Consider the following 72,089-nt stretch of genomic DNA (forward strand, 5'->3'; position numbering starts at 1 on the left):
TGACTGAACTTTGGTTTCGAGGGGTTGTACCCATATACCCATGTCTCCTCACCAATAACGACCGTGTTCAGGAAGTGAGGGTAGTTGTTTGCGCATTTCAGCATGTCCTTTGAGACTTCCAGCCAGTTGCTTCAGCTCCACCGTGAGCAGCTTCAGCACGGCCTTTGTTGACATTTTCTGCATGCTCAAATCCTCAGACAAAATGGAATGTACCAAACCAGTGCTTATCCCCACCTCATCTGCAAGTTCTTGGATGGTGACACAAAGGTCATCAACGACCAAACTCCGCAACCTGTCTATCACTTGGTGATTTTGGCTTATGGATGGCCTCCTGGAACGTGCTTCACTCTCAACTAATGACAGCAAACGAGAATCCGGCAGGTGGTCAGTGCACGTGGGCTGACAGCTAGAAACTGCTGTGCTCTGCAGGTGGGAAAAAAAATTCATTCATGTGCAAGGCTCCCTACACTCCCCCACCATACAACAACTCACACACTTCATTTGTTCTGTGGGATTAAAATAAGGTCATTTTTTGAATTCGTGTGTGTGTGTAAAATTATAAACAAAAGATGTGGATGCCTGACTTGTTTTAACATTTATACCTGTACTACAGTCCATGTGTAACTGGAAATGATGCCACACTGTTACATAAGGTGTTTTATTTGTTTAATTTATTAAGATGCTACATAGTCCAAACAGGTTGGATTTGTTTTTATACACCAGAGAAACTACTTAACTAGGAATAATCTTCAGCGTGGATACTTATTTATTTATATATACAAAACAGTTTTGCGACTGCTTAAATTGATCACGGTGACGGTCAGCGTAGTGTGTTCACAACCAGAGCTGGATCACTTTGTACTTGCAAATAATTTGGCTTCATCCCAGTTTGAGTACCAATTTTGGGGATTTCACAAAGGAGTGTTAAAGCTACAGTGTGTAGAATTTAGTGTTATGTCATGGTGAGGTTGCAGACTGCATTGTACAACCCATTTTGTTTTTCACTTCTTAGTCACAGGGATTGATGCTGCCTTGCCTTTTCTTGTGATAAACTATATGTATGATCCTCATTTCACAAAAATGAGGACTCTTAAACTTGTTAGCCTTCATTAGCAACCAGTAGACAGTGTATAGAGGAGAACTGATTCCTTTTCTTTTTTTTTCTTCAGTCTTCTGAGACACGGTAGGTCCCATTTGGGCTACTGTACCAACGTGATGCAACTTGGCAGCCTCTACGAGGGGGCCCGCTCCCATGCAGACAACTGTCTTTCTAAGCTTATGAAAACACATTAATTCATTGTTGTAGGTAATTACACAGATGGTTATTAATGCTATATTCCATTTCTGCTCATAAACACACCTAAATCCTACACACTTTAGTGCTAGAATTTACTGACGAGGTAATGGAATGTTTTTAAAGAGACACGCCTTAATTTTTCAGTTGCAAAGCACCACCTTCCAAGTTCTTGTTTTCAGCTATGCAGTCTCAAAACAAAGTCACCAACAGGATTAGAGAGCGCCCTTTGGCACTTTAGTCAATAGATGTGTGGTACGCAAATTAGGATGCAAAAGGCAAGAATTGTGCAAGTACACCATGATCCTGGAGTGATAACCCAAGATGTCACTGAAGCTCAGGTCTGCTCTGCAGTAAGTCATCCTCACCCGAACATTTTCATACATTACATCAAAAAGTCACCCACCAAACACATCCATCACCTCCCACTTCACTCAACAGTAAAAGATGGTTGAATTTTTTTTTTTTTTTTCATTTAATCATTTCTTCCATATGTGAAAGGAGAACACACTTTGAATTAAGTTATACATACAGTTGTCTTATATTCAAATCATTCACTTTCCACTGCTGAATTATGTGCATTTCACCAGAAATATCCAAATCTTGAAGTAAAACCATTTCAACATATGCTTATATTGACAAGGTATTATTATTAATAATAATCATCACCATCAGCTCTAGAACAGTACAGTGTCATGTGGCTGCTCACTTCCTAGTCCCCCTCCTTATTTGAGAAAATATTAAGCCTCTATACGCAGGAAGATGAAACACTCTTGCACTTCCAAATGAAAGTGAATTCAAATGCAGTGAATATATAACATTAATAAGTAATTGATAAATGCTGAACCAACACCCAAAATGAACACAAGCCTGCAGTGGAGTGGGGAAAAAATAAACCAAACAATCCAGCATGTGCAGCAGCACTGGTGCAGGGAGAGCTGAGAAGTGAAAACAGACACACACTTTCAACAAAACAGAATGTCAACAAATGTATGCCTCAGTTGGAAAATAGTAGGACTTTTGTTTTGCTGATGTTGTCAGGGGAAACAATATAATTCACCTTTACACTTTTTTCTCCCCACAGTATGTACATCTGTTGTATATATTCACGTATGGACATATGCACATCACACACACTTCCATCACGGTTTGAGAATAACTTGCCCAAACAGGTCACAAGGCAAGGCTTTACCAAGAGTGTTTTCAGCGATCAATCCTACAAATCCGGAGCTCATTTCATGTAGCAGACTACAGTTAAATGCTGTAATCCTAACAACAAACATGTCCTAAAAATCATAAAAAAAAAATTATTAAAAAAAAAAGCTGTAAAACACAAAAGAAGGAAAAAGAAACCCATCAGAAATGTAGCTGTGCAAACCTACAGTCAAATAACATTGACACCATTATAAAAGCAATTAAGTTAGATTCAAAAGTCCAATGCAGCACTCTGCGTGTACGCATGCAAACATCCCCTCTGCCAACTGAGGATGTGGTGACACATGAGGGGGGGACAAGAAGAAGAAAAAAAAAAAAACCCTTCTGATATAGTGTTTCATACGTTGTTCAAGGTTGTAATACAATCGAAGACAAGCTGATTTTTTTTACAAAGCCTCTGATTGGAGGAGTCATTTTGATAGCCCTGTGTGCATAACCCCCATTGTATGGATCATTTCTAATAAATTCCTTCTCTTAAAGGGGCTTTAGCTGGAAGGAACGAGGCAAGCCTGGATAGACTGTACAGTGTGGGAGGGTGGACTACGTACATAGTGTACACACAGGCTCTGGCCTTTGTCATTTAGAAGAAGAATTAGAAAAAAGAACAATAACACACTGAAATGACATTCGCTCGACGCATACTGACTCAATCGTACCAACGCAACCTAGTCTGTGTTGGAAAAATCTGTTGGTCTGATTCATGAGGATTAAATCATGTTTCCATTCCCCCACACCCACAGAGCCGCTCGCCTGTATACATGAAGTTTTGGGAACAGGGCCAGAATTATATGATGATTATATTGAGGCAAGACCTGTAACAGTAGGTTTTGTTCTTTAGGTATATTTTTTTCTTTATTCTCATACATTACCACTGAAATTTTTACATAAATGAGACTCAATCAAAACTACTGCCACCCCCCCAACTCAACGGACATAGAATTTCTGATCCAAAAATCCCGAATCCTGTGTTTGTTTCATCTCCCCCAAAAAGCATGCTGTGGCTGAGCAAACAGGCCTGCACTCTACAAAACCAACTTGCCCACGATTGCACCGAGCACAAAGAAGAGCACAATAAGGGCCACTGTGCGGGTGCTCAAGCCTTCCTCTTTCTTCATGCCAAGTGAGGTGTGCTGAGATGACATCACGTTACTCTTCCTCATCCGCAGACAATCGTCCTCCTGAATTGGAAAGCAGAGGCGTAGACAAAGCAACAAGGTATCAGGAGTGGTAGGAGGGCAAAAGAAATTCAAGAGGTGATTAAAGAATGTAGGTGGGCGAAACAAAATTGCAGGCGGTGGAACAGAGGTGGTGAAATACAGAAAGAGAAAATTGAGAGGGGGAAATGGAAGGGGGGGGGGCATGATGACAACAAGAGGAAAAAGTCAACTTATCAAAAAGACTAATAAATATGATCTGCTTGAATCTCCGTCAGACCAAATCCTCTGTGAAATGTAAACAGTGTCAGACTTTATTACACTTCATTTCCCAGCAGCAGGTGGAGTAGGTGTGGGAACTGGAGGTGCTGGGGCTCTCTGTTACTTTAATCTCAGCTGCAGGAGCAGCCGGCAGTTCTTCTCCCTGCGGCAATAAGATTAAAGGGAGGCGACCACAGTGTGCAGCTTACTGATGACTCTCTTAGCTGTCTGTGGTGTGCATAATGTGTGCACTGATCATACATCTTCAATTCAATTACATTACATTTATAAAGTGCCAAATCACAACAAAGCTGCCTCAAAGTGCTTCACACAAGTAAGGTCTAACCTTAGCAACCCTTTGTATGTGTGTAATTAGTCTCCCACTAACTCCTTATAATAAACCATATTTAAATTAATTTTGTGATTGATGGCATACTCAGTGATTTGTAAAGGTGTCTTTAGAAGCCAAAGGGCCACGAGCTGTTGAACCTTAACACAAACCTCAATATTGTGTCCACGTAATTCATCAGAGCGTGAATTTGTCAATGTGTCTAGCTAAAAACGTTTCCTTCATTTATTTATGAACTCGTGCACTGACACCAGTCAGGTAGTGATGAAATATTGCACCTTAATTTAATTTAGTATGTCGTAACGAAAGAGGGGAAAAAACAAACAAACAAAAACTCAAAGAACTCTACACCTGGTTTTGTAGGTGACACTGTTCAAGTACAGCTCCAATAGTTCCCTGCACAGGAAGTAAAGAAACGCGAGGGCAACCCTCAATGATGTTATGGGGAAACAGGTGCCAAACTCAGTCAGGTGTGTTCAGCCAAATTTTGAGTTTGAGACACCAAATTAACTACTGGTAATCACGTGGAACAGAATAGGGAGAGACAGGAAACATTGCAGAACAAAGATCCCAAGGATCATGACTGAAAAACACTGGACTTGAGTGACATTTGTGAACTGAGACTCTAGTGACCCCTAGTGAAACAGAGTATCAAGTAACATTTTAAAATATTTGTTGAATTGTGTCCTGAAGTTGTCACCCACCCTAATCTGTTTGTTTTCTTCCCGTAGCCTCTGAGCCTCCATTTGCAGCCTCTTACACTCCTCCATGATCTTCTTTACCTCTCCGTCATCAAGGGTGGAGCTGCCCGACTTTGCCGGCAGCGTGGAAGCCTCAGACTTCAGAAGGCTGGACGATATCTTGTTGGACTCCATGTCATGCTGTTGGTGAGTTATAAAGTTACAGGTTAAAGAATGTGTATGACTTCACGGTTTCCTGATCCAGGCACATGGGGTCTTTTAAATTTATAGATGTGTGTTATATACAGTAGTGTTCAGAATAAGAGTAGTGCTATGTGACCAAAAAGATTAATCCAGGTTTTGAGTATATTTGTTATTGTTACATGGGAAACAAGGTACCAGTACATTCAGTAGATTCTCACAAACCCAACAAGACCAAGCATTCATGATATGCACACTCTTAAGGCTATGAAATTGGGCTATATGGCATTCAGTCAGTGAATTTGTCAATTTTGTGGAACAAACAGGTGTGAATCAGGTGTCCCCTATTTAAGGATGAAGCCAGCACCTGTTGAACATGCTTTTCTCTTTGAAAGCCTGAGGAAAATGGGACGTTCAAGACATTGTTCAGAAGAACAGCGTAGTTTGATTAAAAAGTTGATTGAGAGGGGGAAACGTATATGCAGGTGCAAAAAATTATAGGCTGTTCATCTCCAATGCTTTAAAATGGAAAAAAAAAAAGACACGTGGAAGAAAACGGAAAACAACCATCAAAATGGATAGAAGAATAACCAGAATGGCAAAGGCTCACCCATTGATCAGCTCCAGGATGATCAAAGACAGTCTGTAGTTACCTGTAAGTGCTGTGACAGAAGACGCCTGTGTGAAGCTAATTTATTTGCAAGAATCCCCCGCAAAGTCCCTCTGTTAAATAAAAGACGTGCAGAAGAGGTTACAATTTGCCAAAGAACACATCAACTGGCCTAAAGAGAAATGGAGGAATATTTTGTGGACTGATGAGAGTAAAATTGTTCTTTTTGGATCCAAGGGCCGCAGATAGTTTGTGAGACGACCCCCAAACTCTGAATTCAAGCCACAGTTCACAGTGAAGACAGTGAAGCATGGTGGTGCAAGCATCATGACGTGGGCATGTTTCTCCTACTATGGTGTTGGGCCTATATATCGCATACCAGGTATCATGGATCAGTTTGAATATGTCAAAATACTTGAAGAGGTCATGTTGCCTTATGCTGAAGAGGACATGCCCTTGAAATGGGTGTTTCAACAAGACAATGACCCCAAGCACACCAGTAAACGAGCAAAATCTTGGTTACAATCCAACAAAATTAATGCCTCGCCGATGTGAAGAAATCATGAAAAACTGGTTATACAACTAAATACTAGTTTAGTGATTCACAGGATTGCTAAAAAAAACAGTTTGAACATAACAGTTTTGAGTTTGTAACATCAACAGCAGATGCTACTATTATTGTGAACACCCCCTTTTCTACTTTTTTTTTTTTTTTACTAACAGCCCAATTTCATAGCCTTAAGAGTGTGCACATCATGAATGCTTGGTCTTGTTGGATTTGTGAGAATCTACTGAATCTGCGGGTACCTTGTTTCCCATGTAACAATAAGACATATACTCAAAACCTGGATTGATCTTTTTAGTCACATAGTACTACTATTATTCTGAACACTAATGTATGTGCACATGCATGCTGAAACAAAGACCCTGGTGTCCCTAAGTTACAGAAAACCACCCACGGGTGCCCTTCCTAAGTGGATCAAGCTAGTTTCTATCAGCATTAATAAACTCTGTGGTCCACAGTGCTGACAGAGCCACATGCATCTATAACTCTTAATGAATTGGAAACAATTACCACAGGTCATTTTCCCTTCTGACATTTATGAAGTCTGTACACTCAGCTCGTAGCAAAATGAGCTGCATCTCTAAAGCTGCGTATGATCTGAGAATAAAATCACAATAATAAACTGCATGACAGAATGAACAAAGTGACTCTTTTGATGCCCAAAAAGGCGGCTGATAGAGGAACACAAAGCTGGAACAGAATCCAGGCAAGACATGATGGAAAAATGGATGAAAAGGGATAGATTTAATAATGGGATGAAACAGAACACGGAGTGAAAACGAGATGACTAGACTGAGAAAAATAAAATAAAAAATAATAGAACTATCACTAAGAGAGTAAGAAATAGGAGGATGAAAGCTGAGATAAATTAGATACGACTAAAATGAGGATGAAAAATTATAACTGAAATAAATAACTACTACTACTACTAATAATAATAATAACAGTAATAATGCCACTGTACAGCTTGGGACTTCGGCAAGGGCGGTCACATCTCCACCTCTCTCCTCTCCTCTGTGTTTCTCCATCTCTGCTCCAACCTTCAAAGTCCCTACTTTACCACACTGTGAATTTTTCAAACTATACTGGAATAACCATGGAATTGATCAGCTGGTCTCTGAACGCTACTGACACCATTTTCTCAACAAAGAAATCCGGGCTCGGGGACCCTGCGTACCCAGATGGAACCTACCCTGCGGGCTATGTTCTCGATGCCTGGGAGAAGTGGCGCATCACGTGCTTGGCTCCACTCACTGTGAAGGACGTTAAAGATTTTTTTAATTTGGTTTTATAGTAGGAGGGCTTGTGCTTACTGGTTTATGTGCTGCACTGACCTACCGGAGAATTGGCAAGATGGCTGCTACCAGAACCACGACCCCTCACCTGTCCATCATGATTAATGAGGTGGGCAAGGCGGTACAATCTCAGACTGCATTAACCCTTGAACTCAGACGCAAGTTGGAAAACATCTCGGCGCAACTGTCTGCCTTGCAAAGGAAGACATCGGAGACCAGGGAATACTCATAAATTGGATTTGGTCGGTCAGAGGAGCTGTAAATGGAATTTCTGTGATTCTCTGCTCAACCCTAAACATGGCAGGCTTATCAGCCTCCGAAGGTCAAACTGTCCCGCTTGTTTTCCTCCAGTGGTGAAGTATTCGGCTTTCCCTCTCATCTTTCTGCCCTGATGTTTTCATGGCAACCCCAGACATTATGCACACACGGACAGAAACTTATATAAACTTATCTGCACACCCAATGCCTCCCCTACCAAGATTTCTACCCCCCCCCCCCCCCCCTTGTGTTTCTGTTCCTCCACCCCCAGGCCTCTGCTCTACTGCTCCTTTTTCCCCACTGGGAGCCAGCACGGCTCAGCTGCTGCAGCTTTCTGTTTTCCCCAAGCTTGCGGGGAAAGCGCACACTCACACTGTCTCAATTTGGATGACAGACTGTCTTAAAGTTTAGCGTACATAAACAATTAAATGTATATGCGTGGTGTTTTAATTCTGATGTGTGCCATTATTACGTTCAACTAATAATAATTGTGGATTAATTGCTGTATTTTTTTGTCTGAGGTAATTGGGTGTGATATGAATTGCTTGTGTAGGGATCAACAAAGTTGTTTGAATCTGAATCTTTGAATTGAAACTAAGACAATAAGAAGAAAAAGGATGAAAGCTGAAACTTCAATTAACTTTTTTATTTTTAAATCTATAACAGCCAAGTGACCTCTTTGTGTGTGCATGTGTATGGCTTCAATCACGCAAAGACCAGGGAGAGCTGACATTTGCTGTTTAGTATGCTTATGTATTTTGGGTCAGGGATGAATGCTGCAAAAATGGAACACTAACAGGACTAATAGTTTTGGAGAAGGTACGAATACTAGCAAACATTGCTCATTACGTTTTCGACTCACATGCCTTTCCAACAGGGGGCAGCAAATCATCTTTATATTAAAAGTGTGAGTGTGTGATTTTATTTAGTAAGTTCAATGTAAGTAAATAATATAATTGTAAATACGTTAAAAATACAACCCCAATTCCAATGAAGTTGGGACCTTGTGTAAAATGTAAATAAAAATAGAATACAATGATTTGCGAATCCTCTTCAAACTATATTCAATTGAATACACCACAAAGACAAGATATTTAATGTTCAAACTGATAGACGTTTTTGTTTTTGTGCAAATATTTGCCCATTTTGAAAATGGATACCTGCAACACGTTTCAAAAGTTAGGATGGGGCAACAAAAGACTGGGAAAGTTGTTGAATGCTCAAAGAACACCTAATTGGAAACAGGTGAGTGTCATGATTAGGTACAAAAGGAGCATCCCCAAAAGGCTCAGTCATTCACAAGCAAAGATGGGGCGAGGATCACCACTTTGTGAACAACTCTGTGAAAAAATAGTCCAGTAGTTTAAGAACAATGTTTCTCAATGTTCAATTGCAAGGAACTTGGAGATTCCATCTACAGTCCATAATATAATCAGAAGATTCAGAGAATCTGGAGAACTTTCAACACATAAACGGCAAGGCCGAAAACCAACACTGAATGCCCGTGACCTTCGAGCCCTCAGACGGCACTGCATTAAAAAACGACATTGTGTAAAAGATCTTACCACATGGGCTCAGAAACACTTCAGAAAGCCATTGTCAGTTAACACAGTTCGTCGCTACAACTACAAGTGCAAGTTAAAACTCTACCATGTAAAGTGAAAGCCATACATCAACAACATCCAGAAACTCAGCCGCCTTCTCTGGACCTGAGCTCATTTGAAATGGACAGATGCAAAGTGGAAAAGTGTGCTGTGGTCTGATGAGTCCACATTTCAAATTGTTTTTGGAAATCATGGATGTGAAAAGAGGAAAAAGACCGTCCAGATTGTTACCAGCACAAAGTTCAAAAGCCAGCATCTGTGATGGTATGGGGGTGTGTTAGTGCCCATGGCATGGGCAACTTACACATCTGTGATGGCACCATCAATGCTGAAAGGTACATCCAGGTTTTGGAGCAACACATGCTGCCATCCAAGCAACAACTTTTTCAGGGACGTCCCTGCTTATTTCAGCAAGACAATGCCAAGCTATATTCTGCACGTGTTACAACAGCGTGGCTTCATAGTAAAAACAGTGCCGGTACTAGACTGACCTGCCTGCAGTCCAGACCTTTTGCCCATTGAAAATGTATGGCGCATTATGAAGCGCAAAATACGACAACGGAGACCCCGGACTGTTGAACAACTGAAGTCGTACATCAAGCAAGAATGGGAAAGAATTCCACCTACAAAGCTTCAACAATTAGTGTCCTAAGTTCCCAAACACTTATTGAGTGTTGTTAGAAGGAAAGGTGATGTAACACAGTGGTAAACATACCACTGTCCCAGCTTTTTTGAACCGTGTTGCAGGCATCCATTTCAAAATGAGCAAATATCTGCACAAAAAATAAAGTCTATCAGTTTGAACATTAAATATCTTGTCTTTGTGGTGTAGTCAATTGAATATAGTTTGAAGAGGATTCGCAAATCGTATTCTGTTTTTATTTACATTTTACATAATGTCCCAACTTCACTGGAATTGGAGTTGTACATGGATGACACAAAAAAGTGAAAACACTTATTTCCATTGTGGTCCATTTAAAAATCAAATGACAATAGAAGTAATAATAAAATAATAATAATAGTGTGTATATGCTAACAACATACATTAAGACAGTCAATTAACATTAAAAACTATTGATGTCTAAGGTTGTAAAAACATTCTGGACGCCATTCCAACTCATTGCTTTTAATTTATTACCACCCTTGAAAAACATCAGCTACCTACCCACTACCCTACACAATCTAGAGCCCGTGGATCCACGCAGGTAATGTGGTAGTTTATTTATACAGTGCCAAATCACAACATAAGTCACCCCACAGTACTACAGACAAGCAAGGTTTAAATCCTACTAATCCCACGAGCAAGCACACTGTCAAAGGTGGTGATGAAAATTTCCCTCAAATCAATGATAGGAAGAAACTAGGGATGCACCGATACCACTTTTGTTCCAGACCGAGTACAAGTACATACATTTTGGTACTCAATACTGAGTACCGATATGAACACTTAATGATACCATATTACAGTTTTATGATGACTTTGAAATCATGTTTTATTCATCAGTTGTTCCTTACGTTTTGACTGTAACTGCTACTAATATCATTAGCTTTGTTTTTAGTATCAAACATTTCACTTAAATCATGTAACTTCACTTTTTGACGACAACAAATTGTCTTTTAACATTAACCGTGTGTTTCTTAATAAACATCTCACTTAAATGTAACCTGAAAAATAAACAACACCAGCAATAGAACTGAAATTGTCCATCACAAACTATGTCTGTGAGGACTAAAAGTCTTTTTTCAAAATGTGAGGGACAGATTCATTTTGATGAAAGGAATCTTCTCTGTGTTATCAGCTCTTTTTTAAATCTACGTGAGACAGAGCTAAACAGTTTTTCACTCTTCACACTATTTTTTAACTTTTAATTAAATGCATACCGTTAACATACACAAACCATAAATGTTTTTTTTCCTGCAAAGATGGAACATGTAATATTGATGAGCATGCAGAGGCAAAATGGAGTATTTTTACCATTATTTTATTTTTCTTTGTGGATAATGGGATAATTTCCCTCAAGTGCAGACAGAATCGCCCGTTGCCTGTGGTAAATGAGCCATTAACAAGGTGCAGTGACTCGACTTCTTGCCCAAATTATGGCTCGTGGAGGCGAGCAGAGGTTCTGAACGCCGCTCCATGGACATTCCGCAAACGGATTACCAACAACAAGGGCTGAAACTCACCAACCTGATGGACAACCTCCGTCACTGAAACCCTGATGGCAGTTCTGATGGAGGAACTGACGCAAAGTGCCGAAGTCACAGAGGAACTTTTTTCAGCCACACGAAGAATTAAAGTATTTTCAGATGTTTTCCAAACTCAGGAGGCTTTGTGTGGATTATTTTGCAATGAACAGGTAAGACTTTTTATTTACTGTGTGAATTTACTCTGATTGGACAGCAGCTTTCAGCCAATCAGTGGACAGCAATGATGGACATATTTGACTTATGAGTAATGAGTAAAGCCTGTAATAATACCTAAACTAGCCGCAGTGTTCAAAACATATGAAAAAAGTAGCAGTTATAGTCTGGACATTTCGGAGCGTGTGCGTGGAAATCCCACACAGAGGTTGACATCATGCTGCTGTAAAGGGGTATCGGGTCGGGGTATCGCAGACATTTTATGATTTCAAGTACGAGTAAATGAAGATGGGATCGGCCGATACTCTATACTGGTATCAGGATCGGTGCATCCCTAGAAGAAACCTCAATGAAAGAAAGACTCAATGGGTGAACATCTGCTTTGGGCATACTAACGAAAACAAAACAATCAAAACAAAAGCCCAAAAAGGAATTGTCAAAAATGTAGTGACAGAAACGTTGCAGCTAAGCAACCACATGAATGAGATGAATCGTACATGAGAATGAAATTAAAGAACAGTCAGTGAGAGAATAAGAAATACGAGCAGAGATTAATTAGATGAATAAATGAGATGACTGCAAGACACATTCAGGAAAATGACTTATGAGGAGTCACTAGCAGAAGGAAGGTTAAAACTAGCCATAAAATACGCCACATAAAAAAAGTGCACACAAACTACTTTTTCAAAGTCATTCAAGACTAGGGCACAGCAGAATAACCTGCCAAGTTTCTATTAATTCTGTTCAATAGTTAAAGTTTATCCCATACAATCGTGACTAATGCATAGAAGAATGACCGGCCAGACTGATCCAATTCCAGTCTCCCCACTTAAACTTAGTCATGGGTGAGATAATGAACAAGTGATTCAACATGAATAATTCATGCTTTGAGAGGACAGCCACAAAAACACAAAGAGGTGACAGAAGCAAAAGTATGAGCTTACTGTTTTGTCGTTTTCCACTGGCATCTCGAAGACACACCTCAGCTTGGAGTCCATCAGCTCCTCTGGCTTAGCCTCCTTCCACTGGAGACAGATCCAAACAAAAAGTGTCACAGCAGTACCATTCTGTAAACATGACACAGCACTCTCCAACAGACTGGGAACAACATAAAAGCTAAACAGCAACAGCACTGATATCTTATGGCAGAAGAGCAGCGTAAGGTGAGGCCAACATAATGGATATGTAGATTTTGATCAGGCTGAATATGAGTGGCGCTCCAGAGGCCGTTCAATCATTATACCAGAGTTTCTCAGGATGCTGAATTAATGAAAGGCAACTTTTACTGCATTCACCACAGGGGTGTCATTTTCACCTAGTTTGCTTGTTGGTAAAGTGTGGCTTCATTTTCACCTAGTTTGCTTATTGGTAAAGTGTGGCTGGGAATAAGAACCAATTACTTTGGGGCAGAGCTAGGAAACAGATAAATTCCTTCTTAAATATTGCAGGGCATTCTGAGCATCAAATAGTGGAATGAATTATCCACTAATAATAATAATAATAGTAATAATAAAGAGCTGAAACTTGAGATTGATTTTTCAGTTTTAATACATTTGACAAACTCCAAATTTTCTTGTTTACCATATAATAAAACAGTTATAGACTTAATTTCGGTGTACCCATGATTATGTGGACCCCATCCTGACCAGGTCCGCATAATCATGGGTACACCTCATCAAAAGTCTATAATTGTATAGAGTTCAATAAAATTACTAACTGTTCTTCAAAAAGAGGCAATACGGGTCATTCAAAATGTCGCTATTGAGACCATACTCACTCTTCTTAAAGACTGTCAACATGTCACTCCCACGTTGGAGGGAGTGCCAAGATGGCGCCGTTGTGTCTGGCTGCTCGTCTGCTGCTCTCCAGTCTGTTATTTTATTGTTTTAATTTATGCTGTTTTTGAGTCAGAGGCATTGCAGGTGTATGATCGCCAAACTCTGCTGGATCTCCAGCCCCCGGTTCATGGTGCGGTGTGGTTATCAACGGGTGGACAGAACTTTCCGCCCCCATTTTTATCGGAGGTGCCGGCTTTTCTGTGCCGTGCTCCTGCGCTGCCTTTCAGCCGAAAGGGCAGTCGTCGCCGCGGGAGACGAAGTGGACGTCTGGTGAAGCTGAAGTTCTGTTTGGCCTTTTGTTTGGTTTCTGGATGAGCTGTGCACAGAATTCTGGCAGGATCTGTGCTGCCCTGGCATCTTGTGGATCCGGTTAGAGCTTGTGTGGTGCCGCTGGTCGGCTCTGAGGACTGTCGGCCCGGCCGTCCACATCTTTGCCGGATTGATGTGCGCCAGTGGCGCTCTCGGAACCTGGGCTTGCTTCGCCGGGTTCCGAACAGTGAGACTGTCATCCCCACTGAGGTCCTTACCCTGGGTCTCTTGAACATCAGATCGCTGTCCTCGAAATCATTGTTGATTAATGATTTAATCATGGATCATCATTGAGATATGACTAGCTTGTGTGAAACCTGGCTCAAACCCACAACTCTTCTTCCTTTGAATGAGGCCTGCCCACCAGCGTACACATTTAGTCACGTGTCTCGTGGTGTGAAGCAGGATGGGGGTGTGGCTTTTATTTACAAATCTAGGTTTTCTTTATTAGCTGCTGGGGGTCACAAATATAATTCGTTTGAGCATCTGACTCTCCGTTATGCCCATGATTCTAAGTACTGTCAGGGTCATAAAACTGGAGCTCAGCTATGTTATTTTGTCACTGTTTATAGGCCCCCTGGCCCATATTCTGACTTCTTAGATGAATTTGGTGCGTTCATCTCTAGTTTGTCAACTAGTGCAGATAACATTTTGATTATTGGTGACTTTAACATTCATATAAATAAGCCCTCTGATCCCCTTAGCAAATCATTTATGCAAATTATGGATGCTTTAGGATTCCAGCAATGCATTCAGGACCCGACACACATTAGTGGAAATACCCTGGATCTGGTTCTTGCACGTGGGATTTCTGTCACAAATATTGACATTTTGCCTCTCGCATCTATAGTCTCTGACCATTCACTTATCAGGTTTACATTTACGCTGCCACGTTTAGTGGAACAACAACCTTGTCTACAACTGCAGCGTCATATTAAACCCTCAACTATGACTGAACTTGAGGCCAGACTACCTGATATTTTAGCTTTGAATCTGGAGAATGCTAAATCAGTGGACAGCCTCGCGGATAGTCTAAATTTAACACTTAAAACTACACTTGATAAGATTGCGCCTCCTCTTTTAAGGTCACGCCCTCCTAACGCACAATCACCTTGGTTCAATGATTATTTGCGTGACCTCAGGCAGAAGGCTAGAGGTTTGGAACGGAAATGGCGTTATTTCAAATTAGAGGTGTTCCACCTTGTGTGGCGGGATGCTATTTTAGATTATAAGCATGCACTACTGGCCACGAAGCAGACCTATTACTCTGATTTGATCAGTAAAAACAAACATAACTCAAAGTTTTTGTTTGACATGGTCACATTTCTTATTCACAGGCAGCCACCTGTTAGTCGTTCTCCCTTTTCAGCACAGGATTTCTTAGATTATTTTGAGAAGAAAATAGAAGATATTAGGCTGAGCATATCTCAGCACGCCTCGGACCAGCCATTAAAACCTGCTATGGAGGTGGGCGCTACCACTGAAGTGTTACCTAGATTGATAGAATTTAATAGTATTTCATTGGGGGTGCTGACGAAACTTGTGGCGCCTACAAAAAGCACAACCTGTTTATTTGATCCCATACCAACAAAATTGTTTAAGGACCTGTGGCCCACTCTTGGGCCGACTGTGCTGGAAATTATTAATCTGTCATTAACCTCTGGATCTGTTCCGAAATGTTTTAAATCAGCAGTGATTAAACCATTACTAAAGAAATGTAATCTTGACCCTAGTGTATTGAAAAATTACAGGCCGATATCAAATCTATCATTCTGTTCCAAAATTTTAGAAAAGGTGGTTTCACGGCAGCTCATAGACCACCTTACTGAGAGTGATCTTTTTGAGCCGCTGCAGTCTGCTTTTAGGAAATATCACTCCACAGAGACAGCGCTCACTAAAGTTGTGAATGATCTTTTGCGAGCAATGGACTCAGACACCACTACGGTTTTGGTGTTGTTAGATCTCAGTGCTGCGTTTGATACCGTGGATCATCATATTTTGCTCAATAGGTTGGAGAATTTTTTGGGGATTACTGGAAGTGCCCTTGCCTGGTTGACGTCATATCTGTCCGGTCGTTCTCAATGTGTCTTGTATAATGGCACTACCTCTGACCTTGCTGACATGAGATTTGGGGTTCCACAAGGATCTGTTTTAGGCCCCTTGCTTTTCTCCCTATATGTGGCACCCCTTGGGCATATACTGCGGAGTTTTGGGATTGCCTTTCATTGTTATGCTGATGATACTCAGTTGTACATGTCGATAACTGCGGGAAATCTCACTCCCATAAAATCCCTGGAGGACTGTCTTCTATCAGTGAGAAGGTGGATGTCTAGTAACTTCCTACTTTTAAACTTTGATAACAGTCTTCCTGCGACCGTGAGGCAGTCTGAGTCTGTGGACATTTTTAAGTCAAGACTCAAAACCTATTTTTATTCTCTTTCTTATGGATAGTTTTTATTTTTATTTGTTTTATTCTTTTACTTCTGTTTTCATTTATGTATTTGAATTTTTTTATTCATTTTTAATTATTTATTCAATTTTATGTTGACTTGTTTTATGCAAGGCGCCTTGAGACGGCTTTTGCTGTGATTTGGCACATTATAAGCTAATTAAATTTAATTAAAGTCAAAAATATTAATATTAACAGACATAGTAAAATTCCAAACAGCACAGATCTTGTAGAAAGCAAAAAAATAACCTTTTACCAAAAAACATACCAAAATTGTTCAGCAATCGAGAGGGGGATATCAATTAAGAGGGAAAACAAATTTGAAATTAATAAAATCCATACAAACAAGGAAAATTCTGCATTTCATTTTGTCGGGTGAGACTGTGGAAGTGTGGGTGAGGAGTTAAAGCAGCGTCCAAACATTCAACAGTTTAAAGCAAAAAATAAAGCATGTTTTCACAGGATACAGGGATGAAGTAGGGGGTGTGAGAGTCACTAGGTGTTCACAGGAAACCCTTATTATTTATTTGTAATGCATTTGACTCTTACGTCAAAAGCTGAATGCCAACTTTAACATTGAAAATGTCATAGACACGCTAATGCGTTAGCATCGCTCCAGTTTTTAAGTCATAAAATACATCTAACAACTGTTTCAGAGCACCATAACAGGTCAGTTTTAACATAAAAAGGTAAGTATTACTCAGAGACATGTGCTCTTTTATGTTTAGCAGGAAAAATTAAGAAGTACGCCCACGGCCCAAAAACCCAGAGGACCCCTTATTAGCTGCCCAGTGGCTGATGTAAAAAACATTAAATTCAGCTCTGAATGGTTCCTGCGCTTCCTAGTGATCACTGATCTTAAAAATGACCCAGGCAACTGGCAAAAAAAGCGGAAATACGCGAAAAAGCAGAGATTTTTCGTCCCTGAATCAAAAGAACTGCCGTCTCTCTGATGTACTGTGTTTACAACCACACCTGAAAATCTGCTTTCCAGTTGAACCTCTTCCAAAATGACCAGCTTGCACATAAACCCACTGCAGCTCAGGCCATGCCTCAGCAGTCTATTCTCACCATCAGGCTGTCGCTGGGTGTGGGTGTTTAGCACTATGTTTGTGCCTTTCTACAAGTAAATTCATGTAGAAGCTTCTAATTGATGGTCTTTTGTTGTACAGCTACATTCAATGGATGTATCCCCTCTCAAGTTTAGTCCTACTTTCCCCTTAAATGGCTTTGCTGTATCCGTGTACAAGGCATTTTGCTTTTAAAGCATTTCCAAGCAAAACACTAACTGATTTATAAAAAGGAATACACTCACCACTCCCTCCATGTCGGTCATATCAGGGGGTGCTAGCATAGACTGGACCATGAACTTGTGTTTGCTCTTCTCATTGGGGTCATAGTCAAAAGGCTGCAGCATAACTGAAATACAAAATCAAAGGCATGGTCAACATTGAGGCATTTAGAGCATCCATAGTTTTCATTTTGGGGGTTCTAAAAATAATGTTTAAATCCACTGAAATTTCAGAACCATAAACTGTAGCTACTATCATTAAATTGGGCATTTTAGTTCACACCGTTGCAGGATGACTCAAATCCAATGAAAAACATTGATTGCTGTAGAGACAGAGGTCACAATTACTGCATAATTACTTTTTCCTGTGTAAGAAGTCTTATTTCTTACACTTTTGTATGCTTACGGTTCCATTTTCCATGTTCCGTTTTCATTCCTGTGTACATGACAAACAAAACACATGAACTACTGCACAAATAAACAGGTTTTTTTGTACCCAAGAAGAGAAAAATAGCCCCTGCTCATTCTTTGAAGAAAATAATAATAAAAAAGTGTGTACCCAGATGCTACCAGAGGTAGGAAGTATAGATACAGTGAAATGACATTGTGATTAGTTTGGCATTTGTGGAACATAAAGACAAAGTTGTGGCATGCATTGCCTTTATAGCTATGATTAAGACACTTTCAAAAGTTTTGAAATGGTAACCAAGTTTGCATTTGAGTGGAGCAGCGAGAGACTTGTTGCTGGTGGCAGTGCCAGGTCCGCCATCCAGGTTCGTGTCGGAGTCACAGGCACATCCTGGCCCGTGGTCCCTCGGTGGCCGGCGACCAAGCAACCCAGCCCGCAGTAGCCTTGACAATGTCGGAGGCCTAGTTCAGCCTTGCAGGAGCGGCGCAGCAGATACATCCCACCAACGGCAGCCAAATGATTGGCCACGCACCAGATTCGCAGATGCATCCCGGTTCGCAGCGGCGTAGCTGACCACCTCACACGCGGCCCCTCAACTCGTTGCTGAATCGAAGGCCCAACCCAGCCGTGGTGGAATCGGAGGCCCAGTATATCCCTACGGCAGAGTCGGTGGCCTACCCAGCTCACGGCAAGAGTCCACAGCGGCAGCTATCTGCGGGCCCATCGCTACAGGGGCAGCTACGTCTGAGACCACCGCAAGAGACAGCTACTTCACAGCTACAGTTGGAACGGAGCCAGAATTCTTGATGGTTGTTGAAGTGTTTGGAGCTTGTCAACCAGAAGGAAGCTTGCCATCGGAAGTTGCCAACAGCCCACGGCCCATCGAAGGCTGCAAGCTGAGCCCACGACCATCGAAAGCCACAAGCCGAGCCCATGGTTTGCTGGAGACACAAGCCGAGCCCACAACCCACTGGAAACCACAAGCCGAGACCATGACCGAGGACATCACCAGCATCGGCAGCCGGCTTGTAGTTCCTGAGGGGAAGCTGGGATGACACAGGCTAAGCTAGGCTAGCAGTTCTCTTTGCTGATGACACAAACCTGTTTTGTTCAGGAGAGAATTTGCAACAATTATTATTTAAGAACTGAAATGATAAAGTTGAAGAGTTGGGTTGATATTAACAAACTGTCATTAAATTGGTCTAAAACTAAAATGATGTTATTTGGAAATTATAAAAATGGTGTACATATACAGTTAAATATACTTGAACTAAACATAGCATGTGTCAAAGAGAATAAGTTGTTAGGTGTGATTATTGATGATAGATTTAACTGGAAAGCTCATCTTCAAAATATTCAAAAGAAAACATCCAAAAGTACTGCAGTATTAAATAAGGCAAAGCACATAGCAAATCACTACAAACTCTGTACTGTGCATTGACTGCACCTTACTTGACGTACTGTGCTGACGTCTGGGGCAATAACTATAAAACTACAGTGTAACCATTATTCAACATTCAAAAAAGAGCATTAAGAATAAGTCACAATGCAGGGTATCGGGACCATACCAATCCATTGTTCATTAAATCGAAGATATTAAAACTTTATATGATTTCATTCAAGACTGTTCAATTGATGTATAAAGTGAAAAATAAGCAATTACCATTTAGAATTCAAGAATATTTTACCCAAAGAGAAAGAATGTATAATTTAAGGGGTTTGTATCATTTTAAAATTGCTGGCGCTAGGACGACCAGGAAATGCTTCTGTGTCTCCATTTGTGGTCCTAAAAAAATGGAATAATCTACCTTAGAAACTCAAGCGATGTCCAGATATCAACTGGTTCAAATATTTATAGAAAGAAATGGTATTCTTCAGATATGTATTAGATGAAAGTGGTTGAGTTGTGTTGTATGAAGGTGTTATACTTGAACCTTTTCTACTGAAATATGTAGGTGGTAACCAGCTTGTATTGGATCTGTTTGTGAAATATTTGTTTTCTTTTAATTGTAATTATGAGCTGCTGTTGTCCAGGTTTTGTTTAGAAATGAACATTTATGAACAGGCACATATGCCTGGTTTGATTTTACTTCATAGAGGGGTGTAGGCGTTGATAAGCTTTGCTTCTGTCTACTTTGTTTGAGAAAGTGTTTCTTTCTCTTTTTGCTCTGTATGCACCACTCTGCATTTAATCATTAGTGACTGATCTCTGCTCTCTTCCACAGCATGTCTTTTTCCTGGTTCTCTCCCTCAGCCCCAGCCAGTCCCAGCAGAAGACTGCCCCTCCCTGAGCCTGGTTCTGGTGGAGGTTTCTTCCTGTTAAAAGGGAGTTTTTCCTTCCCACTGTTGCCAAGTGCTTGCTCACAGGGGGTCGTTTTGACCGTTGGGGTTTTTCCGTAATTATTGTATGGCTTTGCCTTACAATATAAAGCGCCTTGGGGCAACTGTTTGTTGTGATTTGGCGCTATATAAATAAAATTGATTTGATTTGATTTCTTTTTGAGTTTTCTTGTTGTATATGAGTGAAATTTTGTTTCATGGGTGTCTAATAAATTCAATTCAATTCAATTATGAAGGTTAAACTTTTAAAGACAGAAAATTCACTAAAACCACCAATAACCATGTATATACATAGTACTTAGCTTTAAAGATGTACACAAGCTAGACCAAGATTATCATGTGAATTTTTGTAGACTAGTAGAAATGATATTCAAAACAGTGCATCTGCAAAGTATTCACAGCGCTTCACTTTTTCCACATTGTTATGTTATAAACATTCTAAAATGGCATACTGTTGGTTTGGAGGTTGATTGTATAAAGAAGTGATCATCGAGGGACAAATTAATCCAGAAAAGGTCACTGTTCCTGTGGTAAATTGCATAAAGGTGCGATGGAGAACTTTAAAATCATGCACACGATGTCATTGCATGGCCACAGAGTTACGGAGCTGGAAGCATAAATCAGGTTTTAGGATTTTAAGGTACCACTGCGCAGTGGACTTATAAAAAGAACGAATTGACCAAATATGATCTTTTAAATGCACATAATCTCCGGCACTTATTTAGGGCAGGCGTTTATTCTTTTAAGTTCTGACCCAGTAATTAAATGATGCAGGTCCCTATTCAAGGTCAGGCTTTTAATCAAGGAAATATGTAAGCTTCTTTGGTGCTGGGGATTCACCGTAGATTGTTCGGCGCCTTCTGACTAATACGTTGTATACATGTAATGGCTTTTGTTTGTTTTATACATGTAGTAGATTTTGTTCATTTTATACATATAGCGGATTTAGATTATAATAGACAAAATTTGCTGGTCCACCTGAATCCATTATATGCAAGCTTTACTGTATATTACATATTAGGGCTAAAACAATTAGTTGAGTAACTCAAATAATTTGATTACAAAAAAAATGTTGAAGGCAAAGTCTGTGCCTCAAAGCTCCATTGAATGTTGTAGTACATATGCCAGGCCTGTGTATGGCGCTGTAATGTCCCCAGGAAATAATAATAATAAAAAAAATAATAAAAAAAAACAGAAGTACACTAAAGCTACAGCTTTCCAACACAACACAGAGTAAAATAAAGCCTTTTAAGAGAAAGTCGGTCCACGCTGATCATCTGAAATAAACTTACTGTACATTTAAAGCTAAGTAGTGTGTTTGTCTATTAAAAAAAACAGTTTGGTCCATTGGCTGCGCTCCGCTCTCCATGCACTTTAAGTCAATCAAGTTTATTCAAAAACTGCCTTTATTTGGATTTGATAAGAGTTTTCATCAACAGGGTGCAGAGCAGATTTATCAGTGTGGCTTTTGTGGAAAAGCTGCACTCCAGCGACCAGTTTTTCACAGGCTGTGCTCACATTCACGTGCAGCCTGACTGACTGAGGACTAACCGTCTATGCTTACGGTCCGGTGTCAGGGGAGTGCTGAGCTCCTGACACCAGGAAAGATCCAAAACTTGTAAAGCCATGAAAAAAAATCTATAATTATCCAGGAAAACAAAGGGATACACTAAATTTGACAATCCGCATGATGGCACAGATTATTCAATTAAAAAACTGCTACAATACTCTATTTCAAAAATATTTTGTATATGCAGCCGATATATATATGGGTCATTGACAAATTAGGCTTCAAAAAAGGTATTTTTATAAAGTATTTTCAATATAGATGTAAAACATATTTTTGAGTCCAGAAAAATGTGTTTTAACAAATCTCATTTATTGAATAACATTTTTAACTGTTTAACTCATTTTGAAACAGTATTTTGAACAGCATGACAAAAAAAATGTCAGGTGGCGCATCCAAATATTTATAAAAATCTGTATACATTCCTAATTTTTATTTTAAGATTAAATCTTTTGCAACTATTCCTTAGCATTTCTACACAAGGTAACAGGTTATTATTTTATCATTGTGTTCTTTTTTTTCCAATAATTTACGATTTTAGCATTCTGTATGTCAGGTTTTGAGCCAAGTTAACATTCAATTTTGCCTTTAAAGACAGAAAAATAAAAACACAAATACGCAAATCCAGATATTTAGTATAATAACTACATTCATCACATTAAAAAAACCATTTAGTCACTAACATTTTTTTTTTGTTTAAACTGGTTGCAAAACCTGACAAATATTGGTTGTACCACCTGACAACATTTGTTATAATATGAAATATGCTGAACAAAAAATAATTTATAATAGTAACATATGTTCTAGTCATATGTCTCTATTTAAGTATTCTTAAATAGATATTTGATGCACAGTTAACTGCATTCTCACATTGTTGGGAGAGTTAGGTTCAACATTGTTCTTGTTGGGAGAGTTAGGTTCAAGTTCTTCTGAGGGTTCATTTGACTTGGGTGTAAAATTCAATATTTCCTCAATGGCTCTTTTTCTGTCCCGGTGCTTTTTTTTGATCTTCCCTCCACTGTTGCCTATTTTTTCTGTTCTTGCTTAGAGAATTGGCCGATAGGGGGCTTCACAATTTTTCCTTCTCTCTTCCTCCTCTGAACACAAGACCTAATAAGCTGACAAATTTCCATTTAAGAATGTGAAAGTTGTAATATAATAATAAATGTAAAATGGACTATGTATAGATGCATTACCTCTCTTTTCTTTTTGCAAGATATGCTTCCCTTGCAGCCGGATCATTATTAATACGTACCCTGTGTCGTGCCGACTTTATTTTACTTGACAGTGGCATCTAAAATGTACAAATTATAATTTGAAATGTTTTAAAGTGTATAATACCTTTAAATTTAAAACTACAAAATATTTTATGGTTTCATGGATAATCTTAGAGCTTTGAATAGCATTATCAATCAATTCAATCAATTTTTTTATATAGCGCCAAATCACAACAAACAGTTGCCCCAAGGCGCTTTATATTGTAAGGCAAGGCCATACAATAATTATGTAAAACCCCAACGGTCAAAACGACCCCCTGTGAGCAAGCACTTGGCTACAGTGGGAAGGAAAAACTCCCTTTTAACAGGAAGAAACCTCCAGCAGAACCAGGCTCAGGGAGGGGCAGTCTTCTGCTGGGACTGGTTGGGGCTGAGGGAGAGAACCAGGAAAAAGACATGCTGTGGAGGGGAGCAGAGATCGATCAATCAATCAATCAATTTTTTTATATAGCGCCAAATCACAACAAACAGTTGCCCCAAGGCGCTTTATATTGTAAGGCAAGGCCATACAATAATTATGTAAAACCCCAACGGTCAAAACGACCCCGTGAGCAAGCACTTGGCTACAGTGGGAAGGAAAAACTCCCTTTTAACAGGAAGAAACCTCCAGCAGAACCAGGCTCAGGGAGGGGCAGTCTTCTGCTGGGACTGGTTGGGGCTGAGGGAGAGAACCAGGAAAAAGACATGCTGTGGAGGGGAGCAGAGATCGATCACTAATGATTAAATGCAGAGTGGTGCATACAGAGCAAAAAGAGAAAGAAACAGTGCATCATGGGAACCCCCCAGCAGTTTACGTCTATAGCAGCATAACTAAGGGATGGTTCAGGGTCACCTGATCCAGCCCTAACTATAAGCTTTAGCAAAAAGGAAAGTTTTAAGCCTAATCTTAAAAGTAGAGAGGGTGTCTGTCTCCCTGATCTGAATTGGGAGCTGGTTCCACAGGAGAGGAGCCTGAAAGCTGAAGGCTCTGCCTCCCATTCTACTCTTACAAACCCTAGGAACTACAAGTAAGCCTGCAGTCTGAGAGCGAAGCGCTCTATTGGGGTGATATGGTACTACGAGGTCCCTAAGATAAGATGGGACCTGATTATTCAAAACCTTATAAGTAAGAAGAAGAATTTTAAATTCTATTCTAGAATTAACAGGAAGCCAATGAAGAGAGGCCAATATGGGTGAGATATGCTCTCTCCTTCTAGTCCCCGTCAGTACTCTAGCTGCAGCATTTTGAATTAACTGAAGGCTTTTTAGGGAACTTTTAGGACAACCTGATAATAATGAATTACAATAGTCCAGCCTAGAGGAAATAAATGCATGAATTAGTTTTTCAGCATCACTCTGAGACAAGACCTTTCTGATTTTAGAGATATTGCGTAAATGCAAAAAAGCAGTCCTACATATTTGTTTAATATGCGCTTTGAATGACATATAATGCAGAGTGGTGCATACAGAGCAAAAAGAGAAAGAAACAGTGCATCATGGGAACCCCCCAGCAGTCTACGTCTATAGCAGCATAACTAAGGGATGGTTCAGGGTCACCTGATCCAGCCCTAACTATAAGCTTTAGCAAAAAGGAAAGTTTTAAGCCTAATCTTAAAAGTAGAGAGGGTGTCTGTCTCCCTGATCTGAATTGAATTATATAGTAACATTCCTTACAGCTGTGCCACCTGACTAGCTGGTTGCACCATCTGACTATTACAGCTAATCTCAAATAAGCAGGCTTCTGTTTGGATGCTAGCATTAGCTTCTACCAATAGCATGAAGTTCAAACGGGCGACTTTTTAAAATATAATTTCATGAGTTTTACACTGGTTGTACCACCTGACATGAAAAGTGTGCCAGCATACGTATGAGAATATCAGAATAATAGTAGTGCTATGTGACTAAAAATATTAATCCAGGTTTTGAGTATATTTCTTATTGTTACATGGAAACAAGGTACCAGTAGATTCAGTAGATTCTCACAAATCCAACAAGACCAAGCATTCATGATATCCACACTCTTAAAGCTATGAAACTGTGCTATTAGTAAAAAAAAAAAAAAAAAAAGTAGAAAAGGGGGTGTTCACAATAATAGTAGTGTGGCATTCAGTCAGTGAGTTTGTCAATTTTGTGGAACAAACAGGTGTGAATCAGGTGTCCCCTATTTAAGGATGAAGCCAGCACCTGTTGAACATGCTTTTCTCTTTGAAAGCCTGAGGAAAATGGGATGTTCAAGACATTGTTCAGAAGAACAGCATAGTTTGATTAAAAAGTTGATTGGAGAGGGGAAAACATACGCAGGTGCAAAAAATGATAGGCTGTTCATCTACAATTATCTCCAATGCTTTAAAATGGACAAAAAAAAAACAAAAAAAAAAAACAGAGACGTATGGAAGAAAACGGAAAACAACCATCAAAATGGATAGAAGAATAACTAGAATGGCAAAGGCTCACCCATTGATCAGCTCCAGGATGATCAAAGACAGTCTGGAGTTACCTGTAACTGCTGTGACAGTTAGACGACGCCTATGTGAAGCTAATTTATTTGCAACAATCCCCCGCAAAGTCCCTCTGTTAAATAAAAGACGTGCAGAAGAGGTTACAATTTGCCAAAGAACACATCAACTGCCCTAAAGAGAAATGGAGGAATATTTTGTGGACTGATGAGAGTAAAATTGTTCTTTTTGGGTCCAAGGGCCGCAGACAGTTTGTGAGACGACCCCCAAACTCTGAATTCAAGCCACAGTTCACAGTGAAGATAGTGAAGCATGGTGGTGCAAGCATCATGATATGGGCATGTTTCTCCTACTATGGTGTTGGGCCTATATATCGCATACCAGGTATCATGGATCAGTTTGGATATGTCAAAATACTTGAAGAGGTCATGTTGCCTTATGCTGAAGAGGACATGCCCTTCAAATGGGTGTTTCTTCTGAACACTACTGTACTGAGAGTTGTCACTGTATTTCTTTGTTCTGTTTTGCTCGAATAAAGTTGTAAAAAAAATCTTTGGCAACTTGCATCGTGGTGGGCTGTCAGCTCGATCCTGAGATCCAACTATGAGGTTTTGACCCCAGGCACACTAGTAAACGAGCAAAATCTTGGTTCCAAACCAACAATATTAAAGTTTTGGAGTGGCCTGCCCAATCCCCGGACCTAAATCCAATTGAGAACTTGTGGGGTGACATCAAAAAAGCTGTTTCTGAAGCAAAACCAAGGAATGTGAATGAATTGTGGAATGTTGTTAAAGAATCTTGGAGTGGAATAACAGCTGAAAGGTGCCACAAGTTGGTTGACTCCATGCCTCACAGATGTGAAGAAATCATGCAAAACTGTGGTTATACAACTAGTTTAGTGATTCACAGGATTGCTAAAAAAGCAGTTTGAAGATAATAGTTTTGAGTTTGTAGCGTCAACAGCAGATGCTACTATTATTGTGAACACCCCCTTTTCTACTTTTTTTTTTTTTACTAATAGCCCAGTTTCATAGCCTTAAGAGTGTGCATATCATGAATGCTTGGTCTTGTTGGATTTGTGAGAATCTACTGGTACCTTGTTTCCCATGTAACAATAAGAAATATACTCAAAACCTGGATTAATTGTTTTAGTCACATAGCACTACTATTATTCTGAACAGTACTATATATGTGTGTGTGTGTGTGTGTGTGTGTGTGTGTGTGTATTTATTTTTTCATAGACACACACACACACACACACACACATTTTTTTGGATGGTGGGGAGGGTGGGAATCTACCAACTCAGAAAGGAACCCTTCTGGGACACCAGTGATTAGTCTCCTACTTGTCTGTTAACAACTTTCCATCACATTTTCCTCCCCAGATTAAAGAGGAATTGGTGAGTATCAAATGCCCATGCATTTGTCAAAGAGAAAACACATACCTCCATAACTTCAAGAGTCTCAGCACGCTTTGGGTGTTTGGAAAAAATTGTGAACATGATTTATTTCTACGTTCATGTTACCATGACAGCGAAACACTTATGGATTGACAAATACCCCAGGGGGTAATCTTTCTAACAGCTCCCAAAACCCTGTATTTTCCATCTTAACATTACATATTGCTGTAACAAAAAGCAGGTGTTGCAGCCACATAAACTCTTATGGTCTTTGACCATACCATAAGAAAAAGCCACTTTGGATAATGCTGTAATTTAGTATTTACACTTAACAGGGCTGCATGTATAATATCTGGGAATTCAATTTTTTTGTTAAACCAACAACCCAGTAAGATTCGGTTATTGAAGAAAAAAGAAGATGTACAAAACATAGCCATATTTAGTTAGATCATTTTCTTGCTGAAAAGTGAAATGAGGCTGTGGCCTGCCTGAAATCAGGCCATCTTAGTTTCTTCGTGGCAGAATGTAAAAAATAACACAGCTCAGTCTAAAGCCCTTTTCACACCGGGCCTGCAAAGACTTGCACGTAGGAATGACTGCGTAAGTTGCGCCCGGGGGGGGGGGGGGGGGGGGGGGGGGGGGGGGGGGGGCATGGCCCGCCTCTTCTTCTTCTGTGGTTTTGAAGCTTCACTGCCAGCAAAGTTCAACAGAGTCCAGCGGGATGAATAAAATCTAGCAATGCAGGGATGTACTGACAAAAAAACCTAAAAGGATCTTTCGCCAGACTGTCGAAGAGTAGTGTAGAATTGCGGAGGCATGCTGTACAGTAGCACAGTGTTACATAGACTTGCATACAGTAGCCTAGTGTTGCATAGACCTGCACAGAGCACTGGACGCAGTGCTCTATGCCGAATGTGCTCAAAAAAAATTAAACATGTTTAATTTTTTGCATCCATTTTGTGGACCCCTTTGCGTCCCTCAGCGTATTGCTACGTGGAGCTGCATAAGCTTAGCGTAGGGCTGCATAAGCTCAGAGTACATGATATGCTGCATTACACAACTCTACGTTGGCCCGGTGTGAAAGGAGCTTTGGTCGAAGTCAAAATTCCACAAAACAAGTTTTGTCAAAACATTGATGCACACGTTTCTCCTTTGTATTGTAAAATACAAAATCCCTACTGTTACACACTAACAGAACTCAGAGTTACAGACTGTATCCATCTGTAGCATGTGCCTATTAGGCGAAAAAAGAAAAGGGGGAATAAAAGAATAAAAGCTTGTTTCCGGTAATCTGACCGATCCTATTTCTAATGCTTGACCCTAGCTATTTTGATACCTAGAAACCAAACAAAGCAAAAACAACAGTTCTGGTAATGCTACTGGCCATAAACCTGCAACCATTTAAACAATTAAAAATTTTATCTAAGAGGTGAAATTAGAGGCCGGACTGTCTGGAAAATTTGTTTGTGATGCAGATAAGCCAACCCAGTTCAAGGACATCGCAAGATCTCAAAGACAGCTGTAATGCAGATGTATAACTGCCTCCCTAGAAAGACAATTGAATTTGACTACAGTAAGTTTAATAACTGTTACTATAAACAATATTCATATATCCACTGGACACATCCCAAAATATTTCAACAGAAGTCAAACAAAATAAAGTCAGAGATTCAGTGTGAATAGTACCAACAAACTGGATAAAAACCAACCTACCTTATTTTTATTATTTTTTTATGTTACAAATGTATTTTCCTAATAGGCCTAAGCCCTGCGATAGTCCTGTCTGGGTGTCCCAGCCTCACACACTATGACTACTGGAATAAGTGACCCTTGACTGGAGTAAGCAGGTGTGAAAAAAAATGAATGAATAATAAGCCTAAGCAAGTGTTTTGGACAGTAGATCAGTGTTAGTCTGGATGTTTTTTTTTTATATATAATAAAATGCACATTGATTTCATTTTTCTTGCATCCACCAGCAACACAGTGAATACTGTCTGTGTACTCACTGTTCCAGCTTGAAGTAGCTTTGTGGATATAATAATCCACAAGCACTGCAGGCATGAGTATTGTAGGAAGGTCCAGGGGCACCTCTCGCCGAGACAATGTTTTAAATTTTAACCCTTTGAAACACTGTTTCCTGCATTTCGAGGGGCACTTTGTGTTGCTAACTGGGACGTTAAATAATGTGCGACATGTCCTTTAAAAAAAAAAAAAAAAAAAGAAGAAGAAAAAGAAAATAGAAATGCCCCCTATACTGGTTAAATCACAGCACAGGGGCCCAAATCACAGCACAGAAGATTCAAATCACACCATAGGGGCCCCCTATGTTCAAAATAACCATGTGGTGAAAAAACAAAGTAATGTCCAAGTAATAACAGCCATTATAATTTGACCAATGCCATTTTTATCTCTGCCAACCAAAGGTGGATGACTATCAGAATTGTGACTGCTCTGCTCAAAATCAAATATGGATCATTGCTACACACTTATCTATAGTACTGACCTATTCACACCAACTCAAAACGCAAATCTTAAAAGGCTCCTCCATATACTTTATTCATTATTAATAAAACATAATAAACTAAAGTTGTAAGCAAACACTGAGGGTCCAAACACCCCCGTGCCGCCGCAGATCCAGGCCTGCCCCACGCAGGGAAAACGGAGAAGCAAGCAGTAACAGTAAGCGCATTTTTGATTTTGACCAAAATGTGTTCTTTTGTATTCCTGCGCAGTCACAGAAGAATCCATGTTTATGTGTCATATATCACACTGACAAAGTGAGGAACCTTGGGGTAATTTTTGATCCTATGTTGTCCTTTGACTACCACGTGAGAGATATTACAAGGAGTGCTTTCTTCCATCTGCGAAAAACAGCGAAGATTCATGCCATCCTGTCTATGGCTGATGCTGAGACCCTGATTCACATGTTTGTCTCTTCTAGATTGGATTACTGCAATGTTCTATTTTCTGGTTTACTGCAGTCCAGCATTAGGGGTCTCCAATTGGTTCAAAATGCTGCTGCCAGAATTTTGACACGAAGCAGAAAGTTTGACCACATTATGCCAATTTTGACATCTCTTCACTGGCTTCCTGTCCCAGTGAGATCAGATTTTAAGGTTCTGCTACTAGCCTATAAAACTGTTCACGGACTGGCACCTCCCTACCTAGCTGACCTAATTAAACCTTATGTACCGGCCCGGGTTTTGCATTCTCAAGGTGCAGGACTACTTAGTGCCCCCAGGGTGAATAAAAAGTCTGCAGGTCACAGAGCTTTCCCTTATCGTGCCCCTGTTCTGTGGAACGATCTCCCTGCATCAATAAAACAGTCAGATTCTGTAGAGCCTTTCAAGTCCAGACTTAAGACACACTTATTTTCCCTTTCGTATGGCTAGCGTACTGGCACAGTAAGTTTCTATGCTTTTTACTCTTTTAATTCATTTTATTAGAAAATGGAGCGTGCCGCGGCCTCAACATTATCTAAATTCTGGATATTTTAGTGAAGCTTAGGGCTAGTGGCTGGCGATCACCTTAGTATTTCTTCTATTTTTCTTGTTGCTTAATGCTGACAAATTACACTGTATTTGTTGTCAGTGATGCCAGTAACGCGTTACTCTAATCTGACCACTTTTTTTTAGTAACGAGTAATCTAACGCGTTAATCTTTCCAAATCAATAATCAGATTAAAGTTACTTCTCCAAGTCACTGTGCGTTACTATTATTTTTCATTGTGGGTCGATAGCAGCATTAAACTTGGTCCATGGGCAGGAGGTTGGAGTTCAACTGAACTGCCCACTTTAAGCAGAGCTGTGAGCTTTTCATCCACGGTTTTCTGTAGCAGCTCGTCCTCACCTCTTAAAGCGCGGTGATCAGCACACCTGCACTGAGCTTTACAAAGACATTTTTATACTTTTTTTCCTCCTTCATTTAGAATTCTGAGCTGAGCTGCTCCGTATCGTCTCGTTAAAAACAGCTGATCCTCCGCGACGCGTCAACAACTAACACTATTTTCCACTCAAATGCACCTAAACTCTCTTTCTGAGGACCACATGATGTGAAAACGCAATGAAACTTTCTTACCTGTAAATCTGGTCCTGTTTTCCTGCATAAATAAATGTTATCCATTCTTTGTGCTCAAACGCCAAAGCAGGGGCGAATCCAGATGGAATGGGGACGTGGGGCAAGGATGTGCCCCCCTCCCCCACAACACCCCTAGATTAAAGGTCCAGTTTTGAAGCTGTTTTTTATTACAACTACTAATATTGCTTAAAATAATAATAATTTCGACAAGTAAAATGTTTAGAGAGAATTTAAATGTTAGAAAAATGTTAGAATTTAATAGTTACATTTATAAACAATGTAGGTTCGAAATTGCAAGTTTTGCTGTTACAGTGCTGTCAACAGTTAAATATGAGGTCAAGAGAGAGGTCTTTATTTTACTTTTTATAAAACAAGTATTTATTTTCATTGAAGTCAAGAAAGGGTGACTATAAAGTGAGTTTTGGCAAAACAGGTATCATTGTCATGTTGAGGTGGCAGAGGGTTGTTGTCGGCAGCTGGGGAAAGCAACTAAAAAAGTAACTCGTAATCTAACTTAGTTACTTTTACAATTGAGTAATCAGGAAAGTAACTAAGTTACTTTTTCAAGGAGTAATCAGTAATCAGTAATTGGATTACTTTTTCAAAGTAACTGTGGCAACACTGTTTGTTGTCTTTCTGATGCTTGATTCTGCTTTTTTTCTTTTCTCTCTGTTTGAGGTGCGGCTCCATCCAGAGATGGGTGTGGTGTCTGTTCGAGAAACCATCCTGTGCACTGGCAACATTTCTTGTATGCTCACTTTGTGAACATTTTTTTTTTTAGCATGGCCCAAGCAGAGGGTCACCCCTTTGAGTCTGGTCTACTTGAGGTTTCTTCCTCAGAGGGAGTTTTTCCCTTACCACTGTTGCTCTGGGGGTTGATAAAGTTAGACCTTACTTGTGTGAAGCGCCTTGAGGCAACTCTGTTGTGATTTGGCGCTATATAAATGAAAATAAGTTGAAATTGAAATTATGCAACCACATCCAGACAATCACTGCTCAATCTGAAACTACTGGCGACATCGAGCACTGCTTTCCAACCTGACAGTTCTTCAAAATGTGGTCTTTACCAACCTGGATAAATTTCTTCTTCTTGGCCACATTTGCACAGCATTTAAGGACAGACTGAATCACTGTCATCATGTGGTTAGGAGTGGAACTGATTGAGGTCACTGGACACAGTTGGCACAAATTTGGCACTGTGGATCCAAGAGAGGTCCACCAGATATACCTGCCAAATTCAATAATGATCAAATTCAAAGCAAAAAACTTGCAAACAGAACAAAAGATTTTAAGGTTTCCAGTCCAATCTGGCTTTGCTACATCAAAAATCCAGAGATGAGTTCATGTAGGCCTATTTTGCAAAACTGCAAAAAATAAACTATGTAAGCACAAACAGGATGGCCTACACCCCTAGAAAGCGCGCATTCCACTGATTCCAACAGTATAGTTTTCCTTTGGGTGACCCTACAGATCAAAAGATTTTACAAGCTGTTTTTGTCAAAATGATTTCATATTTATAGCCCCACCTAACATTTGTCATCAGCTATTTTGTATACGGGTAGCTTGCCTTGTCTTCTATCAACCCCGTAAATTTCACATTTCAACTCCACTTGGTTTATTTCTTCTTTGTTGTAAATGACTAAGGACAGACTACATTACTGCCATTGTGTGGTTAGGGGTGGAACTGAATCAGGTCACTAGAGATGTTTGCTACTGATACAGTTAAAAATGTGATTCGTGTACAATGTGATGTGTTTTTCCACATACTGATGAATTTGACCCCAGTGATGAAATGACCACCAATAGTAGAGTTTCAGAGCTTTTAAAAGTGCACATATGCATTGTAGCTCCACCTCGTTGCACATTTCACAGAATTGGGTACAAGAAATGATAACAGTATCCTGGATCAAGCTGGCAAATTTGACAACATTCGGTACATCCATTAATGTGAGGGAATTATGAGTAATTTAAGCTGTTCTAAAATTAATTCAAATATGAAATGATTTTTCTGTAAAATAATTTGTCATCTTGGGTCTAAATGAAATGGTGCCTTGTAATGGAGTGAACCTCAATGTAATGTAAATGTTGTCTTGTAAGACTCTCAGGTAGGGTAGTCACAATTATTACAATATTCTCCAATCGCGATTATTTTTCATATTCGCGAATATTTTTCATAATCGTGATTACCGTGAATTACTTATTTTATCCACAAAGTTGCATAAAACGACTCAGAATCTGACGTCATTGTGCTGCAGCAGCAGCCGCACGCAACCTCGCTGCCTCACTCACTCTGTTTCCCTCTCATCTTTGTTGGATGGTTAGCGAGGCTTGGAGCATGAGGAGATTCTGGTTCCAAAGCCACGTACTACGGCAACGCTGTGGATGCATTTTGGTTTTAAGTAGGGCTGCCACGACTAGTCGACTAGTTACGACTACGTTGACGATTAAAATCATCAACAACTAACTTAGTAGTTGAGTCATTTATTTTATTTAAAAAAAATAAATGACTCGTCCTTGTTTTTCCTCTCAATTCATAGTTTTAGGCAGCTGTCCTGCCGTCATTTGGACGTTCAAATTTTGTATAAGACGGCCGATTAAAACAGTGGCCGTCTTATTCAAAGCCGTTTAAAATGGGTAGTTTACCGAAGGAGCTGCATGTATGTGCATGTGCGCGGAGTCAACTCGCTACAGACTGTGAGGGAGGGAGGGAGATTCCCGAATGGAGGCACGAGACGTTACGTTCTGCTGTGAACCATCAATGCACTTAAGACAGCGAGCGCAGAGCAGAGAGAGAGGATTTTAACCCAAGTGAACATGTAAAAAAAAAACAAAAAACGTGGAGCTGCCTTTACTCTCTGTACTTTCTCTACATGTGTGGTTCTGATGGCACCGACCTGTTCACACCATGTGCGCGTCATATACTGAATTTATGAGATCACAAGATGAAATAAACAGTCAAATATCCTTAAAAAATGAGAATACATAAATGAACTGAGCAAAAATTACACACACACACAGGTTTAAAATAACCCTGCTGTGGAGAAGCTGTGCAGAGGCACAGATCACAAAAAGCTGAACAGCTGTTTATTTTCCAGAGGTATGTATTTGTTCAATCTTGAGCTTAATGTAGTGTTCAAGCACAAAACGTGACTGATGAGAAAAAAAGGATGACTTCATCACACTAAAATGAACTGGAGTCAGAATAAAAATACAAGCTGCTGATTTCTGTTATTTTTCAAAGTTATTATAAGCTGCAGCTATGTTTTAATTATTTCAAAGTGAGTTGTCTCTTACTGTATTCTGATTTATTTATACAAAAAAAAACAAAACATGGGGAGTCTAATCAGCCTGCATTGTTCTGTTAAGTTTATATCAGTTTTCCTGGACATGTCCAGGTGTTTTTCCTTCTTTATAAGAGTTTGGTGCTTGCTCCACAAAGTTTTAAAACACAATAAAATGTTCACACTGTTCTTTTTAGCAGTTCTGCAATTTCAGAAATTTAACAGAAACAACCACAAATCATAAAAAGTTGGGACTGTAAGTAAAATGAAGATAAAAATAAAAATGTTGCACTATTCCCAGTTTCTCCACTCACAGAAGCCAAACGTTCTTCCAGAGTTGTGTAATCATACTACGACAGTAGAATATAAAGAAGGGAAAAAAGAAAAAAAAATAGACAATATAATTGTCAACCGCAATTATTTGCCTGACAATTGTCTCCAGAAATTCCTAATCGTGACAGCCCTACTCTAGGCCTAGGCAATATTTACATGAAATTTAGAGCATGTTAGAGCTCTGAAATTCATAAAAATATGCCTGGTGCTTGGACACTAATTCACAGATCAAAAAAACCCTAGCTTCCAATATACCATGGGAGCAGGATAGTGATCGAAGTCAACAAGGCTGGGTGAAATTCAGTCCTGGAGGGAAAACTCACCAGGATACAAGAGCGACTCTTACGCAACATTAAAATTTAAGGTTCTCCGGTGCTTGATTGCACTCTCCTGGGTCCATCTTAGTCAATATAATTCAGAAGAAAACTTTACTGACCATATACCAGCATTCCCATTTAAGGCTGGGAAACAACTCTCAACTTAGCTATCACAAGGACTCAGTTCTTTTAGAAGAACCTACCTGACTGGGTAAATAAAATATATGAATATATGTACAGTTTAGTATGTGTGGGATATGAAGAAAAGATTACACAGGGGCTTGTTATTTGTCATATGACAATGGAATCTGCTGCTGATGATTCATTTTATAATCTATCAAACATTGGATAGCCAAATTATGCAAACATAAAATTAGACGTGCGATAATGTTTGTTGCTATGCCATCAACACTGCACAACACACAACACAGTAGCCAAACTGAGCATCAATGAATCACAGAAAGCAATACAAATGCTGTGTTTGCACAAGTCCTTTAATACTGAGGATCTGTCTATATAAAATCTGATGTTTAAGATTATGAAAAATATTTATTTCTCTAGTAGGGCTGAGATGATACAGTTATCTCTTGATTGGGTACTTTCATAATACAACCCCTGGCAAAAATTATGGAATCACCGGCCTCAGAGGATGTTCATTAAGTTGTTTAATTTTGTAGAAAAAAAGCAGATCACAGACATGACACAAAACTAAAGTCATTTCAAATGGCAACTTTCTGGCTTTAAGAAACACTATAAGAAATCAAGAAAAAAAGATTGTGGCAGTCAGTAACGGTTACTTTTTTAGACCAAGCAGAGGAAAAAAATATGGAATCACTCAATTCTGAGGAATAAATTATGGAATCACCCTGTAAATTTTCATCCCCAAAACTAACACCTGCATCAAATCAGATCTGCTCGTTAGTCTGCATCTAAAAAGGAGTGATCACACCTTGGAGAGCTGTTGCACCAAATGGACTGACATGAATCATGGCTCCAACACGAGAGATGTCAATTGAAACAAAGGAGAGGATTATCAAACTCTTAAAAGAGGGTAAATCATCACGCAATGTTGCAAAAGATGTTGGTTGTTCACAGTCAGCTGTGTCTAAACTCTGGACCAAATACAAACAACATGGGAAGGTTGTTAAAGGCAAACATACTGGTAGACCAAGGAAGACATCAAAGCGTCAAGACAGAAAACTTAAAGCAATATGTCTCAAAAATCGAAAAATGCACAACAAAACAAATGAGGAACGAATGGGAGGAAACTGGAGTCAACGTCTGTCACCGAACTGTAAGAAACCTCCTAAAGGAAATGGGATTTACATACAGAAAAGCTAAACGAAAGCCATCATTAACACCTAAACAGAAAAAAACAAGGTTACAATGGGCTAAGGAAAAGCAATCGTGGACTGTGGATGACTGGATGAAAGTCATATTCAGTGATGAATCTCGAATCTGCATTGGGCAAGGTGATGATGCTGGAACTTTTGTTTGGTGCTGTTCCAATGGGATTTATAAAGATGACTGACTGAAGAGAACATGTAAATTTCCACAGTCATTGATGATATGGGGCTGCATGTCAGGTAAAGGCACTGGGGAGATGGCTGTCATTACATCATCAATAGATGCACAAGTTTACATTGATATTTTGGACAATTGAAAGGATGTTTGGGGATGATGAAATCATTTTTCAAGATGATAATGCATCTTGCCATAGAGCAAAAACTGTGAAAACATTCCTTGCAAAAAGACACATAGGGTCAATGTCATGGGATAGGGTCAATATCAACGAGCAGATGTGATTTGATGCAGCTGTTAGTTTTGGGGATGAAAATTGACAGGGTGATTCCATATTTTTTTCCTCTGCTTGGCCTAAAAAAGTAACAGTTACTGACTGCCACAATCTTTTTTCTTGATTTCTTATAGTGTTTCTTAAAGCCAGAAAGTTGCCATTTGAAATGACTTTAGTTTTGTGTTATGTCTGTGATCTGCTTTTTTTCTACAAAATTAAACAACTGAATAAACATCCTCCGAGGCCGGTGATTCCATAATTTTTGCCAGGGGTTGTAGTACAGAGTACTTTCCACTCTGACAGACAGCGCAAAAGGATTAGTTACATATTTAAAGATTCTGTCCGTTGGCAAATTACTCAGTTTCCCGTGGAGTTTGGGTGATAATCAACAGATGAAGTCATTTTTCTACGGAGTTATGCACTGAGCAGAAGGGTTTTCCAGGTTTACAAACAAATATGCTGCATTTGAGCAGTCTGTCACGTTTCCTCACTGACAGAGAGAGCAAGAGAGAGAGACAGAGAAAAAGACAGAGACCAGGAGAGACAGAAGCAGAGAGACAGAGTGAAAGAGAGTAGGAGAGACAGAAAAAAGAGAGAGCGAGAGATGCAGAGAAAGTACACTGTATTTCTTCAAGACACGGAGCTGCACTTACTGTGTCAGTCCTTTCTCAGCTATTGCTAGACTTCTGGTCAATCAGAAAACCAGAATGAATCATGGAACAGCTGCAGAAAAAATAAAAGACATGCAGAGGACAAAACAGCAAACAAATGTGCAGGCAGCGGGAAAGCTCTCTGCCTGACCTCTGCTCAAAGTTTTGAACACGCACAAAACTTTATGATAAACTTTAGCAATATGGGGAAAAGGACTTTTGTCAGACAAAAATGAACATGAACATATAGAATCAGTTCCTCATACGTTTCATTGATCTGTCACAGCGTGAGACGGGCTTTAAGAATTAGAACTGTGCAAGTAATGAGATCCCATATTTTGATTCAGTGTGATCTTTCTCTGCTTCTTCCAACACTACACCAGGGGAAAAAGTTGAATATATTTCTAGGGACTACATATAAATATTTACAAAAACAACATACATAATATTTTTCTGACTTATTTCAGAGCATACTGCAAATTTGGTCAATAAATGAAATAATTTTAGAAGTGATGGAAAATTATTTCAAAAACCCTGGATATGACTATATAAAAGTGGAAAATAAAATAAAAAATAGAATAAATTTAAAAAATTCACTATTTATATTTCAATAAAATGATACACTTAGGGTAAGTGTACCCATTAAGCCCATGTACCCTTTAAGCCCACTTTCAACTTTGATGTCAATTTGCAACAAATGAAAATATATTTTGCCATCCATTACTTCATTCAATCAAATGGTTCGTTACTTCTATGACATTTGTATTGCATACGAATCACGTTTTCCATTGTTGAGTTAGCCTGACCCCAAAGTATACAGTCTCGGGACCCCTGACAAGAAGACACCCAAAAACGTTGGTGTTTTGGGACCTGTCAGAGTTCATTCATTTTCAGCAAATTTCAACCACATCTTGGCAAGTACATTATTCTTATATCAAATAAGAGGTAAATGTACTAATTTTGATTCATAGAAAAATGGTATTTTGCCAAATTATATGATTTCCCTTCAAATGAAAAGATGAGTTTTATGAGCTAGCAAACATAGCTGATCTCACGTTAACACGCCTAGCCCTGTTAATGTTAGTCTACCACAAGAGCTAAGGTTGTCAGCTACAAATATTAAGCACTGTATTATTCATTTAACATTGACATTTCGATAAATGCATCATAAATTGTTCTGTGGAGCTGATTCATTTCATAACTTTTTTTTTTTTAACAGGTGGGCTTAAATGGTACATCCCATCAAAATGCATGCAAACTACAGTGAGCACATGCTAATATTCAATGACAAAAACTTTACATCTCTGAATGTTTGCACAGTAGTAACTTCTGTAATGTTTGGTGCAAACTATATTTAGGCTCCATGCATACTTTTGTGAGCATATCTTACATTTTGACAGGAAAGCATTGTCTTTTTTAAGCATTCCTCACAGTGGAACCATTTAAGCCTACTACGAGTTAAAGACATTTTTCTGTTTAAAAGTGTTTAAAAGTAACAGTTCACTGTGTGACTTTAAATTACTGATCTACTTTACTAGACAGATAGATATAGACAGATAGACAGATAAAATGTAAATTTTAATATGAAAATATAACTTAATTTTTTTAATGACATGTTCACTGTTATCTACCTGAAGTGCACCTGAAGTGCCTGAAATGAAACTAAATTAACTGATTCATTGTTCTGTGTTGTCTACTGCACTGTTTGTCATGTATTAAGTTGTTCAGATGATGATCTTGTTCAAAAGAGATTAAAAAAAAAATTTCACTGTCATTTATAAAATATATTGCATTAATTATATTTTTATGCATTAAACAAGTTTATTTTATAAATAAATGATGTTATGGGCTTATTTGGAACACACATGGGCTTAAATGGTACCATGGTACCAATTAAGCTCATTCCAGACTTTTGACGTTTTCCCTAAAATTTCTAAATTACGTCTTTTGAATTGTACATCAACTAATTACTAAATACGTATTCAAATGAGAGGTAAATCTTGACCTTTAACAAATGATGTCACTTACAAATTATCTCAATATATAGGAAAAATAGCAAAACTTAGATTTTGGTGGGCTTAATGGGTACACTTACTCTCGTGTTTGCTGGTCCACAGCCAGTGCCATACAAATAATAAACTGCTAATAAACCAAAAATCGCAACAGAAATTTGTCAAGCTATTCATCCGACAGCGGTTCTAATTCAGCTAAATCATCGTCTGTCACCAAAACAAAGCCGTCACCGTGTCAAGGTGGTCGCAGCGTGCAATGGTGCAAAATGTATGGAACCAAAACGGCACGCTAAATGAAACAAAATGGCAAATTAGACAAAACAGCCATATCACATGACATACATACCACCAATCAAATGGACAAGGATCTATTTAGGCATTATATAATTCCAATTAATGGCTGCTCAGCAACCGGAACAATGAGACTTCACACGAAAGCAGTCAAACACGGATTGTATCCTAGCTGGACAAGTATTTATTAAACTTGAGCACAAATATTGGTAGTGCTTCTTTCAGTCTATGTTGAATTATTTTGTTTCCAATGTTACTTTTCTTTTTGGCTGCATTAAAATGTTAAAATATACAGAAAGTGTCACTAAACGCCTGACGTGGGCAATGGAAACTCAATATTTGTGGACACAAGGACTTAATATCATTCACACCACATAATTTTTCCACTGGATGTCACATTACAACAATCAACTCAGCAACATTCCTGTGGCTACATTTAACATATACAATTACAGCTGAGTTTAGTTTCAAAAGAAATGTGCGCATTATCCCCAGTTAAGCCATCAAATGACACATCATGGGTTTGTAAGTATCTTGTATCAGATATTAACTTTAATTTAATTGTAAAACATTTATATAGCTTCTGTGCCACTTTCAATGTTGAAGCTATAATAAAGATTGTGTGTGTGTGTGTGGGGGGGGGGGGGGGGGGGGGGGGGGCGGTGGCGGCATGCTGGACTATCAACACAGATTAACTGAACAAAATCCAGACAGAACATCAAGTACAGTGGGGAAAATAAGTATTTGATCCCGTCAGTTTTGCAGGTTTTCCCACCTACAAAGAATGGAGAGGTCTGTGATTTTTATCATAGGTACACTTCAACTGTGAGAGACAAGATCTAAAAAATATCCAGAAAATCACATTGTATGATTTTTAAATAATTAATTTGCATTTTATTGCATGAAATAAGTATTTGACCCCCTACCAACCAGCAAGAATTCTGGCTCTCGCAGATCTGTTAATTTTTCTTTAAGAAGCCCTCTTATTCTGCACTCTTTACCTGTATTAATTGCAGCTGTTTGAACTTGTTACCTGTATAAAAGACACCTGTTCACACAATCAATCACACTCCAACCTGTCCCCCAAAGCCTGACCAAAGAGCTGTCTAAGGACACCAGGGACAAAATTGTAGACCTGCACAAGGCTGGGATGGACTACAGGACAACAGGCAAGCAGCTTGGTAGAAGACAACAACTGTTATGATTACTTATTAGAAAGTGGAAGAAACACAAGATGACTGTCAATCTCCCTCAGTCTGGGATTCCATGCAAGATCTCACTCTGTGGGGTAAGGATGATTCTGAGAAAGCTCAGAACTACACAGGAGGACCTGGTCAATGACCTGAAGAGAGCTGGGCCCACAGTCACAAAGATTGCATTAGTAATGCATGATGCTATCATGGTTTAAAATCCTGCAGGGCAGCAAGGTCCCCCTGCTCAAGCCAGCACGTCCAGGCCCGTTTGACGTTTACCAGTGACCATCTGGATGATCCAGAGGAGGCATGGGAGAAGGTCATGTGGTCAGATGAGACCAACATAGAGCTTTTTGGAATCAACTCCACTTACCATGTTTAGAGGATGAGAACAACCCCAAGAAAACCATACCAACCATGAAGAATGGGGGTGGAAACATCATACTCTGGAGGTGCTCTTCTGCAAAGGGGACAGGACGACTGCACCGTATTGAAGGGAGGATGGATGGGGTCATGTATTGCAATTTTGGCAAACAACCTCCTTCCCTCAGTAAGAGCACTGAAGATGGGTCATGGCTGGGTCTTCCAGCGTGACAATGACTCCAAACACACAACCAGGGCAACTAAGGAGGGGCTCCGTAACAAGCATTTCAAGGTCCTGGAGTGGCCTGGCCAGTCTCCAGACCTGAACTCAATAGAAAATCTTTAGAGGGAGCTGAAATTCCAAACCTGAAAGATTTGGAGAAGATCTGTATGTAGGAGTGGACCAAAATCCCTGTTGCAGTGTGTGAAAACTTCTTCAAGAACTACAGGAAACGTCTGACCTCTGTAATGGCAGACAAATGTTTCTGTACCAATTGTTAAGCTCTGTTTTTCTTGGGGATGAAATACTTATTTCATGCAATAAAATGCAAATTAATTATTTAAAAATCATACAATGTGATTTTCTGGATTTTTATTATTATTATTTTTTTTTTTTAGATTCTGTCTCTCACAGTTGAAGTGTACCTACGATAAAAATCACAGACCTCTCCATTCTTTGTAGGTGGGAAAACCTGCAAAACTGACAGGGGGTCAAATACTTATTTTCTCCACTGTACGAGGTCTGTTAGAAAAGTATCGGACCTTTTTATTTATTTCAAAAACCGGATGGATTTGAATCACGTGTGCTTGCATGAGCAAACCTTGAACCTTCGTGCGCATGCGTGAACTTTTTCACGCCTGTCGATTGCGTCATTTCCTGGTAAACAGCCTTTGTGTGGGACGTGTGCAGTGCGCTCGGTGGATTTTCATTTCAAGGAAAAAGACGTAACGACTGGAGCAGCGCTGCATCAAATTTTGCCAGAAACTGGGCGACAGCCAGGTGGAAACCATTCGGATGATTCAGACGGCTTTTGGTGACAATCAATTCAAATCAAATCAATTTTATTTATATAGCGCCAAATCACAACAGTTGCCTCAAGGCGCTTTATATTGCAAGGCAAAAGCCATACAATAATTACAGAAAAACCCCAACGGTCAAAACGACCCCCTGTGAGCAAGCACTTGGCAACATTGGGAAGGAAAAACTCCCTTTTAACAGAAGAAACCTCCAGCAGAACCAGGCTCAGGGAGGGGCAGTCTTCTGCTGGGACTGGTTGGGGCTGAGGGAGAGAACCAGGAAAAAGACATGCTGTGGAAGACAGCAGAGATCAAACATTAATGATTAAATGCAGAGTGGTGCATACAGAGCAAAAAGAGAAAGAAACACTCAGTGCATCATGGGAACCCCCCAGCAGTCTACGTCTATAGCAGCATAAGTCAGGGATGGTTCAGGGTCACCTGATCCAGCCCTAACTATAAGCTTTAGCAAAAAGGAAAGTTTTAAGCCTAATCTTAAAAGTAGAGAGTGTGTCTGTGTTCCTGATCCGAATTGGGAGCTGGTTCCACGATGCTAAGGGCATCACACAGATTAAGGAGCGGTACAACCGGTTTAAAGACAGCCACACAATGGTGGAGAGCGAGCCACGCTCCGGTCGGCCATCAACATGCTGAAATGACCAGATCATTTCCAAAGTGAACGCTGTGGTGATGTGGGACCGTCGTGTGACTATCCGAGAAATTGTGGAAGAGGTGGACATCAGCACTTTTTCGGTACATTCCACTGTGACAGAAGATTTGGCCATGAAAAGAGTGGCGGCGAAATTCATGCTGCTGCTGATGGCGGCGCAAAAGCGCCTCTGTGTTGGAAGTCTCACAGGATATGTTGTGACATGCCCACCTCTTCCACAATTTCTCGGATAGTCACATGACTAAAAAGTCACCGAAAGCCGTCTGAATCGTCCAAATGGTTTCTACCTGGCTGTCGCCCAGTTTCTGGCAAAATTTGATGCGGCGCTGCTCCAGCCGTTCCGTCTTTTCCCTTGAAATGAAAATTCGCCGAGCGCACAGCACACGTCCCACACAAAGGCTGCTTACCAGAAAATGATGCAATCGACAGGCGTGAAAAAGTTACGCATGCGCATGAAGGTTCAAGGTTAACTCATGCAAGAACACGTGATTCAAATCCAACAAGTTTTTTGAAAAAATAAAAAGGTCCGACACTTTTCTAACAGAACTCGTATATGTCCATATCCAAATAATTTAACAGTAAAAACTGATTCTCTGACTTAAATTGATTAAATGTAGAACAAAATATTATTCAAAGGAGTGTAGTGATCAGCAGGTGGCAGACAAGCTACATGCAAGTATAACCACAGCTGTTACAAATTTACCATAACCCAGCCAGTATCCAAGAACAATGCCGCAGGTAGCAGTCACATACATCTGAAATATCTTAAAGGAGACCTGCATTGAAATAAATGTGGTCAAATTTCAGAATGAAATAGCTGATATGTATTTATAAGACCCTTGTGAATGCAGTAAAGTAAATCTTTAAGCCCAAATTTGTAATTCAGCAGAGAAATCTTCATTTAAAAATGACAAATTTGCAGCTAAAATTTAGCCCTCCGCAAAAACAGTTTGTACATCCGGATCATTTCCATGACGTCGGGGACAAGACGACGCGCTCGCGCCTTCAGTCCGATCCCGCATTGAAATTGATTTTATCTGTTAGTAATGTTACTGTTATACACATCCTGGTTTCAACATCCAAAAGTAAGCTGCAATGAATGCGAGCTACAATGAATGCGGCGGCATCGACAGTGGGCGACGTTCTTCCCCGACGCCGCTCTCACTGCCTCCGATGCGCTTATCGAGTGCATGCGCTCGGTAAATGCCGCCGCGGGCCACTCACACCCCCATGTCTGCTGTGCAGCCGCAGACACGGCTCTGTCTACTGAATGGAGGTGCAGCCAACTTGGCACAAGTCCAGAGACTACGCTCGCCGTTTTGATGCGGAGCGCCCGGTGACACCTGTTGCTTGCAAGGACAGACTTCTTGCGGCAAAATTCGCAGCGCCGCACGTCTCAGTAATCGGAGCCGCAGAGCTCCGTGGCCACTGAGAGAGATTTATATCTTTTTAATGACATGGATTCTTTGCGGGTCCCGCCTCCGTACCCCGCAACGGTAACACAGGAGGCGAAAGACAGTAGATTTTCAATGCGACACCACTCAATCAAACGGGCGTATGAAAAAGTCCCCCAAAATAATTTTCAAGCACAATATGAAGTTTTAAAAAAGTAGATCCTTCCGTATAAGACAAGAAAAAGGTGCAGATGCAAACTGACGTAAATCCACAAATTACAGTTGGCGCGCGCAATGCATGCTGGGATAGGGTCTTCTCCCTGACGTCTCGGCAGCGTCCCGGATGTGATGACAGTTTTGCGGAGGGCTAAATTTTAGCTGTAAATTTCTCATTTTTAAATGAAGATTTCTCCGTTGAATGACAGATCCTGGCTTGCAGATTTACTTTACTACATTCAGAAGGATCTTATGTGTAAATATAAGTCATTTTTTTGGTCCAAAGATCTGACTGCATTTATTTCAATGCAGGTCTACTTTAAGCAAAACAAAGTTGCTTTTTCATTGATCTGGCACATCAAATTTTATCACTGTCTAATCACTTCCTCTTCATTATGTACTCTTTAATTTTGTGAGTTAGTAACTGATGGCATTGAGTTTCATGCTAAAAGTAAAATGTTGAGATGGACAGGACTCAAACTCCATGAATGTTAGTGGCCTACTTCTGGCTATGGTATATTGTCTTTCATATTGTCCTTCGCTTAATAATAATAATAACAACAACCTTTATTAAACCACACAGATTCCCAATGAGATCGAGACCTATTTTACAAAGGTGACCTTGCCAAGTAAAGCAGCAGCACACGTCATAATAGACAGGTTAATATCATCAAGTATCCTCCCATATAGACATACTATACTATAATTATATTCATGATTTGCAACAAACTATATCCATGATTAGTAATAAGCAAACAGAATGATCAGGTGTTAAAAGTGGCTGCTCTACTTTAAAAACCAACACCCTTCCAGTGTCTAACCCCGGTGTAGGAAGGGTTGTGCATAGCGGTAGTGCCTGTCGGCGCTCTGGGCAGTGGGTTCAAACCCTACCCCTGCCACATTTCTCCATGTAATGTGAAGCTGCGTCAGGAAGGGCATCAGGCTTAAAACGTGTGCCAATTCAACATGCCGATCCACCACCTCAGATTTGCTGTGGTGACCCCTAGTGCAAACAAGGGAGCAATTCAATTCAGTTTATATAGCACCAAATCACAACAAAGTTGCCTCAAAGCACTTCACACAAGTAAGGTCTAACCTTCCCAACCACACACACACATATACGTGTGTGTGTGTGTGTGGTCTGCTCTGTGTCAGCCTGATCCCGTCAGATCTCACAAGCTAAGCAAGGCGGGATCTGGTTAGTACTTGGATGGGAGACCTCTTTGGAACACCAGCGGCTGTGTGTGTTTCTCCAGGTGAAACTGGAGTTGCGTCAGGAAGGGTATCCGGCGTAAAACTTGTGCCAATTACCAATGCGGATCTGGCTGTAGCCACTGTGGCGACCCCAAACAGTGGCAACCCCGGGAGCAGCGGAATGGACAACAACAACATATGAATATGTATGTGTGTGTGTATACACACACGAATAACTCATCTTATTTGTTTATTCCATTGCTGCTGTGTATACAGGGATGAGAACCAATTGAGGCATTATAGATATGTTGCGTGGCATCACGTGCGTCCGTGCATCCGTCCCTCCCTCCCTCCCTCTCCCTCTCCAAAAAACCCTTTCACAAATTAATTATTCAATTATCAGTAATTGTATTATAAACTTTTATCCTGTTGTTTACACTTTATCAGATGCAATACTATAATATAAACTTTAAAGACATAATTATGGCAGAACTACAGTCTGGTGTGTTGGCAACAAAGCAGTTGCACTGAAGCAGTCAGAGTTTTAGCACTTTGCTGAACAGTGTCTTAGCAGCAGTGATAAATGAGGCACAAGTGCTAATCTTTCACATTCCATATCCCGATCTACACTGCTGGCTCTTGGGATCGATCCTGAAACCCTCCTGTCACAAGTCCTAAATAACTGCTATGACAAAATGTATTACATTAACTTTCCAAACTCAGTACTGCATGATGAATGCTGTATGAGGATAAGTATCATATAATGAATTGAGAGTATCACTTCACACCTAATGGATAGAGTGAAGTTATTTTGGGACTGGCCATTTATGCTTTCAGAAGATCTTCACAGATAAGGTTAGTTTGCAGTGGTAAGATGGGCACTTAAATTAATTTGATGTGTTCAGGGAATTATCTAATTGCAATGTAGCTTTCAAACTCAGACGAATGTCAAATCTCTATTGAAAACCTAACAAAAGTCAGCCAAAATTGATCTGAGTGGCTTAACCAATGTAGCCCAAGATAAAACAGTTACTTTCATCAACACAACTTCATGTGAGATAAATTACAAATTAGAGCACTGCAAACCTCCACCAACACTAGTTTCCAATTCCACAAATTTTTACCTTGGAAAATATTTTCCAGGTCAAAGTCCTGTTAGAAGTGGCACTTCATAAGCTAAATTAGATGTGATTAAATGTCAAGAGTATTTATTTAGTTCATGCACTTGAATCAAAGTTTTTGTGGTGTTGTCAGGTTTTTGGTTTTATTTATTTTTTCCAACTTTTTTGGTTTCTGAATTCTTTTTCCAATAATTCTCACAGAGCATTGGTTGTGCACAATTTGTCATTGCTTTTTGGCATTTGGTTTCTGACTTTGTTGGCAGATATAATAACACAAGCTGACTACATGTATTGAACCCAAGACCCTCTATTAAACTATTAAATGTACAGTATATATTTTAGTTTGGGAACTACAGCTATGTTCACACAGGCTGGACTGAAATGGGTTTAGAAAACATTTGAGTATATATTTTTAATGAAAGTGCCTGCACTGTAATTTAGTAGACAGATTTTTTTTTTTTTTTACCCAATGCTGAGGGCAGGCCCACGCAACAGTGTGCAGTTGCCGACACCATATAAGGTTGGTTGTAAATTGAGTCTACAGCTGTAGATGGTAGAAGTGGTGTAGTACCCATCTCCCTCAAAGTACACATGGTAAGAGGACAACTAAACATTGCAAACAGCAGTGGAGAGTCAAATAGAATTATGTAGAATTATGCAATATTTACACCTTTTTAAGGGTGTATACCCATATCAAATTGAACAGAACAGACCTTTACTTTGTAATGAAATTAGTTATTATAACCTCTGTTTATTTCTATGGTACATCACAAAATTACAGCTCAATTTATTGCTGGTGAAACGCAATTAATTATTAGTGTTATCAATAAAATAAATAAATAAATAAAAAAACATCTGCTGCCAGGAAAAGTGTCGTGGAGACGTTCATGTTCACACCAGGAACTGAGAGGAGCCACGAGCAGCACATACACACAGCAAGTTTTGCAGCACACACAAACTCCAGCTCCAAATTCACACACTCTCAAAGTAGGAGAAAAAAAAAAAAAGCTTGCCACAAAATGCAAAAGGGGTAAAATCCTGAACATGCCAGAGTAGTAGTAGTACTATGAAAAATGTCTTCAAAAGTAAGGGGTGTTGTGGAGGGGATGCTTCCCGGCCCCCACAACACCCTCTTTCTTTCTGGATGTGCCCCTGGTTTGCAAGTTGAGCAGGAACAATCAAGAATTTGTGTATAGAAAGCACGACCTGATTCAGAGATACAAAGTTTTGTGAGTGCATTTTATATCATCCTCAGAAAGAGATAGTAGGCATATTTTGGAAAAAAAAAAAGAATAAAGTGTTAGTGTTTGTTGTTACGCATCACAGTTCTACAGCTGTGCTCTTAGTTTAACCACAGCAAAGACAAAGACACTCAGTGCAGACTTTGAAAGAGAGGACAAGTTTAAAAATATGTTTGTAAAAACTCTGTCTTGACTGTCACCGCACTGTGAGACACACAAACACACTGCCACCCTCCTCCAGATTGCAAACAGGACACAGAGGAACAGACAGGGACTTGCTGCCAGGAGGGGTAAAAACAAAAACAGAGACGTTATTCTAAAAATCGATTTTTGAACGCGGTAAATTTTTTATCTTGGGTCCAGCTTTGATTTTTCTTCAAGATGACATCAGTGCAAAATCTGCCTTTTGGCAGCCCAATTGACAGAAATTCATCGTAGCGACACAGAACTTTAATCCTTGTTCAAACCTGAGAATATTGAAACATGCGGTTCTGGTACTGATTAATTCATATTTCCACTATGAGTAAACACTTTAACTTAGATCCTACTTCTCATTGCTTTTGCTTTACCTGAAACGTTGATTGAAGTTCCTGCATCAATGATTCCACTATTTGGCCGCACACAGTATCGGCGCGGTGCGGTCGTCTTCACCTTGAAACATACATTCCTATCTGTAGGGTTTGACAGCTTGAGATTTGTGGTGACCACATCTGAGAAAGGACCTGAGAAGAAGAGAGATAAGATGGATATTTAATTACTCAAAACCGCAACAAGGCTGCCTTCATCCAGTTCAGACTGCCTTCATGGATTGTTCACGAAAATAGGTCTTCATGTGTTGTAATTTTTCCAAAAGTGTAATACAGAAGTAATATAAAAGAAAAAAAGTAAGATTTAAGCACAACACAAAAATGCTAAAGACTAAAAAATACACAATTTACAATAAATAGAATAAGGAATAACTACACAAAGCACATCACTGTTATAGCTTTAGCAACAGCTGTGAACACAATCACCATTACCAGACAAATTTCATAACCCCCAAAGGTAAAATTAGTGTTTATAGCCCAAAGGAAAATAAAATATTTTCTGGCGTACAATTTTTTTTTCCGTATAGTGTGTCACCTCTGCAGTCAGTGTCTGAAACTAATCAAAACAAGTATCCTTCAGTGTGACAACCCAAAGCTGTCAAACAACACAGCCCCTTGATGGAAATGAAATCCATTTGCTGCTACCAACTTCTCTATTGTGATTAAGGTCTTATACAATACATTATTAATAATAATGACTTGGATTTATAGAGCACTTTCAAGATACCCAAAGCGCTTTACAAGTTGCATTATTCATTCACTCGCACATTCACACATTGGTGGTGGTAAGCTACTAATGTTGCCACAGCTGCCCTGGAGCAAACTGACGGAAGCGTGGCTGCCATTCTGCGCCTATGGCCCCTCCGACCACCACCTACCTCATTCATACACAGGCAAGGTGGGTTTAAGTGTCTTGCCCAAGGACACAACAGCAATATTCAGATTTTTGACGGGTTGGGAGCAGGATTCAAAGATGGCTTGCTCTACCAACTGAGCTATTGCTACCTGTTACTAGTTATTTTGAATAGGAAGTGGTAGTGTAATGATTACAGAAGCAGTCCTGTAACCAGAGGGTCACAGGTTTGATTCCCTGAAGGTGAAGTACAACAACGGATGACTTTCACGTTGCGACAGAGCAGCACTTACACTCATGCGTGACAACGTCACAACTCTGTCCGGTTACGGAGACATTTTGTTCAACAACAAGAACTGTCAAGAAACTTTCTCATCACTGTTTGGAGTTGTGTGGAGGTAGGAATAGCCATTTGAATGCTTGAATAACGATGTCAATCGCACAAAGAAATCAAATAATAGTGAAAACATGTTCATTGCACCCAGAATGTTGGTATTTTGGTCTTTGAACTTTCCTAGCAAAGAATGTAAAGCCCCAGTGACACGGCAACTATCGAAGGATACCGAAGCCAGAAGGAAACAAGAAATCTGGACTTACATTGACTTTCGGAGACACCGTTTTACCGGCATCCAGCTTTGATCGGTCAGCCGCTCCGCGAGGAGTCATAACAACGGATCGGTTAGCAGCTCCATGAGGCGTCATAACACCCGATCAGTCAGCTGCTCCGTGAGGCATCATAGCAACCAGGAGTTACTATCCCTGACACACTGAGTTGTTTAGAACTGAAACTTCGTGAAATCACCTGCTCTGATCATCAGTTTAAAACAAAACCTGCAGTTAGTCCTTCACAACACATGCATTGAAAGACAATGATAAGCTAACTGTCAAAAGGTAAAATTAAGACTGCTTACACTTTTACAGCTAAATGGCTTTCAAATACTGTTTACAATTACACAATAAATGATTTTCAGGACACATTTGTTTGTCAATCAATTCCTGATCAACAGTACAGTTCAGTACAGTTAGTCACTCCTGAAACTGCTGCACGCATATATCATCACATCATCTGTGTAACCACTTATGAGACCTGCCATACTGATGACCTGCTATAATTGTAATATGATGTTTCCATTATATCAAGTCATACTGTTTAACTAACTGCATTTTTTTTTTTTTTTTTTTTTTTTTGCTAGAAATGATCGCTGCTGATATCTATTCCTTCCATTTCATTAATAAACTAATTATAGCAATTGTGTAAATCCTTGAAGGAGAAATCCATAATGTATAAGCCTCTACTTCTTCACAAAGTAGAATAGTTGATGCTGTTTGGTCTCACATAATTAACAGTGATTTTCAATGCAGACCACATCTCTCTGTGGCTCTCAGAAGGCCAAATGCATTAACCAGCAGAGATTCAATAACGTAGAAAATCCTTACAACAAAAAACACAGCCACATAATGTGACAAACCAAAAACATTAGCAAAGTGAGTTACATGCCATGGTTCTACCACTGGGGAGACAAAAAAAAAGTAATAATAATTCAAGGAACAATGTTTATTTTCAATAGCAAGAATCACATCATTGTTCCAAAATTTTATTCGGTTACTACTTGCAGCCCTGCTTACCTCCATCAAGGAGGTTTTTGGTGCTGTTTGTATTTTAGCAAGATTACACAAAACTACAAAACCAATTTTCCTGAAACTTAGTGAAAGGGTGAGATTCAATTAAGGGCACAGATACAGGACCCCCCCCCCCCCCCCCCCCCCACTTTAGGCAACACTGACATGACATTTTTTCAACATTTTTGTGTTAAGTGATAATGTAGCATTCTACAAATGTTCCTTTTTTGGGGGGGGGGGGGGGGGGGCAAGAGGTTCTGCACACCAAGTTTCAAGAAATTCAGTTTACCAGTTTTCTGCATAAACACGTTTATCTCTAACAGTTAAAAATATGTGTGAAGTGTGGAGGGTTGACAGAGGTACGTGCTCTGACAGCACTTGCTGGTTGTCAATGTTGTGACATTCATTTTGGTTTTAAACAATGCAAATGTTTTCAACCACAGTGAAAATTAGTTACATCTAATCTGCATCTAAGAAGCTGCACTAATTTTGCATTTATGTGGTAATCAATACTCAATTAATACTCAAACTTGATTAAGCAATGACTGGCACAGTAAGTTCTAATCAAAGAATGCGCTCAGTAAATCCCAATTAAAATTTGTGGCTCCATCATAAAAATCAACACCCCAGAGCCAAAGATCTTCTCAAAATAAATTGTGAAAATCTATTAATTATTTTTGAGATAAACAAAGATATGGGCGATCACATTGTCTTTAGCTTCCTCTGTACAGGGTAATAAGGAAAAGGTTGAAATAAAGACGAAACACTGCTGGTAATCTCACACATAAAAATCCTTATAGTGCAGCAGTGAAAAGCTGGATGTCCAGCAATTTCTTACTCAGGCAAGACTGAAATAATGGCTCCTGGTCCAGCGAGACATCGGCATCAGTTTGATCAGTTAACGCTTAGCCTAGGCTCGTGTGTCATACATCACACTGACAAAGTGAACAACCTTGGGGTGATTTTTGATCCCACATTGTCCTTTGACTTGATTTGCGAAATATAGCGAAGATTCGTCCCATCCTGTCTATGGCTGATGCTGAGACCCTGATTCATGCATTTGTTTCTTATAGATTGGACTACTGCAATGCTCTATTTTCTGGTTTACTACAGTCCACCATTAGGGGTCTCCTAATTGGATCAAAATGCTGCTGCCAGACTCTTGACAGGAAGCAGAAAGTTCGACCCCATTACACCCATTTTGGTGTCTCTTCACTTGCTTCCTGTCTCTGTGAGGTCAGATTTTAAGGTTCTGCTATTAACTCATAAAATTATTCACAGACTAACACCTCCCTACTTAGCTGACCTAACCAATCCCTAGCTATGTACCAGCCCGGGCTCTGCGCTCTTAAGGTGCAGGACTACTTTGTATCCCTAGGGTGAATAAAAAGTCTGTGGGCCACAGAGCCACCTCAATAAACCAGAGCCATGTCAATAACACACTCAGATTCTGTAGAGACTTTCAAGCCTAGACTTGAGATGCATTTATTCTCCCTCTCGCATGGCTAGCATACTGGCATAGTAAGGTATTATGCTGCCTATCCTTTTAAAGTCATTTTATCAGCAGTGGAAGAGGTTTTTGCCTCAACTTTAAATTCTGGGTCTGTTAGTGAAGCTTAGGGCTGGAGGTCAGCGATCACCTTAGTAATTTCTCTGCTTTTCTGTCAATTTTCTACCGAGGAATTATACCTTAGGTGTAGTTCTTCCGGGCGACTGATTCTGGTCTTTTTCTCTCTGTCTGAGGTATGTATAACCTTGCTTAGGATTACAGGACTGACCACTACAAACTGCAGGGTGCCAGACTGCCTGTGAGATGCCAGGCCTGTAGCTGTGCAGTCTGCGTTTAGCATGGACATTGCCGCAGGAACAGGGCCACTGACAGCATGACGAAGCTTGGATGACCCCTGCCTGTGGTGCAAGCACCTGTGTGGACTTCTCATCAAATTCATCTTTTTTTTTTTTGGAAAGTTGTGTTGATTGATTTCCTGTTTTCTATTTCTTCAGCTTTGTAAAACTTTGCAAAAACTGTTAGCATGGCCTAAGCAGTGAGTCACCCCTCTGAGTCTGGTCTGTTTGAGGTTTCTTTCTCGATATCAGAGGTCTTTCCTTAGCACTGCTCCCTGTGTGCTTGCTCTAGGGGTTGGTAAGGTTAGACCTTACTTGTGTGAAGTGCCTTGAGGCAGTTTTGTTGTGATCTGGCGCTATATAAACAAAATAAACTGAACTGAATTAAACTGATACAAAAAACTCAAACTGACAACATGGTATTTGCTGTACTGATGTAAATACTATAAAACAGTACTCTAATGGACATCAGGCCACTATGTTAGCCATTATATTGAGGGAAAAGGTTGTGCTTGAGAAATGAACACATCATTAAAGCATGGAGCCACTTCAAAATTACAACATAAACCAGATTTGAGATAACGTTTCAGCTCAACAAACATTAAGAGCGACTGGCACTTCCCCTTCCCATGAGCAAAGACAGAAAGGAAACTCAGATCTTTACACGCTTGGCTTGACATCCAAAGGCTTTAATGAAAGAGAATCACAGCAGCAACTACTGTACATATGATCTACTACTTCCTCAATGCGCCTTGGGAGATGGCTTAGCTCACAAAAACCACAAATAGCACATTAAAGTAGTATGAAGGACAACTTGGGTATCTGATCTTTTCATGTAATTATTTTCTTCCCAAAAGATGAGAATTAACAGAAGACTTAAAAATTTCACTCCTTCATATCGCTGAATGTTTTAGCCACATATGGTCATGGTCTTTGGCTACCCAGAAACTCATGACAGAGATAATTCCTGCAGTTTGCCTGCCAACATATTAGCTGTGGCTTTTAAAGGCATGTGTTTTATCTACACAAGAAGCATACCTCCCTCCATATGTCCAGTTAATGTTCATACAACCCCAGTTCCAATGAAGTTGGGACATTGTGTGAAATGTAAATAAAAACAGAATACAATGATTTACAAATCATTTTGAACCTACATTCAGTTTAATAAACCCAAAAGACAAGATATTTAATGTTCAAACTGATAGACATTTTTGTGCAAATATTTGCTTATTTTGAAATGGATGCCTGCAACGCATTTCAAAAAGCTGGGACAGGGCCAACAAAAGACTGGAAAAGTTGATGAATGCTCAAAGAACACCTGTTTGGAACATTCCACAGGTGAACAGGTTAATTGGAAACAGGTGAGTGTCATGATTGGGTATAAAAGCAGCATCCCCAAAAGGCTCAGCCATTCACAAACAAAGATGAGGCGAGGATCACCACTTTGTAAACAACTACAAGAAAAAAACGGTCCAACAGTTTAAGATCAATGTGCAAGGGCAATTTAGCAATTTAGGGATTCCATCTTGTACAGCCCATAATATAATCAGAAGACTCAGAGAATCTGGAGAACTTTCTACACATAAGCAGCAAGGCCGAAAACCAACAATGAATGCCTGTGACCTTTGATCTCTCAGGCGGCACTGCGTTAAAAACTGACATCATTGTGTAAAGGATCTTATAGCGTGGGCTCAGAAACACTTCAGAAATCCACTGTCATTTAACACAGTTCGTCGCTACATCTACAAGTGCACGTTAAAACTCTACCATGCAAAGCGAAAGCCATACATCAACAACATCCAGAAATGCCGGCACCTTCTCTGGCCCCAAACTCATTTGAAATGGACAGACGCAAAGTGGAAAAGTGTGCTGTGGTCTGATGAGTCCACATTTCAGATTGTTTTTGGAAATCATGGATGTCGTGTCCTCCGAACAAAAGAGGAAAAAGACCAGTCCAGACCCGTCCCCCATTGAAAATGCGTGGCGCATTATGAAGCGCAAAATATGACACTGGAGACCCCAGACTGTTGAACAACTGAAGTCGTACATCAAGCAAAAATGGGAAAGAATTTCACCTACAAAGCTTCAACAATTAGTGTCCTCAGCTCCCAAACACTTACTGAGTGTTGTTAGAAGGAAAGGTGATGTAACACAGTGGTAAACATACCACTGTCCCAGCTTTCTTGAAAAGTGTTGCAGGCATCCACTTCAAAATGAACAAATACGAGTATTTGCACAAAAACAAAGTTTATCAGTTTGAACATTAAATATCTTGTCTTTGTAGCGTATTCAATTGAATATAGGTTGAAGAGGATTTGCAAATCATTTCATCATCATCATTCAAATCATTTGTATTTTCTCAAATAAAGACTTGCTCCTTTTGTGGAATTTTGTGAAGCGATGGCACTGATTCAGCTCGACTGAGTAAAAAGTTCCTTTGTTTCTTTCGCATTCCTAATATATAACATCAAAAAAGTCAAAGAGTTCTCACTGCCTCCTCTGCAAAATGGTTGCACAAAAAGAACTGGGCTTTGCATGCACTCCGAGAGCCCTTCTAGCTGTCTGCTACTTTTAAAACAATACTTTTTACATTGGCCATAGCAAATGGGCCCCACTGAGCCTGTACTGCTTGTAGGAAATATTTCAGTTCCAGTTGTGTTTACAGATTTGCTTGGTTGTAAGGTGGGTGACGTCAAGAATCGAGCCTTACTTCTGCATAGCACTCTGAAGTGACATAATTTGGTGCTGTATGCATTGATTGGATTTAACCTGGCTAAATCTCAATATTTTGGATGATGGCTGAAGAAATAAAACTCATTTTCCAGCATTTTATAAGACAAAAAAAAACAAAAAAAAAACAGTAATTGTCAAAAGAAATACCAGACAAAAAAATAAATAAAATAAAAATGCCAATTTCGTATTTGCTGCATCATATATGGATGTCATATTTGAATAAAGAAAATGCTTAACATGACTGGGAATCGATGTCCCTACCACTTGCATCAAAGCATCTCATACTCACATATGAATAACTATGGGATAAACCCCAACCCAAACACTATCCCTAACCCTATAGAATACTTAACATGGCAAAGTACAGATAGAATTTTGCATTATCAATACTACATACGGCTAGAATTGTGTATTATCAACATAGCTACATAGAGATAGCCACTTTAAATAAGTTTTATTGCATTATCCTCAGCAATATTATGTACATGAACTTTACCCTGCAATTGTATTGCTTAAATCTGATCAGTCCAAAACACTGCAGGTCAAATTAAAGTTAGAAAATCTGTACTCTTGCAGAATAGTTAATAGCACTGGTGTTTTATGTAAGACTATTTGGGCCTAAAGCAAGGCGATAATTGTTACATATTTAAATACTAAGCCTTACTGAACATAAATCAGCACTTACAAAGCGTACTGAGGAAAAAACAGTGAAATATGAAGCTGTTCGGTTGTTGCGCGTGAGCTGTCAAGTTACTAAATGACAGCTGGTTGCTAACAGCCAGTCAGACGGCGCGAACTAACGTGAGCTAGGCGCTAGCCACACCTGCTATGAGTGTTGCAGCTTGTGTGTAACGAAGGCTTGTTCTTATTATAACTATTATGTGTTTATTTAAAGTGTCCTTTCCCCGTAGACATACTTTTCATGCGTTGTGCTTCCCTTTGGCCAGTGGCACACACACTGCAGCAAGCAAAGTATCGCAGGGCCTAGCTAGCTTAAAAGCTAATACAGCTAATCAGCTAGCTGGAAAGCCCAGCACTTGACCTATCGTCCTTTAAGAACGGTAAAATTAATTTCACACCAAAAAAAAAAAAAAAAAACTCCACAGCTTCTCCTTGACCCAGTTACTGTGTCATTATCCCGCTGCCAGACAAACCGGGCCCTCCCTTCTTACCACGGAATTTCAATTCATGCTGAGGCTCCAAGAGCAGAACCTGTTCCGGCCTGGCCATATCCCAACAGCTGGAGGGGGAATTATCGCGCTGCAACCAGTCCCTGTCGGTTACCCCCTTGTGAAGATGTTGTGGAGTACCGCACGGTAAAGCAGAGTTATTCTGTGAATGAATTAGCTGTGGGTATCGTCCGCCCCTGGTCGCTACTCGAGCTGCTAACGGCTGTTGTGATGCAGCAGGAAGGGAGTGAGCGACAGGCTGGTGACGTCACTGCCTCTGCATAGCCACCCAGTGTAGGCACAGAGGTGATGAGTGGGGGCGCCACCCGTGTGAGAGCATGTAGTAACGATGACGACCAAAGCAAGACTGATGGGGATGTACAGGTTCCAGTGCTAGCTACTGAAATCCCAGGGATAGATTTTCATCGATAATCCTCTTTGAAAGTTCACTCGCAGCAAAGTTTCTCTTTTGGGTGAGCGCCCTTGTGCTGCGATGGGAGGCTTGACACCTGTTGCGAAGTCATTCATGCATAAACAAATCAGGAAAAAAAAAACCTACGAGTCAGGTACACAGGCGTTTGGACAGTGAAGACACTTTGTCTTTCTGTGTTTGTACCTCCACAATGTCGGGATGGAGCCAAGAACATCAAGTCCGAGTGAAGACCTAGACTGTAAATAGTTGAGTATGAGTCAAGACCAAGACTTCTGGATTAAATTTACCTCATCCATGGTAATGTAAAAAAAAAAAGGGAAATTTCTGTCATGGAGATGGGCTCAACAGCTCAGTTGGAGTCAACATGGCCATTGTATGAGGTCAAAAGATTTTTTTTTAAAGTATAGTATATAAATAATGAGTGTTTGTGAGTGCAATGGTAAGAATATATCATTCGGTGAAAGATGAAATATTCCATTCAATGAGGCTGTGCCATTACTCTTGCCATTGCATGAATGAAAAAACGTTCATTATTTGTTTTATATAACACCTAAAATCGATCCTTGTTATTTGATATTTTATTAATTCATAAACAAGAGAAAAGGAACTTACAGCAGCTTTGGTAATATCAACATCTCTCCCGCTCTTAAAATGACGATGTAGTCCATGCATTGACTTCTTCGTGTACAGGCGCCCGTCTGCTTTCCTCAGTCTGGTGAAAAATCACAACAGAAATTTGTGGAGCTCTTCATCCAAGAGTGTTTCTACTTCAGCCAGAGATGTTGTTTGTGTTAGAAGAATGATCACCGTCCATAAGGTTGTTCAATTTGTTGTCTGTCACCCAAAACAAACCCCACCATGTTTGTTTTTAAGCTATGCGCTGTTGCTGCCAGTGTGAGCGTGCAGTGGTACAAAATGTATGGAACAGAATTTGCATGGTAAATGGAACACAATGGCAAATGAGGCGAAAGATCAATATCATGTGACATACAAACCCACCAACCAAATGACAAGGATCTGTTTAAGCATTATATAAAATAATAATAATAATGACTTTGATTTGTAGAGCGCCTTATTATCACGAGATACCCAAAGTGCTTACAAATTACATTATGGGTTAATAATTGTTAACATAATCAAAATTGTCATTACAAATTTTAATTAATCTGTATACTAGTCCAGGACAGAGTCAAGATTGAGTACAATTGCTTTCAATTCTGGGACAAAACCGAGTAAGTGAGGTCATGAGATCAAGACCAGACTTGAGTACGTCAACACAAACACAATGGAAGTGAAATGAAACAATCAGGGGAAGATGTACATTTTGCAAGTCACCATGTAAGTGATTGAGGGGAGACTCATTTCCCATATTGCCTTTTGGTATGTGTGTCAGTTAATGCTCAAACCTTCAGAATTAGCACATTACTTTCAAAGATATGTACGATATTTTCACTGTGTAAAAATTACAGAGTTGCCGTTAATGTCCGGAATTAGTTTTGTTTATAAATGAAACCGTGAGTGAAAAGTGCCTTGCTTTTGATGTAAAGTAAATTACTTTTTTTTTTTGCAGCAGCAGCAGCTGCCAGCCAGCCCGCCCGCCCCCCTGCTCCCCTCTGCTGGGGGAGGGCTGAACTCACAAAAGTCTGCTGTTGCAAGACAGGAACTAACATGTATGATTTTAGGGTTTACAAATGTTTTTGACCATTAAGCTTTACTCACTATGCCAGCAAAAACAAAGTTAGCGGAACTAAATTTAGTGGAAGCTAATTGGTCCGCTGATTGTTTTCAAAGTTAGCTGAAAAGCTAATCCGCTAACAAAAAAGTTAGCTTTGCTAATTAGTGGTTAGCGGATTAATGCCCACCACTGCGTGACATGGATTATTCGTAACATTTGCTACTGTGTTCCATTTACCATGCAATAGTGCTACTTAGCATGCAATTTTGGTACTATACAATTCATGCTATTGCACACCCCAACCACCACACATGCTCACACTTGGGACAACGGCGCCTTTAAAACAAACATGGCGGGGTTTTTTGGTGACAAATGATGATTTGAATGAGCTTAATAAGGGTGCTCGTGCTTCTAACACACACACACACACAAAAACAAATCCAGGACACCTTAATCCTTCTGGAGGCCTTTACAGTATTCGCTGGGATGTCTCTAGCTGAAGTATGAGTGCTGATGGATGAAGAGCTTGACAAATTTCTGTAGCAGTTTTTCACTGGACTGCGGAAAGCAGACATCTGTACACAAACAAGTCAATGCACCGCATCAGGTATGGACGACATTGTCATTTTAAGACTGTGAGGGATGTTGATATTAGCAAAGCTGATAAGTAAGTGCCTTTTCTTATAAATTAATAAAATATAAAATGATAAGCATCTATTTTAGGTGTTATATAAAACAAATAATGAATGTTTTTCCATTTGTGCAATGGAAAAATATTTCAATCGGGGAAGGTTGAAATATTCCATTCAACGATGTGCAGCCAAGTTGAATGGAACATTTCATCTTTCACCAAATGAAATATTCATACCATTGCACTTCTTTTTATATCTCTGTCCTTGCATTGCATAAATAAATTTGATGTACTTTGCAATCTAATAAAACATCAACTCAAACTGTGAAACAAATACTCTACTCCTCTATAAAGGAAGGTATACATTGGCCACAACATGATCCAAATGTGCAATAGAAGACTTGGATTGGATGGTTGATTTGTTGTTTTTATGTCAGCCAGTAATTTTGGACACAAGCATGAATACTGATCAAAAACACTGTTCATTAGTTCATACCATTAAATGTTTCTGCAATCCACTGCATCGCAAGTCATTTCTAATCATATGGCACATTACTGATACCTGAAAGCCTAAATACAAAAAAGTCTTAATTATAGGTCAATTTCATTTTTTTTTTGTTCATTTATATAGCGCCAAATCACAACAGAGTTGCCTTAAGGCGCTTCACACAAGTAAGGGCTAACCTTACTAACCCCCAGAGCAACAGTGGTAAGGAAAAACTCCCTCTGAGGAAGAAACCTCAAGCAGACCAGACTCAAAGGGGTGACCCTCTGCTTGGGCCATGCTACAGGCATAAATTACAGAACAATTCACAGAAACAGAACAATTCACAAAACGAATATACAGGAAATGCTGTTGGTGCACAGGACAGGAGGGTTGCCAGCACAAATACAACTCCCATCTCTGGATGGAGTTGCACCTTAAACAGAGAGAAAAAAACAGAATCAGGCACCAGAAAGACAAGAAATACAGTATAATTTGCCAGCATTAATCAACAAGAAAAACAGAAGAAATACTAAGGTGATTGCCGGCCACTAGCCCTAAGCTTCACTAAAAGACCCAGAATTGAGGTAAAGTTGGGGCTGCAGCATGCTCTGTTTCCTAATAAAATGACTTAAAAGAGTAAAAAGCGTAAAACAAAACTATACCAGTATGCTATCCATAGGAAAGGGAAAATAAGTGCATCTTAAGTCTGGACTTGAAAGTCTCCACAGACTCTGAGTGTTTTATTGACGCAGGGATATCATTCCACAGAACAGGGGCATGATAAGAGAAAGCTGTATGACCCGCAGACTACTTATTCACCCTAGGGTAGTCCTGCACCCTGAGAACGCAAAGCCTGGGCCGGTATGTAAGGTTTAATTAGGTCGGCTAACTAGGGAGGTGCCAGTCCGTGAACAGTTTTATAGACTAGTAGCAGAACCTTAAAATCTGATCTCACTGGGACAGGAAGCCAGTGAAGGGATGCCAAAATAGGTGTAATGTGGTCAAACTTTCTGCTTCATGTCAAAAGTCTGGCTGCAGCATTTTGAACCAATTGGAGAGCCCTAATGCCATACTGCAGTAAACCAGAACATAGAACATTGCAGTAGTCCAATCTAGAAGAGATAAACGCGTGGATCAGGGTCTCAGCATCAGCCATAGACAGGATGGGACGAATCTTCGCTATATTTCGCAGGTGGAAGAAAGCAGTCCTCGTAAAATTTCTAATGTGGAGGTCAAAGGACAATGTCAGATCAAAAATTACCCCAGGGTTCCTCATTTTGTCAGTGTGATGTATGACACACGAGCCTAGGCTGAGCGTTAACTGGTCAAATTGATGCCGATGTCTCACTGGATCAAGAACCATCATTTCAGTCTTATCAGAGTTTAAAAGTAGGAAGTTTCTAGACATCCAACTTCTCACTGATGCAAGGCAGTCCTCTAAGGATTTTATGTGAACGAGATTACCAGCAGTTATCGGCATGTATAACTGAGTATCATCAGCATAGCAGTGAAAGGTAATCCCAAAACGCCGTAATATGTGTCCAAGGGGTGCTATATAAAGGGAGAAAAGGAGGGGGCCTAAGACAGACCCTTGTGAAACCCCAAATTTCATGTCACTAAGGTTAGAGGTAGTGTTACTGTACAAAACACAGTGAGAACGACTGGTCAAGTATGACGTCAGCCATGCAAGGGCACTCCCAGTAATCCCAAAATGATTTTCCAGCCTATCAAGTAGAATATGATGATCCACGGTATCAAATGCAGCACTGAGATCTAACAGCACCAGAACCGTGGTGGTGTTCGAATCCATTGTAAGCAAAGATCATTCACCACATTAGTGAGAGCTGTCTCTGTGGAATGATATTTTCTAAAAGCAGACTGCAGTAGCTCAAAGAGATTATTCTCAGTAAGACCTAAACCTAATGTCTTCTATTTTCTTCTCAAAGTAATCCAGGAAATCTTGTGCTGTAAAAGGAGAGCGAACTACAGGTGGTTGTCCATGATTAAGTTTTGCCGTGTCGAACAAGAACTTTGAGTTATTCTTCTTTTTGTTGATCAAATCAGAGTAATAGGTCCGCTTTGTAGCCAATAATGCATGCTTATAGTCTAAGATAGCATCATGCAAGGTGGAATACTTATAATTTTGAACGACGCCATTTCCATTCTAGACCTCTTGCCTTATGCTTGAGGTCACGCAGGTAATCATTGAACCAAGGTGACTGTGATTTGTGGGAGCGCAGTTTTAACACAGGTGGCGCAATCATGTTGAGTGTAGTTTTGAGCACTGAGTTTAAACTATCCACAAGTCTGTCTACTGATTAGGTATTTGCCAAATGTGAAGCTAAGACATCAGGCAGTCTAGCTTTGAATTCAGTCTTAGTTAAATGGACTGCATTTATATAGCGCTTTTCCATCTGCATCAGACGCTCAAAACGCTTTACAATTATGCCTCACATTCACCCTGATGTGAGGGTGCTGCCATACAATGCGCTCACTACACACCGGGAGCAATAGGGGATTAAAGGCCTTGCCCAAGGGCCCTTGATGCATTGCCATAGTGATATATAAGGTTGTTGTTCCACTAAACATGGCAGCAAAACTATAAACTTAATAAGGTGATAACTTAATAGGTCTCATAGCTGACTTCCCATCAATCAATCAATCAATCAATTTTTTTATATAGCGCCAAATCACAACAAACAGTTGCCCCAAGGCGCTTTATATTGTAAGGCAAGGCCATACAATAATTATGTAAAACCCCAACGGTCAAAACGACCCCCTGTGAGCAAGCACTTGGCTACAGTGGGAAGGAAAAACTCCCTTTTAACAGGAAGAAACCTCCAGCAGAACCAGGCTCAGGGAGGGGCAGTCTTCTGCTGGGACTGGTTGGGGCTGAGGGAGAGAACCAGGAAAAAGACATGCTGTGGAGGGGAGCAGAGATCGATCACTAATGATTAAATGCAGAGTGGTGCATACAGAGCAAAAAGAGAAAGAAACAGTGCATCATGGGAACCCCCCAGCAGTCTACGTCTATAGCAGCATAACTAAGGGATGGTTTAGGGTCACCTGATCCAGCCCTAACTATAAGCTTTAGCAAAAAGGAAAGTTTTAAGCCTAATCTTAAAAGTAGAGAGGGTGTCTGTCTCCCTGATCTGAATTGGGAGCTGATTCCACAGGAGAGGAGCCTGAAAGCTGAAGGCTCTGCCTCCCATTCTACTCTTACAAACCCTAGGAACTACAAGTAAGCCTGCAGTCTGAGAGCGAAGCGCTCTATTGGGGTGATATGGTACTACGAGGTCCCTAAGATAAGATGGGACCTGATTATTCAAAACCTTATAAGTAAGAAGAAGAATTTTAAATTCTATTCTAGAATTAACAGGAAGCCAATGAAGAGAGGCCAATATGGGTGAGATATGCTCTCTCCTTCTAGTCCCCATCAGTACTCTAGCTGCAGCATTTTGAATTAACTGAAGGCTTTTTAGGGAACTTTTAGGACAACCTGATAATAATGAATTACAATAGTCCAGCCTAGAGGAAATAAATGCATGAATTAGTTTTTCAGCATCACTCTGAGACAAGACCTTTCTGATTTTAGAGATATTGCGTAAATGCAAAAAAGCAGTCCTACATATTTGTTTAATATGCGCTTTGAATGACATATCCTGATCAAAAATGACTCCAAGATTTCTCACAGTATTACTAGAGGTCAGGGTAATGCCATCCAGAGTAAGGATCTGGTTAGACACCATGTTTCTAAGATTTGTGGGGCCAAGTACAATAACTTCAGTTTTATCTGAGTTTAAAAGCAGGAAATTAGAGGTCATCCATGTCTTTATGTCTGTAAGACAATCCTGCAGTTTAGCTAATTGGTGTGTGTCCTCTGGCTTCATGGATAGATAAAGCTGGGTATCATCTGCGTAACAATGAAAATTTAAGCAATACCGTCTAATAATACTGCCTAAGGGAAGCATGTATAAAGTGAATAAAATTGGTCCTAGCACAGAACCTTGTGGAACTCCATAATTAACTTTAGTCTGTGAAGAAGATTCCCCATTTACATGAACAAATTGTAATCTATTAGACAAATATGATTCAAACCACCGCAGCGCAGTGCCTTTAATACCTATGGCATGCTCTAATCTCTGTAATAAAATTTTATGGGCAACAGTATCAAAAGCAGCACTGAGGTCTACCAGAACAAGCACAGAGATGAGTCCACTGTCCGAGGCCATAAGAAGATCATTTGTAACCTTCACTAATGCTGTTTCTGTACTATGATGAATTCTAAAACCTGACTGAAACTCTTCAAATAGACCATTCCTCTGCAGATGATCAGTTAGCTGTTTTACAACTACCCTTTCAAGAATTTTTGAGAGAAAAGGAAGGTTGGAGATTGGCCTATAATTAGCTAAGATAGCTGGGTCAAGTGATGGCTTTTTAAGTAATGGTTTAATTACTGCCACCTTAAAAGCCTGTGGTACATAGCCAACTAACAAAGACAGATTGATCATATTTAAGATCGAAGCATTAAATAATGGTAGGGCTTCCTTGAGCAGCCTGGTAGGAATGGGGTCTAATAAACATGTTGATGGTTTGGATGAAGTAACTAATGAAAATAACTCAGACAGAACAATCGGAGAGAAAGAGTCTAACCAAATACTGGCATCACTGAAAGCAGCCAAAGATAACGATACGTCTTTGGGATGGTTATGAGTAATTTTTTTCTCTAATAGTTAAAATTTTGTTAGCAAAGAAAGTCATGAAGTCATTACTAGTTAAAGTTAATGGAATACTCAGCTCAATAGAGCTCTGACTCTTTGTCAGCCTGGCTACAGTGCTGAAAAGAAACCTGGGGTTGTTCTTATTTTCTTCAATTAGTGATGAGTAGAAAGATGTCCTAGCTTTACGGAGGGCTTTTTATAGAGCAACAGACTCTTTTTCCAGGCTAAGTGAAGATCTTCTAAATTAGTGAGACGCCATTTCCTCTCCAACTTACGGGTTATCTGCTTTAAGCTACGAGTTTGTGAGTTATACCACGGAGTCAGACACTTCTGATTTAAAGCTCTCTTTTTCAGAGGAGCTACAGCATCCAAAGTTGTCTTCAATGAGGATGTAAAACTATTGACGAGATACTCTATCTCCCTTACAGAGTTTAGGTAGCTACTCTGCACTGTGTTGGTATATGGCATTACAGAACATAAAGAAGGAATCATATCCTTAAACCTAGTTACAGCGCTTTCTGAAAGACTTCTAGTGTAATGAAACTTATTCCCCACTGCTGGGTAGTCCATCAGAGTAAATGTAAATGTTATTAAGAAATGATCAGACAGAAGGGAGTTTTCAGGGAATACTGTTAAGTCTTCTATTTCCATACCATAAGTCAGAACAAGATCTAAGATATGATTAAAGTGGTGGGTGGACTCATTTACTTTTTGAGCAAAGCCAATAGAGTCTAATAATAGATTAAATGCAGTGTTGAGGCTGTCATTCTCAGCATCTGTGTGGATGTTAAAATCGCCCACTATAATTATCTTATCTGAGCTAAGCACTAAGTCAGACAAAAGGTCTGAAAATTCACAGAGAAACTCACAGTAACGACCAGGTGGACGATAGATAATAACAAATAAAACTGGTTTTTGGGACTTCCAATTTGGATGGACAAGACTAAGAGACAAGCTTTCAAATGAATTAAAGCTCTGTCTGGGTTTTTGATTAATTAATAAGCTGGAATGGAAGATTGCTGCTAATCCTCCGCCCCGGCCCGTGCTACGAGCATTCTGACAGTTAGTGTGACTCGGGGGTGTTGACTCATTTAAACTAACATATTCATCCTGCTGTAACCAGGTTTCTGTTAGGCAGAATAAATCAATATGTTGATCAATTATTATATCATTTACCAACAGGGACTTAGAAGAGAGAGACCTAATGTTTAATAGACCACATTTAACTGTTTTAGTCTGTGGTGCAGTTGAAGGTGCTATATTATTTTTTCTTTTTGAATTTTTATGCTTAAATAGATTTTTGCTGGTTATTGGTGGTCTGGGAGCAGGCACCGTCTCTACGGGGATGGGGTAATGAGGCCTTTACGTGTGGGCAGTCTAAGGCACACCTGTGCACTAATCATGGTGTCTAATCAGCATCTTGATATGGCACACCTGTGAGGTGGGATGGATTATCTCAGCAAAGGAGAAGTACTCACTATCACAGATTTAGACTGGTTTGTGAACAATATTTGAGGGAAATGGTGATATTGTGTATGTGGAAAGTTTTAGATCTTTGAGTTCATCTCATACAAAATGGGAGCAAAACCAAAAGTGTTCCATTTATATTTTTGTTGAGTGTATTTCTGCGTATTTTTTCTCCAAAAGTAAAAGACATTATTTTGCAAAAAGTTTGTGCAAAGTGAGGGATAATAATAGAGTTGGCTCTTAATTACACTGCACTTTCTGTCTGCCTGCTATGTCTTTAAATATACTTGATAAGTGATTTGGTTGAACATGCAAATCACACAATCTTCATCACTGGCATGCAAAACCAGGAGCCAGGCTACAATCTGAATGACACAACCCTTTACAAACATTCTCACTGTAATCCCATTAAGAAAACAAGACTCACATCTCCCCTGTTCAGTGCAGCAGATAAGAGAATATTTAGAGCAGAATCCTGCAAACGGTGAGACAAGCATCAAAATCGGCACAAACACTCCTTAGCCATTACTCTTTTGAGAGAGAGAGAGAAAAAAAAAACAATTGGCCACTTGAATTTTCAATCGGCGGTCAGGTAGGGGTCATTTGAAGAATTACACTGGGGTCAAAATTAAAAGATGCTCCAATCATATTGAAAACTATACCACATTATTTGCCTGATAATGTAAGTAAGTCCCTTCGGCTGCTCCCTTAATTGCACTCGGGGTCGCCACAGCAAATCCAAGGTGGATCTCCATGTTGAATTGGCACAGGTTTTACGCCGGATGCCCTTCCTGACGCAACTCCATGTTACACGGAGAAATGTGGCAGGGGTGGAATTTGAACCCGGAACCTTCTGCACTGAAACCAAGCGCATTAACCACTTGGCCACCACCCCCTATTTGCCTGATAATAAAGATCCCAAAAAGGTATAGTTTGGATTATCTGTGACTGATTGTTATGGAGTTATGGGGTAAAAACAGCAAGATGGTGACAAAGGTCAATTTCAGTTTGTATGGGGGTCAAAAGTTAAAGTTGTTCCTATTTTGAAAAAAGTGATGCAGATTATTAGTTAACAGGGTTTTAAAAAGGAATAGTTTGCACCATTTGTCATGCTTCGTTATCACGTTACGTGGTAACATATGTCATGTCATAGAATCCAATGGACGTCAACATTGTTTGACCTTTATTTTACAAACCAAGCACTTAACACAGTCAAAACCATTAAATTTATTAATCCTATTAGCTCACCCAATAATTTGCATCACTTTTTTTTTTACCAAAACTGTAGCAACTTTAACTTTTGACCCCTGTACAAACTGAAATTGACCTTTGTCTCCATTCCTGCTGTTTTTACTTCGTAACTCCATAACATTCAGTCACAGAGAGTCCAAACTATACCTTTTTGGAGTCTTTTTAATCAGATAAGTAATGTGGTGTAGTTTTCAATATAAATGGAGCATCTTTTAATTTTGAATCCTGTGTAATTCTTCCATTGACCCCTACCTGACCGCCGATTGAAAATTCAAGTGGTCAATCATTTTTTTTCAAAAGTAATGTCTAAGGTGTATTTGTGCCAAATTTAGTGCTTGTATCACCATTTGAAGGATTGTTTCAGTTATCTGCTGTACTTGTTGTGCGCGAGCATGTCACAGAATTAGAAAACATTCCGCAAGATGTGTAATATGTTGGATGTATATGCTCTCACACAATAAAACATTTTTTGACAAACTTTTTATTAGTAAACAAAGATATCTTTTTGACACATTCCAAAATTCACTGCATTTCAGCCACTTCATTACAATCACTATGAAACAACAAAAAGCTGTAAATGGTAACTGCAGTACTGATGTTAACATTGTCAATGCCATTACAAGACTGATTTTTTTCTTCTTTTTTAATACAAACTGGAGACTACAGAATAATCATTGTGATTGGATATAGTTGACATTGAAAAATATACTCAGATTAATAGAATATAGATTAATCACATTCCCAGGACCAGCCTAAGACTATTAGTATTTTTCAATGCAAATCTAGAGAAGTTTTTATTCATGCATCATGTAAATATTTGGTGACACCCATCATCACTGACCCTTCAAACATTAGAAGTAAATAGTATTACAAATCATATCAACAGTAATAGATTTTAAAAAAAGTAAATTATGCATGGTGTAGTAAAAAGGCTGAGATATTATTTGGCACAATGTTCATCACCTCAGTGAGACATGAGCAAACAGTCAAAATCTAATAACACAAAAGGACACAAGAAGTCTCACATCTTTACAAGAATATTTCAAGTGATTTTACAGCAGGCTGCTGCCAGAGTGTTCTTTATGTAATATGGCCCAATTAATACAAATAATCAAAGTGCATCTGTTAAAGTACCAGAGAGATTCCCTTTTAATATAATGCATTCTTGAAGATATTATATAAATACGACTTACAATTCGCATCATATTCTAGTACTGGGTGACCCGTGAAAGAGTGAATTATGATCAGTCGCAGTGTGTTTTACCTGCCATACCAGTCAGAGTTCCACAGGCACACAGCTTATGTGCAACTATGTATGGGCAGTTTAAAAATGCACTCACTGTTATCTGGTGGAGATTGAGGCAATTAGGTCAGTTTTATCGCCCCCCCCCCCAAAAACATGAGTCCATAACTGATTTTCACCTTTACTGAAGGCATGTATTGTTCCTGATTATTTTTATTTTATTAAGTATTGTACAATAAAATAAAATTGTGAAGAAATATACAGCACTGCTTAGGACACATCTCTAATAATTCTCCCTCCATGAGAAAAGCAAAAGGCCATATAAATTTGAAAACATTCTATGGTTTAGTCCAGCTGTATAACTTTTTTTGGTGGCAATTTCAAAAATATGTTGTTTTTTAATATATAGAAGGGCATAAAAGATGGAGACATAATTATTACAATTTAACAAGTCAGCCAAAGGAGTACAATTGTATTTGCTTTGAACAAATTTAATAAAATGTAAAAAACAAAAAACAAACCATAGCATCTTTACAATGTTTGCGTTGTCTGTTCAACAGTCAAAAACCCTAACATATTAAATTTACTATAACATAAAACTGATGAAGTAGCCTCATATTTGGAAAAAATAAGATCCAGTCCAATTTGAGTAATTTTTCCATAATGCTTTTTTCCCCCTAATGACTGACAAAGTGACTGGTCATTTTACGCGTAGAAGTCACATTGTGCTCGGTGAAACTTTTTACATATTGTATAATATTTGATTGCATCGTACAATAAAGTATGGTAAATGCCTTGAGTAAAGTTTAGAGGAGCTACAGTATGGGAAAGTATATAAAAAAAAATCAGCAACAAACACGGGTGAACAAAGCGCATGCACAGAATAGACGATGGTTCATTACAGGGTCAACATACAACACGCCATGTGTGATTACATGCCTAAAATTCTGTGTTAATGCAAGCTCAGACCCTCAGCTTGCCACATCTCATTGTTTTCTTCACAGACCTGGTAGTAAAACCCTGTTGGATGTGTGAGCCAATTTAAAAGAAAGGAAAAAAACATATAAGGCAATTAACAAATTGGGCAAACTTCACAAAAAAACAAGACTCCACTGCAAAAACAGTGGGGGGGTTCCCCAGAAACCTCAGTTTACCAGTGATGGGTCAGACTGCAGCTCAAGGAATATTATAAATGAACTGGCAGGGTTCCCCGTATGCTACATTACTGTTAATACTTTTGCATCGTTTATGAGTAGAAATGTGGAACACGTGAGCAGCTGAAACAGTTACAAAAGGAATTTTGAAGACTACCAGCAGTGTCATAAAGTTCAGCCGTAATGAAAGTACTTTCCCTTGAAGATATTGATAGCAAGTGTTTTCCATCACAGTGGGAATTTTGTTCCCATTTTCAGTGAAGAGTATCCTTACTAGCCAAGCAAACATGGACGGACACACATACCCACATTCTTTATCTATTTCACATTCATCTCTGCATACTCTACTGTATGACTGCGTATTACACTGAAACAATCACATCAACCACCACTCCATAAATCACTGCTTTTACTGTACACGTGCAAAATCCTGATTGATTGTGACTGACTGGGAATGACCAACACCCATCAATAAATATCTTTCCGGAAGGATGAGATACACAACACACACAGATGACAAACAACTTTGCTATAAATTAGTGATCTGCCAATATTAACTTTTGAGATGCCTCACTCAAAAAGCTGGGTTAACAATTGTTCGGGGTCAAGTTCTCCTTTAGCAACAACCAAAAAAAAAAAAAAAGAAAAAGAAAAAGAAAAAAGTGCTAAATTACTGAAAGCATGTTCAAACTAGATTGGCAAGATTTAAACATTTTCAATCCATTTTTTAAGGTAACAAACTGCATGATTTCAAAACACAGTGGCTGCCGTCCAATGCAGAAGTCAGTAACGTATGTATATGCCACTGAGTGACTGTGGCAGAATAACACTGTCTTTCAGTTACATGGCAAAGAATTTAATCCAGGCATTTTTGGAAATGCTCAATACAGGATGTATTCCTCCCCTTTCCCACTAGCAACATTGCTGCTGTTGCACCAGTGTCTCAGCGATGGCATTGTGTGATAGCTGTATGCTAATGCATGCAAGCTACAGGGGGGCAAGTAAAGGTCACATCACAGGTCTTGTAGGGGGACAACAGCTGGCAATATCAGCAGCAAATCCTGCGTGATTCTGAACTCTGACGTCCCAGTTTGAAACCCGTTCCTGTGGTTGCCCCTGCTGCATCGACAAGAGGGATGCGCCGACCTGTGAGGAGATAAACACAATGCAGTTACTCAGATCTGCCGCATCAAGCATCACGTTCCTCATTCATGCTCTACATTCAAAACAGAGACAAAAGGATGTACAACACATAAAAATAAAGCCAAAACATTTTAATTTCAGTGTCTGGTTTCAGGTTGTCACTCCTATGCAAGGCAAGACATAGGACACAGTAATAATAATAATAAAAAAAAGAGATTGTTTACATTGCACTTTGTCACAGAACATGCACCTTGATATATATAAATTAATATGGTGTGATATGATAAAAGAGAAAGCACAGTATTAACCCTATACCTGGTTTTGTAGATGAGACTATATTCAAATACAGCCCCAACTGTTCCATGTGGAGGAGAGTAGGGCAAAGTTAGGGGAATCCCCAAACCCAAACATGGCTGCTCTTGGGATTGGACTCGAAGACTGAAAACGTCCATTTATGGCACAACAATACTATGTAGCATGGACATTTTGGAAAAATGTAAATAAATACTTTTGACATTTGTTAATGTTATTTGAAGGAAAAAAATGACTTGAATGAATGGATTGTTACCAGTGATGCCGGTAACGCGTTACTCTAATCGGACCACTTTTTTTTTGTAACGAGTAATGTAACGAGTTAATCTTTCCAAATCAGTAATCATATTAAATTTACTTCTCCAAGTCACTGTGCGTTATTATTATTTTTACATTGTGGGTCGATAGCAGCATTAAACTTGGTCCGTGGGCAGGAGG

General features: G+C 39.6%; 2 protein-coding genes and 1 long non-coding RNA gene across 3 annotated transcripts in view; all 3 read right to left on the reverse strand.

Annotated features, from left to right (window-relative positions):
- Positions 1–653: 653 nt before the first annotated feature.
- Positions 654–57,395, reverse strand: LOC117506530 (vesicle-associated membrane protein-associated protein B/C-like). Its single transcript, XM_034166031.1, has 6 exons — positions 57,138–57,395; positions 48,897–49,049; positions 17,759–17,862; positions 12,792–12,872; positions 4,978–5,154; positions 654–3,687 (listed from the first exon to the last, which is right to left on the reverse strand). The coding sequence occupies exons 1-6, from the start codon at positions 57,193–57,195 to the stop codon at positions 3,532–3,534; spliced, it is 729 nt and encodes a 242-aa protein (XP_034021922.1). The 5' UTR covers positions 57,196–57,395; the 3' UTR covers positions 654–3,531.
- LOC117506532 lies at positions 35,859–48,887 on the reverse strand. Its single transcript, XR_004559498.1, has 3 exons — positions 48,632–48,887; positions 48,549–48,551; positions 35,859–35,878 (listed from the first exon to the last, which is right to left on the reverse strand). It is a non-coding gene; the product is annotated as an uncharacterized LOC117506532 (long non-coding RNA).
- A 13,650-nt stretch (positions 57,396–71,045) lies between the features above and the next one.
- rab22a (RAB22A, member RAS oncogene family) overlaps positions 71,046–72,089 on the reverse strand; it is a 29,527-nt gene continuing 28,483 nt past the window's right edge. Inside the window, exon 7 of the mRNA XM_034166032.1 lies at positions 71,046–71,342. Coding sequence (XP_034021923.1) covers positions 71,245–71,342 — 98 coding nt within the window. The 3' untranslated portion in view covers positions 71,046–71,244. The remainder of the gene's footprint in view (positions 71,343–72,089) is intronic.

Source organism: Thalassophryne amazonica, chromosome 3, assembly GCF_902500255.1.
Source record: "Thalassophryne amazonica chromosome 3, fThaAma1.1, whole genome shotgun sequence".
Lineage (NCBI taxonomy): Eukaryota > Metazoa > Chordata > Actinopteri > Batrachoidiformes > Batrachoididae > Thalassophryne > Thalassophryne amazonica.

Excerpts from the sequence above, each read along its gene's own strand:
- LOC117506530 (XM_034166031.1), bottom strand. The coding sequence starts at position 57,195 with ATGGCCAGGCCGGAACAGGTTCTGCTCTTGGAGCCTCAGCATGAATTG. Across the intron at positions 17,863-48,896 it reads AACTTCAATCAACGTTTCAG|TTATGCTGCAGCCTTTTGAC; the intron begins GTAAAGCAAAAG and ends TTTGTATTTCAG. Across the intron at positions 3,688-4,977 it reads AAGAAAACAAACAGATTAGG|GAGGACGATTGTCTGCGGAT; the intron begins GTGGGTGACAAC and ends TTTCCAATTCAG.